Below are 60,948 nucleotides of genomic sequence, written 5' to 3' on the forward strand. Positions count from 1 at the left end.
TGTAAATATCTCATAAGACACAAATGTAGGCAAGTACACACTTGAACTAGAATCAAAAGTTAAATGAAAACTCCTTAGAGAGATAACCTTAAAGTGTGTCTCTTCTTAAAAACTCTCAACTTAAGATGAATCAATAAAAACTAATTTGACCAATCATCTTAGCACATTAAAAGACATAATTACCAAGTTTAACCTCACATTTGTAAAAAAGGTGCATTTTATTACCAAAATACTCTTAATGCATATAATTCAACACTTGGGCTAATTTGTACTAAAAATGTGATATGAATGCATATGAACACTTATTTAGGCATGTAAAATGGTCTCTTTAAGCTAATAAATGTGTGAAAATAATGTGTCTTATCACCTTATTAAACTAATACTCAACCAAAACCTCTGGTAATCATAGGACTAATCTAAATGGATTACCATTTCATTTAAAAATCATTAAAATAAAAAGCAATACAATTGGGATCCTAATTTTTTTAATAAATAAAATTGTGTCAAACCAAACACAACTAGTTTGAATTAGAGTATAAATATATTTGGAAGCATGAGATACCATTTTGTCATTCAAATATTCAAAATTGGGTTGAAAACAGCAAGTTACACAAAACAAAGGGGATAGATCATGACTTGTAACAATACACTGGACATCAACTCTATCCTACTAAAGGTGGGGAAGATCAAAGTAACAATAATTATTAGTAATCTCAAGAGCTTTCCTAGCAAAGCAATTAGTAGGGCTAACCTTTACCTATATACAAAGTAATTGAGACATTCTAGTTTCTTCAAAAAATTGTTGCTTTTTCAGCAATTACATCATGGAAGAGATGATAAAGATTCTTTTGTTGTAAGAATTAAGGAGGTTTATAACTTTGACACTATGGCAAAAAACCTAGGTTGAAGGGAAAATTTGTCTTGAAAGTTTTTCATGAGATACAACTAGTATATTTATCTTTTAATCAGCGCAATATTACCTCAGAATAGTAGTTTCAAAAATAGTGTAATTTTGCCCTTTAACAACATTTGACTAACATTGATAGTTAGCTGAACAATCTTGACTGGGGTTAGAGCAATGTTACTTTGGAAGTTTTCTGAAGGAACAATTGGTATCCTAAACCTTTTTTAGTATAATGTTTTTGGGTTAGCAATTTTCAAATAAGAAAAAAAAATAACAACCCATAGTTAATGTTGAAAAATGGTTCGTATTTTTAGATTTTGATTTAAAACCTTGCTTGAGATTGCTTGGGTGGAAAACCAACTTTACTTAGAGTGCTCCATAGACTTTCCCTTGAAAAAAGTCCATACTCACACTACTACAAAAAGAAACAAATGATAGTTATTTTAGCCCATAAATGACAGTTAATACGCGTCATTTATATGGTTGACATTTAAAGTCCCCTCAATAAATGATAGTTATAAATTGTCATTTAAAATAAAATTTTGACAGCAAGTTGAGCCATATGAGACAAATAAATGACGAGTAAATTATATAGATGTTATTTAAAGCCATAATATATGACAATATATAATGGGTAAATAATTTACCTGTTATTTATTGTGACTTTAAATGATGGATAAATTATTTACCCATCATATATTGTCATATAAATGACAGTTATTTAGATAACCGTATAACCATCATTTATTATATGTTTTTTTTAATATGAAAGCTGTTTTTATATTAGTCCCCTGTAAAAAGAAATCAAAATAGCAACAGATAGCCATTACAGATTTGAATATTAACAAAATTTATTATATTCAATTTCAAAATTAATCAATAAACATCTCTTAACTAATCTATATCAAATAAATAAATGTAATTATATAAAGTAAACTATTTCAAAAAATAAACTACCTATTAAAAATATAAACATCCTAGCTATTTCTTTGAGGTAGTTCTATCAATCTTCTTGGTATGAGGTCTAAACTTTGAAAATGTATTGACACCATTCTTCAATTACCTCATTTATTTTTAAATTTTCAAATTCTTTAACAGAAAAATTTTTACAGTACTGCAATATATAAATGATCCACCATAAATTAATTTTAATACATTAAATTTTTTTATAATTTAAAAGTTAATATTGTTGACATATCATCTTGGGAATTATGCTCTCATTATGGATAATGATGTCTTTTATAAACCTCATGACGCAAAAACCACAATCCAAACTATTTTTTTTTATCTTAAACACTAAAAATTAAAGAATTAATGAACATATATTAATGTATTACATTTCAATTTAATAAATTATTTCAATTACTTTTATTATATTCCAAGTGTAGGTTACATCAAAATTTATAAGAGACCTTGAAATTGATTATTTTATGTGAGTGCAGTATAACACAATCGCTCTAATAAAATAGTAAAAAAAAGTTAGTATGGAATTTAAATAAACAAATAAATATGTGAAATACTTTATGCACTTGCACATTAATCAACTCTAATAAAATTTGTCTATTCCCTAATTGCCTTCCAAGAGAATTAAGATAATATATCTTTAGAGTGTTGCTGAATGATTCAGCAATGATCAACATCTAATGGTCCTTAATAGTATTAAAAAGTGTTGCAAAATTATAGTTAATTGATTAAATTAAAAATAAAAAATTATTAAGATAAGTGAGAAGTACGTTACTCTTGACAGTATAGTATTATGAATAATGTTTCCTTTCGAGTTCTTGCTTTGAAATTTTTGCTTAATGCCTTTGCTTGTTTTAAAATTTTGTCACTTTTAATTAAGGCATGTGCACCCATTTCATATAGACTAACGAAGAAAAACTTCATTTGTAGATCAAAAGGGATAACAAATTTTTCATACAAGCATTTATTATAAATATTACAAATGGATTAGTTTATATTTAAAATATTAACTATTCATATATAAAAAAATTACCATATGTAGAAGCTAAGAACAATGAGATTGGTCATATCATGTTGAAGGACTTCATCAATAACATCAAGGAAAAGTATATCATATTGGTCTTTGCCTTATATACTAGCCTTGAATGGGATTTGCAAGACCAGAGGATTAGACTTATGAATCATTGCATATGTCTGGAGTAAATTTCTATATTAGCTTGGCAATTGAGGCTCTTGTTTAGGCATAGTTTTATGGGAGACTTCCTTTTTTGAGAAGAGCCTAGATTATTGTATTATCTTTCTCTTGGACTGTGCATCTTTATTAGTTTTTTTTGGGACTTGCATTCTAACTTAACTAGCTTACCATCCAACAAAACTACCCATTGCCTCTCCAACAATTATTATGTCCTCGGTAGGAATAACTAGTGAATAGTTCAAATCCTTTGGCACATCAATAGTAACATGTACATAAGACGCAGGGAGTGGCATATTTTGTAGTATGTCTCCTGAGAAATTAAACACTTGATCCATAGCAACCACATGATGATTCAAGCTATTTGCCAACAACTCACATATGTTCTCACCTTATATTAATAAGTAATATACTATATTAAAGTTATGAAAAAATAAAAATAGTGAATATAAGTGAAATAAATTAATAACATTTTACCTCATGGATATTTTTAATAGGCTGCATTACATTGTAACTACCTTTCCCATTAAGACTAATATGAAACTTTGCCTCCTAGCTCTCCTTGTCCTTTAACAAAGCTTTAATCATGTCCCGTTGCCTAGATAGGTCCTCTTTCAGGGTGGCATTGTTCTCCAATCATCTTGCGCTTTGATATAAAATATGTACCCATTAATGAGATAGCCAGTGAAGGAAAGAATTTGTTTATTTGGACCTTATGCCAATCATTTTAATTTTTCAAAAACTGAATCAGGATTGATAGTTAACTTCTCAAGAATTTACTGCTTTTTTGCATACAAAATGTTTGATCTATTAGAGTTATCTTGCTTAAGCTCAACCATATACATCTTTACATACTCCTCAACCTCTGCAAAGTTGTGTAGTACATATAAATATGCTTGTTTTCACTGTAAGTTGGAGATTGTAACTACTTTATTGCCTATAATTCCTTCTCTATCAGTTCTACCATCATGTCAAGAAGTCGTAAGACCAATATGGTTGACATTTGATAAGTACTTAGTATAAAATTCAAGTGCCTTGTCACAAATGTATTGTTCAATGATACAACCTTTAGCCCGACTCTGATTTTTTACATATCCTTTTAGTATTTTCAGGTAATGCTCAAACGGGTACATCTATCTTAAGAAAACTGTGCCATATATTTGTATCTCTCTAACCAGGTGAATAGTAAGGTGCACTATTATATCGAAGAATGCAGGTAAAAAATACATTTCAAGTTCACACAAGATGAACAATATTTGGCTTTGCAATCTTGGTAATTTTATTAGGTCAATCACTTTACTACATATAGACTTGAAGAAGAAATATAATTTTGTGATTGTGGCTTGAACCATATCAGGTAAAATAGAACGTATAGCTACTAGAATAAAATTTTCCATCAACACATGGCAATCATGCAATTCTAAACCCTCTAACTTCAAATTCTTCAATGACACAAGGCCTTTAATGTTTGAAGAGTATCCCTCTAGAACTTTAATAGTAGCAAGTGACTCACAAAAAGCCTTCTTTTCTTTTCTAAACAGTGTATGAGTCGCTGCATGAAGAAATGTGTGACTTTCCTTTTATTGCAAATCCAACTCTTCCTTATCCCCATAGAAATCATATCAAGTCTTGCCTTGATGCCATCTTTAGTCTTTCCTAGAATATGAAGTAATATATCAATTAAACTATCATACACATTTTTCTCAATGTGCATGACATCAAAAAAATGTCACGTATATAAGGATTGCCAATATGGTAGATAAAAAAATAGACCTTTTCTTCCACCCACATGTCTCAAGATACTTTGCAAAAGTTTTCTAAACTCGATATGTAAATTCTTCACCTTATTAAAATGTTGCTCACCTATTAGTAAGAAACGTGCCTTACTTTCTTCTGAATTTCCACTAAAAGCTTTTTTCAAGCATCGATAATAATGATCAGGATGCAACTATTTATAATGTCTGAGATATATATTTTTCATCCCACATTCTAATCTTACTGAATGTGTGCCTTTTTCACAAACAGGACATTCGAGTTTTCCTTTAATACTATACCTTGACAAATTACCATATGTTAGAAAATTATTGATTGTGCCAAACAACAATGCTCTTAAATTGAATCTTTCTTCTCTATATCCATCATATAACTTAATACTATGCTCCCACAACAATTTTAAATCTTCAATTAATAAAGCCAAATATATGTATATGCCATTTCTCGACTGTTTTGGCCTCAAAATTAGAATGGATAGCAACATATATTTTTACTTCATACATAACTATATAGGTAAGTTGTAAATTATCAAAATAACTGACCATGTATTGTGAGTGCTACTTTGAAGCCTATATGGGTTTATTCCATCAGTAGATAATACGAGGCGAAGGTCTCGATCTTTTGCTTTAAAGTCAAGGTAATCGAGATCAATATTTTTCCATTGAGAAGAGTCAGTTGGATGTCAAAACTTCCTATCTTTGATCCGTTCATCCGCATACCATGTCAAATTTTTTGCATCCTCTATACTACTATATAGTCGTCTAAATCTAGGTACAATGAGAAAGTATCATAATGCCTTCTTTGGACTCTTCCCGTTCTCTTTGAAGCACAAGACATTACATGTTAGACACTCCGTTAATGATACATATTCATTTCTAAATAATATGCAATCATTAGGACATGAATGTATTTTCTTATAACTTACGCTAATTAAGCGTAACATTTGTTTTACCTCATACATAGTCCTTGGAACCTCATTGTTCATAGGTAGAAGTTGTTTTATAAGTGTAAGATTATTTGTAAAACTCTTATCACTACATCTATTGCTTACTTTCAAGTTGTATAATTTCAACACCACCGAAAACTTTGTGAATTTAGTGCAACCAGCATATAAGAACTTCTCTATATCACATTTCAACATCTTTAACATTTCAGGACAATCATCAAGTTTCCTTTCAATTGCATTAGCCATCTCTTCAAGACAATCACCCTTACAAGTATCTGTGTCACAATTATTTAATTCAAAGCTTACTTTATACTCCCAATTACTAGTACACTTATCATCTCTAGTGTCTCCATGTTTATGCTGACACTTATAATTTTCATCAATTTTATGGCATACTAAATGGTCTTCCAACTTAGATTGACCAATTTGCTTTAATAGACCACATCTTACACAAGGGTACACTATTCTTTTAGAGTCTTTTACATGCTTGAGAGCAAATCTCATAAACTCTTTCTCACCATTCAAATACTCTTTACTTAATCAATTGGTAGACATCCAATCTTTATCCATAACTTAATCTAAAAAAAATTTATTCAAGGAAATATGATCAGTGACTCATGAATATGGAGAGAAAAGGAATGATAAAAAGATTATCAATAAAGAAATTGACTATTCTGCATATGATATAGAGTAATTAATGAATTATAAGTTATAATGCATGAGCATTCACATATTCCTTCAACTGTTGAAAAACATTTGGCAGCATAAGGGCATAGAGAAAGTATTTCCCGAGCTCAAACCCTCTTTTCAATCCTAGCAACTCACTCAACAAACTAATTTCAATCATATACCATCATAATAGCAACAAAATTCTTACAAAATAGCATTTTCAAACTCTAATTATTATAAAATTATATCTAAAATTTGTTGAACAATCATAGAAAAAAGAAAAGTACAATAAACATAATTTTCAATCAATGTTTTCTATCTCATTAATCATTCTAAGGTTACACATATCTTAACAATCCCAAGCCAAGAAAAAAAAATCATTCTTTGGAAAATGTAAAAATCTCAATAAAATGGCAATGATTTTTAGAGAAATCGTGCCTTAATTTCAATCACCTAAATCAACTCCAATTGTAATGAAAATTGGCATAATTTCAATATGTAGTTTTGAACAATAAAACTACTCTGATCAAACAAGGCATAAAATTTAAATTAAAAATTATTGAAATAAATCAGATAAAATTCATCGAAAAATACAATCATTATAAATATCTCATTTTGATCACTCATTTTCATCTTAAGAATCATCCTAAAGCTAACTATATCATCTACTATCATTTTCAAGTCAATAACACATCAAACATTAATAATTTTCAACACCCCATAATACCAACGTAGGCAACAAATGAGCAAAAACTTAAACAAGAAACTAATAAAACAATCCATAACATTAAATAAATCAATTCCATAACCTAGAAATCTAAGGATATTGGAAGAAAATGAAGAAAAATCATAGAAATCATACACTCACATACCTTAGAGAAGAGAGAATTGAAACCTAAAGAGTAAGAAAATGAGATGGCAATCAACGACGTAGGTGGTGGGGTCTTCACATCGAAGAGGACAACGATGGTCAATAATAACAATGGAGAAAGATTGAGAGATTTCTATCAATTTCGCGTGCAAGTAGAGAAGAGAGGATGTACGAAGACTAACAGGCAGGAATGAAAAATGAAGAGGAAATTGATTAATAAGAGAGAATAAATGACAGGCGTTTTAATGCCGGTCATTTATTTTCCAATATATGACGGGTGTTTTAAACACCCGTCATATATTAGTGTGACTTTAAATGATGGGTGCTTAAAATATCACCTAATTACTCCAATAATTAACCTAACCATTTTAATCAAACATTACAATAGTAATCAAAGATTAAACACCCAAGGATTCATAATGGTGAAATAGAAACTAATTTATTTCAAGAAGGATTTCAAGTTTTACAATTAAATAAATAAATTATTTAAGCAAAAACAAGTCTAAATTAAAGTTTTAAAACATATGAAGCATGAGATACCAATAGGACTAAACATTTGCATATAGGGTCAAATATTCCATTTTTTCAATAAAACGAGCCATCCGCCATTACCAAAGGATAGTATGTCACAACCAAATACTCTTTATGTCATGAGCCGCAATGTATGCACAAAACATGATAATATCGTGTTGTCAAATAGTAAATCCAGCATCAAACTAGATAATTGAAGTTATTTAGGTGTCTACATAAAGTATTTAGTGAACTAGATAATGGTACTAAGATAACCTAAGATAACTTGTGCAACACACTATAACATGCAAACATAGCACAAATCTCATTTTCACTCCTCAACCTAATTTCATCAAAAAGCATAAGAGGAGGTAATCATTATTTAGTCTACCAAAATAATCATTTACAATCATTAACATAATACTAAACATACTTGCACCAATATTTTGGTTTTAATTAAATATTAATAGATCATATATCTTGACCTAAGACACAAAATACAACTAGTCAACCATAAAAGCATGCATTAATACAATTTATCAAAATAATTTTTCTAGTTGACAATATCATAATAATTACATATAAATCAAAAGTATAATGAGGTTTACAATAAGAAATCAGATTCCTATTGTAAGGTCTCTCTTACTTAACCATACATTATTCCAACATCAAGGTGATCAAGGGTTTATCCTCAAATATTACCAAAATTGACAAATTTCGTAAAAGAAAATTTCTTGAACCTTTTACTATGAAATCCCAAAATATTTCAAATCTCAAACATTAGTTAATAAGTTCAAATTAGACTATGAAAATTGTGCATAAGCTTAGAAATTAAATGGACCCAAAACCATGAATTTTAAGACTCAAAACAGATTTTTGTGTAGAAAATGGCATATGCACTATGGCTCGTGACATGTGCGCCGTGGCTTGTCTTCTCTGTGTTATGTACCGCTGCATGAGGTGCCATACGACGTGATGCTTTGCAAGAATTTGACAGCATTAATGCTATCATTTGATAACACAGGGAGCAAGCTTCTAATGCATCCCAAATGTTTGTTCGACATCTAATTAAGGTGGTTTTGGTGTCTATACGGAGCTTTCTCCTAACTCTAGCTAATGGCACTGGTTTCATACTCAAACTCTTACTCTATAAAAAATTGGACACCAAAACTCATTTTGACCACTTTTTCATAAAATTTCTCAAATGGGTGTCCTAACTCGACCATACATGCTAATAGCTCACACTACCCATCCAACCATACTCAATTAAAAACACTTATATCACAAAATTACCACTCAACCCCGCTTTTCACAAAACACAGAGGAGGAAGAAATATTGCACAAATTCATCAATTTTATTCCAATTCTTTCAAAATACAATTGTTTTTACTTGCACAAGTATTTTAGCTCTATCCATGATTTATAACTAAAATTTGCTAACCCGGGGCAGAAAATACACAAGTTGTACATAAAATAATGTAAGTAGTGCAAAAATAACGTCAAATGTTCCTAGTTGGCAAATACGATAACATATACACATGAAACAATAAAAAGGAGGCATATAAAGGATTACTCCATAATTATAGGCCTCAGTGTGTTCTTTCCTAACTTAGATCCAATGGGCTAAGTCCTGAAAATATTGAGAATTGAGGGGTGAGTATAATTACTCAGTAATCAAGTTTCACCTAACCTATACAGTTGCATATCAATTGTAAATAGATAGATGCAAATAGACAAATACACATATAACACAAATGAACACTTGGCCATAGTTTACAAAACTAACGATTATGTGAACAGGCCCACAACTCACAATATCATGTTATTTTACAAAACATAGCATGAGGTCCTAATAATAACAACCATGCTCCCTCAACACATGCTGGACCATAAAACTAACAACCATGTGGCCAGACTTATATGCATGATCATATGCCAACCTTATACCCTTCTATTACCTTTGATACAAAACTGGTGGCTATCATATGGCTACGTCCTTCACAAACTAACTCAACCTTTCACTTGTGAGAGCTATTAGGCTAAGGTGAACTCACTTACTTATATAATTTGGTTTCCTCCAATACTAACAACTATGGGGTGTCGTACCCCTAATTTAGCCTTCTTATGAACCGGTGGAGATTAGTTAGATTCGAGTCTCTCGTAGAATAAGTGGGACAGTCTCGAATCAACCATGGGATAAGGGCTACCTCTCGATTTTAATGGTTAGTGCCAAGGCAAGTTCTCAATTCCAATGGTCACTGCCAATACCATGTGGATTTAAACCAATCTACTATAAGCGAACTTCCGTCGATGATCATGTTATGCACATTTGTCACATATTATGCATTTCAAGAGATAATTCAAGGCGATTAATCTCACATACCCGTATTCAATCACTCCACACATTCAACATATCACATAATACAATTCTCCACTTTTACAACAACATGCCATAAGTAAATTTATAAATCACATATGGGTGGCATAATAAATGTTTTTCCTTTCCAAAATCGTTTGACAATTAAACACATTGCCGACATGCATCATTTATTTAAATCATCAATCACATTTCATAAACACAATTAACATTCAACTATAAAAGTTAGTTCCCCTGGTTACCTCAAACTTTTGAGAGTTCAAAGGTTTGCCCTTTATAATGTCAACTTCCAAAGCTTCTACAAGCTTGAATGGTGCTAAATGAACCCACACTATAACCAAAATCAAGAATATCATTATCATTTTATCTTCAAGGATTTATCAACACATATCTCCACACACTCTATTTTATCAACCCATAAATAACTACCTATTTATACCCAATAGGCTCTTTAGGTTTCATTAGTGTACATTATCATTAATAACACTTCAAACCACCATTAGTAGACCTAAACCTTTCCTAACTATCACATTTATGTGGATTTTCAGATATTAAATGCTCTATCCAACAAGCTCTTGGTAAAACCATTAATTTAGGGTTATCTATCATAAACCCTTCCCATTATACTTACTTTGACCAATGGGATCGGACCCATAATCCTATGGATTAAAAATGAACACTCCAACTCAAACCCTACCATAAATCATCATAAATAAGGGAGAGAAAGGAAGAAGAAGGCTTAAATTACCTACCTTAGGTATTTAGGAGCTTCAAAATATCAAATATGGGAGCCAATGTGCGTGCCTTAAAAGAGCTCCAACGTTTTCTTCATTTTCTTCCTCTCCCCTTTTCTATTTTCTCACATAGATGTAAATTGATTTATCAAAAATTTTGCCCATGCGCTATGGCAAATGCTACCTTCTGTTGTGGTGCTTAGCATAGAGGAGCTTGTTGGATTCAAATCTACCTCTATGTGCCATGGTAGACTGACCATGCACTGTAACATGTGGCACGGAGAGCAAATCTTCACTTTTTCTTCCTCTTTCCTTTCCTGGGTAACCTGCTATCAATTTAAACCCACTTTTAGGGATGAAATCATCACAATTACACCAATTAGATCCTTCTGGCCACACACTTTATTAACTTACTAATTACCCTTATTAGGTTAGTAAACTTAGATTAAATTTTTTTCTAGATGTTACACTTATGCCTTAAGAGTCTTTCCCTTATCTTGACTGAAGTTAGTGTTCATAAAATGTTAAATGAGAGGTGAGTACAACAACGCAATGACCAAGGTAGTATTAAAAAATGCTCATGCAAGTTAAATAACTATAAGCATGTAAAGTGAAAAATTATAAAGCAAATTGACATCCTTAATTACAATTTATAACACAATGTATGATCATCCATTTTCTCTAAACATTCATCAATGCTAACTGAATTTCATGGGCTATAAAATAATTAAGATTTAAACCCATCTGATTGGGTTGGTCAATGCTTTTTAATTATAAGGAGTAGCCTAACCAAAGCCCTACATTCCTAATCAGACTATGAATTCCCCCTTATCGAATCTAACGTCTCTCTTGTTAACCACTTCTTAGCTCTAAAATCAAGGAAAGCTAAAGGACTAATGCAAAATGATTACAAAGTTTTTAAGTTTTACAAAACGGGATCAATTTTAGGCACTCTAGGTGTTTATAGAGAGCTTTTTCTTAACTTTAGTTAATGGCACTGATTTTATAATTTAATTATTTTTCTATCAAAAATTGGACACTTATCTCTTAACTTACTCATTTTCACAATTCAAACACAACTTGAGTGCCCAAAATTCAATCCAAGTTCTAAAGGTTTAATTTACACTTTAAACCATACTTAATAGACTATAATGAACTTATGCAATACATCACATCTTACAAACAACATATCTAACACATTTTCAACACCCAATCCCTTAATAACTGATATAGCACATTTATTACACACTTTTCTATGCTAATTAGGACCATTTATAATGTTTTATTATCTCAAAATGCACACACATTGCATTAAAATTGAAATTTTGCCTAACTGTCTAGATTTTGTACACTAGGGCTGTTTTGGTCTAAAAATTAAACTTTTAAGAAAATGTTCAAGAAAATTAGTCAAAGTATATTTTAAGTGCAAAAAAATTAGTCAAATTAGATTTTACAAATTCACTTGTTTGGAAGTAATTAAATAAAAGTCAACATTTTTTAATGACTTTCTTAAATGTGTTTGTTTGGCCTAGTTTTTGGTTTGTTTTTGTGTGAGAATTTTTGTATGATTTTATGGACCTAAAAACTTAGATATTTTAATAAATTCTCACTTATAAATATGAATACAAGTCTATGCTTTAATTAAATTTTATAAAATCACATTTTATTAAATTGAATTATGTGTATTTTATGATATACTCCCTCTATTTAAAAATATAAGGCATTTTTTGAGGAGTTAGATATTAAAAAATGTAAGGCATTTTTAGTCTTTTGAGATGTAATCATTGTCTTTTTTTCCAAAAGTGTTGCTATTGATGAATGACTTTATATTTATTGTAGGACATTTAATAGGAGTAAATATAAAAAGATAGGATTAGTTTGAAAGTAAGTAATTATTTTATTTGGGGTAAGATTTGGTTAAAAATACATTACATTTTTAAATAGAGGGAGTAAGTGACATATGACTTATGCATCAATTGAGTAAGGGGCCGAATCTGATCATTTTGGAATTGCTTTTCCTTAACTAGGTGGAGTAGATTTATTTAAAATGTGGATGAAGTATAGGATTAACTAGACACACATTCGAATCATCTACAAGCCAATATGAGAGTGCCACCTAGCAAGCCTCTTCTATGTGACTTAGTTCCAATTGCTTTTTTTTTAATTTTAATTAAGGGATAAGTTGAAGTAACAACTTATCTCATGCACATAGCCACAAATTCAAATTCAACATTTCATTTCATCTCTTATTTTTTCTCACTTGTTCTTGAGTGTTTTTCATTTTCTCTCTTCTTCTTCCACACTTCCAGTACCTATTTCTCCACTTTTAGCCATCAAATCCACACATTCCTCCACCATTCTCTCCTATTCACTTAGCTAACCACATCCCTCTTATTTGCAAGGAAATTTGAAGCTTGAATCTACCATTTTTATGGAGATCAACTTGGTTAGGTCAAGCTCTTGGAAAAGAAAAATGATGATGGCATTTTCTAGCTAAATTCTCAATAGAATCCTAGGAAGGAGTTGGTGGAAGAGAAACATTAAAGATTATCTTTAGCTAAGCTCAACCTAATCCTCATCTTATTTCATTTTAATTTATAGACTATGACTATGGTTGATTTATAGTTTATTTTGATTTTAGTATCATGGTTGGTTATGAAAGGTTGTATTGAAACTAGGTTGTTGACTTCTCTTGTCATTGGATGTTTCATCCATCACTTGTTTATTGCATTAGAATGTGATTTTCAATTGGTGATAATCTTACATTGATTCTACATAGTTTTGTTTGGTTAGTGTTTGATCAAATGCTTGAGTTGTATTGTTGTGTGCTCTAGCTACTTAAAACCATGGCTGTTTGAGGAAGAAATTTGATTAAACATTAATTTGTAAGCTAAGCTAATGAGACAACTTAAAGGCTTGTAATTAGGTATTAGGGAATTGAATTAGTAAAGTTAGGTTGCTTAAGGTAGTTGTCTTGAGTAATCGTCATTTTCAGCCAAGGGGGAGAAGTTTGAGTGAGCTACCACATTTATTTGCAAGATAGAATTCTTCCATTAGCAACGTCCTAAGGTTCTTACTTAATTAGGGAAGTTCACTAAACACACTTTAGGTTAGCTTGCAAGTTTAATTAATTAGATAATTAGGTAACAGATCCAATCATTTTTAATCTATTCACCTAGTTTACTTAACTAAGAAGCCTAAATCACATCCTTGTAAGGAGATCTAGGGTTAGCCTAAATAATACATTCAAATTAGTTCTAGAATTATTTTAAGGGATAAGTGACTAAGTCTCATTAATAACAAAGATAGAAGGGCAAGCCTCAATTTCATAAATCATTTATCAATCATGTTTAATCACAAAACTACTCATCTCTCACTTGTACTAGTATTTTAGTCTTTTTCTAGAATTCACAAGGAATACGTATATATCCTAAGGCCCAAAATATACAATATAATTTAACAATCTCATAGTGCAAGTAAGCCAAAAATATGAAGTTTCCTTGTTGAAAATATCATATGAATTATACATATAACAATAATCAAAATAAACAAGGCCTATTATCTTAGGATAAAATTCTAAACCTCAAATTGTTTTCCTTAGTCATGTCCTAATAAGCTAGCTCCTATAATATTGAAAAGAAAGGGGTGAGTACAATCACTTTATAACCAAGGTCTATCTAACTTATGCTAATACATGTCAATCAATTTAAATGCAAAAGGCAATCAATCATTTCACTTATGTCATCCATATTCAAATTCCATCTTCACAAGTTACAATATTATTTTATCAATTTCACAATATTCATTTTCACAAATTACACTCATGTTATCACATGTTCTCAAAACAAGGGACACAATATAGATAAACATATGCCCTTTTATCACATATGCATGATTACTCCTCCGTTATATCCTCCTTATTTTTCTGATATGAAACTGTAGGCAAATTACGCACTGGGATTGTCCATGTGATGAGACTATCCTAGCCATTCACATGTGAGAAGTTGCCCAACCAAGGTTTCTTAACTCACTTTTGGGTCACAATTTCCTCGACTATAGAGTATCATTCTCCCTAAACTAGCTTTCTCATTGAAGAAGTGAAAACTAGAGTAGGTTTAAGTATCTTATTACATAATGGAACAGTCTCTCGTTAAATAAGTAGAAAGATGGGTATAAATAAATCTAGGCAAACCATCGAATTCCAATAGTAGCCTTACCATGTGGATTTCAACTAACTACTCCTCTTCGTAGACGAACAGGGCCTTTCATGATCATGCAATGCATAAATGCAATACTACATAGCATGCAAAACACTCAATGAATAGGCATGCTTATTATCGTCATTGTACTCATGTCACATATGAACATTACATAAAATCCATACCAATAAATCATTGAACTCCCATTTACTCTACATCATTAAACTCTATACCATACACACTCATTAAACTCCACTAACATTACATCATTGAACTCTAACAAATCACGTCATTCTTCAGTATTTCTCAAATCATAATATTTTATTTTTAACTATTTCATTTTATACTTGCATTTTAAATAATTTTGTATAGTCCAATTATAAGATACAAACTTATGAAATTGACACACAATAGCACAAGAGAGATTTTTTTCTTGATTACCTTAAACCTTTGAGACGTTAAAAGTTTACCCCTTAAATGTACACTTCTAAAGCTAATCCAAGTTTGAATGGTGCTAATAAGTTATTGGTCTACAATAATCATATTAACCATTATTAATGTCCTTTTTAGGATAATTTTCAATATCTAATCAACATTTCCAACTCTCACAGCTCAATCTCCTTATATACAAGAGTACTCATAAGGTCTATTAGCTTCCTTAACTCATATGGACTTCGTTTAACTTGCAACCAATCATTAATGACATTTTAACTCCTCCAACAACCTTTATTAATGTCATTTTTGGATATTAATGGCTCCCATCCACCAAAACTGAATAAAGCCATTAATATTAAGTTGAAATAACCTAAATAACTCTCATTAACTCTATCTAAGTCAATGGTTTTGAACATATAGCTTCTATGGACTAAAAATCATCTTTCTCAAATAAACCCTAACTCTCAAACTTAAAAAAATGTAAGGGAGGAAGTGGAGGACTTTGGAGACTTACCTTTAATGTTTATAAGGTTCAAATTGCTCTTAATCCTTCAAACTTGCAATGCCTTAAAGAGCTTCCTTATTCCTCTGCATTCTTCTTTGTTTCCTTTCTCTTTTTCACTTTTGATACATCTCTTATGTCTGTAAAATTATGACTATGAACTACGGTGAATGCATCACGTGCCATGATATGTGGTACAGAGGATCCTAGTTCATGTTCTGATGACTTGTATACCACGGTATGTCATGCACACGCCGTGACATGTGGCACAGAGCTATTCTCTTTTATTTTTCTCCCTTTTTAAGGTCTAAGTAGCCCAACTCCATTTCAAACTCAATCTTAGTGCTGGAACCAAAACCCAAACTACCAATTAGCTTTCTATAACCATACAACACATTAATATACTTAATTAACCTCATTTACTCAACTAATTAAGTGCTAAACTTTTTAAGATGTTATATTGAACACAAGGGTGTCAAAAATCCCTATTACCAACTTTACTAGTTAGAGTTTAAGAGTAAGCCCTATTACCTCCTTTGCTAGTTAGGGTTTAAGGAACTAAACATCAAGGCCTCATGGTGTTAGTAAGATCTACATGGATTCAAATGCTGTTCTCCACTAAGGTGAACTTTTACCATCATTGTGATCATACTAGCACATCACATGCCAATTAACACATAACACATTACCATATCATTATGCTAATTCATCAAGCTCTTTTTGAAATTTCAAAAAGTTTAAATCATTACATTCTCATTAGTTTAAAAAGCCATACTTGCATAATTTCAAGACAAAGGCAATATATACACATTGAGATCTATAAAGGAAATTATAATTTTATAGTTCACAAACTCTCACAACTAATTTAATGAGAAATAATAAGAATTAGATTTCCTTGGCTATCTTAAACATTTAAGAAGCCCCAATACCACTTGCTTCTGAGCTAAATTCAAGTTCTTCATTGTTTCATAAGGTTAATCTATAATTAATTAACCAATCACCACAAATAGTCATCATAATCATTACCTTCAACTTCTAAATTTCATACTTAAATAATCAAACTTCCTCAATATAAGCTCAAATTCACATCTAGTGAGTCTATTAACTCCCATTAACTTCATTTAGCCCCCATTAACTTAAATAATCACTAATATAACAACCAACAATATCTAAAAGCACCCTTTAGTGGTCTAGAGTTCATCCAAAATGGATGACCTATGCTCACAACCTTATAAAAACTTTTAAACTAAGTGTAGAATCTTTAAACAATCCCTATTAATCCTATTTGGACTAATGGGTTGGAACCTATAGCCCTAGGTTTGAAAATCATATATTCCAAACCCAAATCCTACTTTAAATTCATGTAAAGAGAAGAGAGAAGAGTAGGGATGACATACCTTAGTAGAATCAAGCTTAAAACACCTCCAAAATGCTCAAAAGTTTATACCCTAATAGGGACTGCTTCACACCTGTCACTCTCTCTTTCTTTCTTCTCTCTTCATTTTGCAGCTTGCATATGCAAGCATCTAATTTAAAAATTTGACCATCCACTGTGACAATGGTACATCCACCATAACAAATCACACAAAAAGGACAAGCTTGAATTTGCTCCTCATTTTGGGCCCAGGTACCCCAATACGCTACTAAATTTGATCTAAAGGCTGTAAATATATCTAATTAGCCCATTACCCACCTTTAACCATCCTCAAACTAATTATCACTAAATTTTACTTAATTAACCTTGATTAATTTAGCTAATCATGGATTTTAAAATCTAGGGTGTTGAAACCTCTTCCCCTTCCCCTCTTCAAACTTGATCTTTAGAAAATTAACAAGTGAGAATTAGGTGTCTACCTATTCAATCAATAGGAAAATCAAATTGATATGTTTGATTTTGGGCTTTTACAATAAGGAGACCTCTGATTCTTGTAGTAGGTCAAAATTATCCTCATAAAGACAGTGAAGATGGGTCAAAATCCTTCAATTTCTTAATAGTGGATCAAAATCCTTGTGGCAATGATTGGTAGTGGGTTTGATAATAGGGTTAAGAGGAGAGGGAGATACAGGCTTAGCATAAGATACTGATGAGTTACTTCAAAAACATAGTTGAAACTTGACCCTGAGAAATATCAAATGATGAAAATAGTCTAAATCATTTGAAGAACGATAGAAACATCTAGAGTTAATCATTGATTAATCCTTGTCATCATCTAAATTATTTGGAAAATGGTAGAATTATGGCTACCACACCCACCAAATCTTCTCCTTCAAGTCTAAAGGTTGGATCGAGTGTACAAGAACCCAAACATCATGTTGCTTCCCTTTACGATCCCTCGCATTTGTCAATCTGGGTTGAAGGTTCTCCCCTCTAGTTCAAAATTTAATTGAGTTGATTTTGTATTTGATTGAGACCGATCTAAATACTTAATTAACTTGATTGTGCTTGCTGAAATTTCTCCTTCTTGGTTCTTCTTTCTTACTCCTTGCTTTTTGAATCTTATACCTTCGATTTCCTAGGTATCATTTATATTTATGGCTTGATTTTTGTGTTTTTTTAGGATGTAATGGATTAGTTTTCTGGTTCAACTTTTTTAATTTCTAGTTCTATTATTTTTTTTGTTTTTGATTTTGTTCTAGTTTTAGGTCTCTTTGTGGAAAAGATATTAGTCTTAGATTATTGGGTTCCTAGAATCCTAGAAGTGCTACGAGTTGGACCTTTAAGTTTCTCAATCTTAATAAAGAAGAAGAGATCTTCAAAATCAAAGCTAGGTTTTATTTTTAATCTAAGTTTTGTTTAAAGATTTTTTTTTGATCTAGATTGTGTTTGATTTGTTTAATAATTCTAGTTGCTAGACTTTTGACAATCGTTAATCTTTTGCCAAACATGATTATAATTTCATTGCTAAGGTGCATCTGATTAGCTCAAGGTGACATTGTACCATTTTGGAAAACATTAGGAAAAATTGTGCCAAACAAAAAAACTTGAGATATGAGGTGTACCTGCATAGAAACTTCAAGTGCAAATTTATGCCTTAAACCTTCAAATGATAAGCATAATATATAGAGAATAATGATTAATAAATATGTGTATGCAATTTTTATTCTATTATTTGACATCTTCAAAACTAATCATGCGTATTTTCAAGCCTAACTTTTCACAATATATGAACATGTGGACCTTCATCTTTATATAATAACTTTGTTGCCTAATGAAAAAAAATGAATAAATGATACATGGTACCTATTTCAATTGCTTCCCCTAAAATTGAATTACGTTGCTTTCTAAGTGTGAATGATCTTTGTACCCAAGGAAAAAAAAATGAGTAGATGCAAGAGAAATACTTGAAAAAGCCTTAGAAAAGAAATGTGTTCGTATATCACATATCTAAGTTGTATAAAATATGTATAAAGGGATAAAAACTAGCATAAGAACGTTCGATGATAAAACAAAAGACTCTCCTATAAAAATTAACTTAAATTAAGGATCATATCTGAAACCTTTTTTTAGTAATCTGTAGGGTAAATGCTTGGTATTCATTCACCAAAATTTTCCTTGGGTAAGAAGTACTGAAACCGTTACTATATAAGATATCATTCAAGTCACCTGGAGGCTTAACAAATACATAAGCCTAAAAAACAAAGTTAAAATTGTAGTTAGCTAATGAATTTGCATTGGTTACCATATCTAAAAGTGTGTTGAAATGTTACTTGCCAACTAGGATTTATCTGTTATTGGATTAGCAATAGCAAGGAGCTAAAAACCTCCTTACCATCCAACTCATTTAACATACTAATAATAGCAAATGAATCCCCCTTAACAATTAGACCGACTCTTCAATTGTGAGGGATTACCTAGCTAAGTTACTCACTCCCTATTCTTGGACCATGAATTTTTCCTTCTTGAATTACCATGGTATAATAGTTTCTTGTCCGCCGCTATCCCCTAGGGGAAATTGGTGATCCAAGGTAACATGTTCACATATGCCATTCCTAAGGGACAATGGCCACTAACACATTTTAATCAAGTATGCTCACCACTGTGCACAAATCTTAGTAGAGGCTATGTCACATGGAATTTCCATATTGCCCTTATTAGGTGAACTCCTACCCATCCATGACGATGCAATAAACTTATATTATTTAATGACATGTCATAAATATAAACTTGATTAATTTATCTCATAATCAAGTGCAGGCGATGAAGTTAAGAAAACATAGCCAATGCTCAATCTTATGCCATAATCATATGCCAATTCTTATCATGATACCAAACATCTACCTAAGTACATATTACGACTCAATCATACAACTTAACTAATCATAGCCACATAATTCTCAATCATCCATACTAACATGCTTGCATATTCATAATATCAAATTTATCACAATTAATAACATATAACTCATAATTGCAAACAATAATCATTTACAAGATTTTAACTCCCAGTTACCTCTACCTTAGGGTTACCACCCCAAGAATGTACTTTGAATTTCAAGAGAGCTTCCCAATAAGCACAAAGAGCACTAAAGTAGTCAATCAACAACTAATAATTAACAAACAATATTAATGACTAATTATCATTAATTAACCCTAATCATAGTTAAGGCCTTAAACCTCAATTAAGCATTATTAATCAAAAGCAACTTTAAAACTCACTTCTATTAGCTTATTTAACTTTCCTTAAGCTTAATAAACACTGTTAGCTAATTTTATTAGTTTAAATTTAGTTATTTAGCATCAAGGCTAACTCTAAACCCCTATCAACAACTCTAATAACTATCATTAAAAAAATCCAAGGATTAGAAACTTAAATAACTCTTATTAAACTCCATTGGGGTCATTAGAGTGACTAAAACATGATTGCCATTATGCACAACAACTCCCATGACTAGAAACTCACAAGAAGAATTAGGAAGAAGGGAGAAGAGTGAAAGAGGAACCTTACCCAAGGATTAGATGGCCTAGAACTACCTCCAATGGTGATGCCTAGCAAAGCTCTACCCTTCTTCTCATGTTCTCTCTCAAAATTTCTTCCTATTTTTCTGTTTGAAATGTATCTCTTGGATTTTAAAATTTGATATTTCTACCATAGCCAAAAGCAATATTTACCACGACAGATAGCTTATTTCTTTTTTTTTTGGAGCAAACGATAGGTAGCTTATTTTAGAAACCCTACTCAAGCCTAATAATTTGGGCTCTTTTGGTCCCCTTCTAAGCACTATATCGGATCCAGTGAGCCCAAATGGTAATTCAACTATCCTAATTAATCCAGTTAGGTCTTAGGTTACTTAATTTAATTCTTAGATTAAATTTTTGGCTATTATAAGCTGGGTTGTTTAATTAGAGAAAGACTAAAACAATTATTTACGATCGAAAATACCTAACAAACTTAAAGAAAAGTTTCATCAAACTATTGTAAAACTAGTTATGTTATATAGTAGTAAATGTTAAACTTTAAAGGGATAGTATGAGCACAAAATTACAGTAGTATATATGAAGATGTTGAGATGAATGTGTAAGCATACACAAAAAGATAAAATTCAAAATGAACATATATGAGAAAAATTAGGGATGATATCTATTGAGGAAAAAAATGTAAAAAATCATTTGAAATGGTTTGGACATATATAGAGAAAGCTGCGGGAGGCACTAATTATGAAAGTGAAACATAGAATCTTAAGTTCTGTTAAAAAGGATAGAGCAAGGCCAAAGATAAGACTTGTGAAAATTGTTGAACAAGAGCTCTTAATTGACAATATTCCTAAAAGCTTAGTTGACAATAGAATACAGTGACATCATATAATTCATATAGTCAAATTGTTGTTGTTGTAAAGTTAATTTCTTTTTTTTTTCATTTTAAGACATTTCAATGAATAGTTGAAAACACTTTATAATACAGATATATTTTGCTTTTGAGCTCCAAATTTATTAGTGGAAATTTTGTCACAAATTTTACCATATTTTGACTATGATTAATGTAGGCTGAATTCATACAAATATAAATAAATTAAATAATTTTCCTTCTCTTTTAACTCACAAATTAAAGATTTGAATTCTCTCAATTATTCTAATTCATACAACCCATTTCATTGCTTAAACATTTACAAGTTTTCTTGCACAATTTATAGAAGAAATTTTGTTTTGCACTTTAGGAAACAGGAAAAGAGAGACACAATAGAACACAACAAAATGTATGTATTTGCTTCATATTTGATCTTCTCAGGTGTTTACATAGGTTAGTCTAGGATTAGACTATTGAAATGCCTAAATAATACCCAACTTTCTTCCAGCATCTCTATCATGAATCAAGTTACCAAGCTAATCAATCAACAAGAATACAAAATGCCATCCGCATAAAACCTATGAATGTCTTTATCTACGAGTTATAATTGCTAGGATACTAAAAAACAAGGCCTTCTGCTATACTTTTAGCCCTTCCATGACCATAAATCTTATTAACAATAGCCAAGGCAAGATCTGTAACAGAGGCAAGTCCCTTGCTAGTTATTAGTTTTCCATCAATAACTACCTTAGCACCATTTATTGTTTCATCTTTGAGTTTGTCCACAATGGAGGGATGAGCTACAAAGCTCTTTTCTTGAAAAATCAATAGCATCAATATTATGTTTCAGCTAAGAAATGAGTTAGGATTCAGGAAGAAGAGTTGATGTAACAAGGTGTTTAATACCTTGAGTAAGCCTTGTTTATAAAGGATGACAAGTGAAGAGGAGACTGCCCCAAAAATTCTTCTGGATGTGTTTTGTTCTTCAAGAAGCTTCTTGAAAACTGTAGATTTGATTAACCTCTAAATGCCAGTGGTTACCCCTTGAAGTGGTCATGACAAATGCAACATCAATAAACATTTAGTGCCAGATATTTTATTTTTAGATACCTTTAAAGTTAAAAAATTTGAACATTTAGAGTTTATATACATAGAAATCTATCTCATCAGAAGAATAAGCAAATCATGTTCTGTCTCTTGAGCATTATTAATTAACGTATCAATAATTATTTTGGTTCCCTAAGAAGCCAAAATTTCATAATCATTTTCTTTAGATGCAACTACAACATTGGCTTTTGCTCGGTTTAAAATATTTGCAATAATCACTACTTCAATCTCTTCAGGACCATGAGCAATTGGCAAGAGAACCTTCAAATCATGTAAAGTAAGATTCATGTTGCAAGTTAGGGCAATAGAAGACTCATCAATCGGATATTGTATGGCTTACACTAGGGGTATAGTGGCCATGAGACCACTTAACTGTGTTGAATTCCTTCTTGGTTATACCATCATTATTAGCAATACCCAACAACTGTTACAAGAAGAGTATTAATCTGCATTCGAATTCTTGGATGTCAGTTTCACAAAAGTTTATTGCTTACCTTTTATTTGGTTTTAGTCTCCTCTTTTCCTTTCTGTTAATATTTTCTTTTCTATTCCTAAATACTACATCAAGTGATTGCATAGTTCAATCTTTCCAAACTTAGCTTTTGAAGTTAATACTTTGACCATTCAACTAGATTTCAGTAGTCCTAGATTTATATTTGGTCAAACAGGCCCTAGATTTATTATTACAATTTCAGGCTTATTTTCATTTTAATGACATGAAAATTTGGCAGTTACAGAAGAAATGAATCGTTACTTCAACTATGTACAAGAAATTGCTAAATTTTTAATTTTATTTGATATACCTTTTCATTCCCTCTTTATCTTGTCAGCTTCTATGATCTTCAGCATTCAACCTATCATTAATATCTATTGGGGGAGCAAAAACTAACTATGGACAACTGATATTTCTTTGCTTAGACTAATGAAGGCAAATTAATTTTTAAGAAACTTTTCAATTAAATCCATTTTAAACATGGGGCTTTGGTTTTTTGTTAGGAATTGAAGCCCACTTTTCTATTACTAAATGAAGATTCACTAACCCACAATAGTAGTCAAGCACAACACTCAAGAAAAAGTTAGACTGGGCTCAAGAATATAACACTACCAACAATTTTGCAACTTCTTTGGCAGCTGACTCCCCAAATAGTTGTTCCACCAAGGACAAAGCAAATTCAAAAGTAGATATAAGGCCACAACTTGTTGTAAGCTCTTGTAAAACTTGAATATTTGACTTAATAGCCCAAAATGTTGGAAGCTTGTCTATGAATGGAGGATGTTAAGTCGTCTTGCATGACAAACTATGTCAAAAGTAGCTAGTATTGACCAATAAATATCATAAGAATTGTAACTAATATTCATCTAACTAAACTTCCTTCCTTTTTCCTAAAAGACTCTGCGGCAAAAGAGTGACTGCTGTAGCAGCACATATGGCACCATAAAGGCTCTTTTCCTCCACATGTTTACAGGTAATTTTTCTCAGGACCTTACAATCCCTTAATCTTGCTAAACCCATCATTCCTCCCTTTAAACAAGAGATCTAAAATTACTTCATAGACTCATCATATCTCATTGTTTTAGCCATGGCATTAAAATCCAAGAGTCAATTCAATCAATTGATAACTTAATGATATGCAGCATAAGATTCTTAGTAAACTCTAATATACAACTCACTTTGGTGCAAGGGCTCAAACTCACTACTCAGTTTCTCAAACTATGGATAACAGGTTTTGTTGATATCTAAGGTGCAACGGAAACAACCAATAATAAAAGTTTTATAACACACCAATAATGCCATAAGATTGAAAATTTCATCTGAACATGTTGAAATGTCAGTATTAGCCACTAATTTAATACCCTCAGCAGCTTCAACTTCAAGCTGCTGCTTCAGAGACCAGTTACCTCTGCACTAGCACAGCATAGAACATCAACTAAAATAACGGCTTCCATTTCTTCATTTCCAAAACCAATAGGAACCAACACTTAATTCACTCACAAAGGAAAATAAAAATAAAATGAAAAAAATCCCATACATTGGAAAATTTTTAGGACATTTTGTAATATCCTAGATTTTTAAACCTAATTAATTAAGCCTAATAAGATTAATTAGTGAGTTAATAAGGTGTGTGGCTAGAGGGGTCTAATAAGTGTATCTGATTTTGATTTATGCCTTAAACGTAGGTCCAATGAGTGGTCAGGTCACCCAAGCATCCAAAGTCGAGAAAAGTGAAGGAAAGCTCTCTATGCCATATGCCGCAGCACGAGGAACGCATGACGTGGTGCACAAAGGCATATTCATGAGGAAGGGCCTCTCTGTGTTGTGAGCCACAATAGAGGGCTGCGTGTGCTGCAGTGCACAATTAAAATTTGCATTAATCAGTCCATGTATGCGTGCGAAATCAGAGGAAAAGAAGATAGAAAACAAAGAACACACGATTTGCTCTACTAGGGCACGCACATTACAACCATTGGTAATATTTTGAAGCTCCTCAACACCTAAGGTAAGATTACTAAGAACATCTCTTCCCCTTTTCTTCCATTTTTGTGAGGAGTTGAGTTAGGGTTTATGTATTAGTAGTGATTTTCGGTCCATATAAACTATATTTCCAATCTTATTGACAAAAAGGGATGTAATGAGAATTGTTTAGAATATTTAAACCTTATATTTATGATTTTGTGAGTAGTTGATTAGTGGGAGACATTAATTTGCAAAAATTAGCATTTATTGAGATTGTTGGGAATGTTGATGGTCATTAATGGTGATTCAAGGGCTCATTAATGATAATGTGGGCTAATAGAACCTAATAAACCTATTGGATATAATGGATAGTGAATTTATACGTTTGATGGAATGACAAGGTGGAGTTGTAACCCACAAATGGGCTAGTAATGATATTCTTGTGATTGGTTGTAGATTGTTTATTTCCAGCACCAGTTAATTTAGATTGAGAGCTTTGGAAGTGGTTGTATTGAGGGATAAACCTTTGACCTCTTAAAGGTTTGAAATAATTAGGGAAAATTTATTTTGTATAGTTGTATGCTAATTAGATAATGGTGAAAATTAATTTGAAACTTGTTTGATATGTGAAAACTATTGATGTAATTTGGCAATGTGGTGAATTTGGAGCAATGGGTTTGGAAAATGAAGAACCTCATGTATGTGACACATTTGTAGGTGGTTAATGATTATGATCAACGTCATGTGGGATCTATAGTAAAAATTTGTGATGGATAATAAAAATAACAGGTATTAGATAAATAATAAAATTACAAATTTTATTTAGACAAAGTAAAAAAGAGGAACTACGATGAAATTAAAGAGATGACTCAAATGATTTTATTTTTCTTAGTGATGCTAGGTGTGTGATAACTTGTGTAGAGAAAACGAACAATTGATATATGAAAAATGAACTGATGTAAGTAGAATTTGCAACTTTTATTAACTTGATACCATCATAAATTTGCAACTCTCATTCCACCTATATCAATAATTCATTTTTCATACATCAATTATTTATTTTTTCTACATGAATTATTCATGCGTCTAACTTCACCTGAAATAATAAAATCAATTAAATCAATTGTTTAATTTTATTTCAATTCCCTAAATGTGCAGTAAAATATCAAAGTTTTGAAAGGTTGACAACAATTGTTAGATCAAGAGGACCAACTAAAATTTTCTTAGTTAGCAATATAACAAAATGTTTGATTATTAATAAAACATAATGATATCATGCAATTTAGTAACCATGATAAAATGTTATTTTTGATTAAATTTTACAATAGTCAAGTATATGATTTGCTTTCAAGGTTCAACCATTAAAGAGGAGGGAAGACGATCAAGCATAATTTACAATATTATATATAAACCCAATATAGACGTCAGCAACCTTGATGTCAAAGAGCATTTTGAAGCAAAGACTTTTTTTTTTTTTTAAACCAAGAAAGACATGAACTTTGATGACACCCCAATGACAAACATAAACATCACAACCCAGTAGGTGAACTCTCTAAAAATTATAATCATCTCGTGATCAGTGACAGCAGAGTCTGAGGAAACGGTTCGTGGTACCATGTGCATGAAACGGATTGGCACTAAGGAATCTGTGCTTGGGGACCTATGGCTAGGGATGTTTAGGATGGAATCAAACACCTCCATCACATGTTTTATTTTAAAAAAATTGAGAGTGAATTTTTATCCCGTATTTAATTTTAAAAATTATCTCATTTCGTTAAAAATCAACATGAGACCAAGATAAAATCAGAATGTCCCACCATCTTAATAAATCAAATAATGTTGGAAAAAATTTTGAATAATAATATTCATTAAAATTTTACATTATATAATTTATTAAATTTAAAATCAAAACAACACAAGTACATAAATCACAACAATTTAAAGTCAATTATTAAATTACATCTATTACAACTAGAAATGTATAACATATTATAATAGTAATTACAAGTAATTTTTAAGTTATAAAAATAGCAACAAGCATATTAAATACAACATCAAATCATTATTCTTCTATTTTAATTGAGATGTGCTAAGTTAATTACTCTTCCAAATGAAAGTAAGAAATATAATATAAATATAAGTTATTAAATAAATAGATATTAAAATAAAGTATTAATATATTATAAAGAAAAATACTACCTTGTTTACTTTATGTCATTAAAATTATCAATATAAAAAACTTAATTTAAATAAGTATTACACATTGAAATTGATATAATTAATATAAATATAAATTAGATTAATATAATTAATATATTCAATGTGTATTTAAAATAAAAAATAAAACTTATATATATAATATTTAAGATGGGACATGATATCCTAAGACGTCTTGATAGTAATCCCATGTCTTGTCTAGTCCTATCTGAAACTCTTCCTCCATTCTATCTCGCAAAGTCCCGTCCTAATTAGTTTTAAGTTGGGATGAGATCAATCTTAATATGATCGGGACAAAATCGGACCAATCAAAATATTAACACGCTGAATGCCTCTATCTGTGGCTCTGTCCAAATTCTCGCCTCACGTAACCACCAAAATTGAGAGAAATAACATTCACAACGCATGAAGAAATTAATTTTGCCAATAACACAAGACGCCCGTTATGACATCAGTAAATATAACTTCACATTCCATAATACAACAAATTATGAATATGGCTGCACAAGCCAAGCAATTAATGTCTAGCAAAAACTACGCTATGTAGGAATCAGACCGCCGAGAGGCTAGCCCATTTCCCGAGCTCATATGGATCCGCATAGTAATATAGCTTAACTCTGTTGGACAAAGATAGTCCTGCTGCCAATGGAGAACTAATACCGAAATCATCTTGCTCGGAGGGGTCATCAATAAAAGCTGCAACATCTCCAACAAGTTTGAATGAAATTCTGCGAGTTTGTATCTGCCTAGGGAAATCAAAGTACATTGGTGTTCCAGCCTTGGCCTCTGGTAGTCGGTACTCAGCGATGGTTACCATAGTATGGTGTTCCTGCAATCAATCTCACCATCAGATCTACCACCAAAAATAGAAAAGGGCTTTCCTATTTATATAGTAAATGAGTTGGTCAACCACAAAAAGACAAGGAAGAAATTATTTGGGAGTACAAATTGGATATTAGACCATACCACAAGTGCCAAAGTCAGACATCTACTATTGATATTATAAGGTGATGTAAACTTAACAGTATGAGATATCAAGTCCAATGTTGAGTAGTATTAAATGCTTAATAAGGTATTTAAATGGGTTGGTTCTCCCACCTTAACAGCTAGATTTTGGAATAGGATTCTCCATTTCACTTAGGTACCCATCAATTAGTATCAAAACCTAATTGCTAGTAATTTCGAGGAGGGCTACCCACAGAGTGTAACTGTTGGGACATCAGCTTTCTATGGGGGGCTAATTGATGGAGACTTGATAGTATAGAATATCAAATCCCACATTGAATAGTATAGACTGCTCAATAAGGTATTTAAGTGGATTGGTTATCCTACTTTAACAGCTAGCTTTTAAAGTAGAATTCCCTGTCTCACTTAGGTACCCATCATAAAGATACAAGTTGAGTGGTTGAAGTGAAGGAAGGCATTAAGAGTTATTGTGATTGCAAGGTACCTAAAAACTTGAAGAGAAATTTTATCGAATTGTTACAAGACTAGCAATGTTTTATGATAGTGAAAAACAATGAAGGGGCAAGAAGATTTACAAAATTAGGATAGCAGATATTAGGATGTTGAGATGGAAATATGATCAAATAAGGAAGAAAAAATTGATTTGTAATAATAGTATACAAGGAAAAGCTGTTGTGACATCTATTTAGGAGAAAATAATAGAAAATGTTTTAAGATGGTTTAGACACATGTAAGGAAGGCTGATTTAGGTGCTAGAGTGGAGGTGTAAAGGGAGACCAAGAAGGGCACTCAAAATTATTGAATAGGATCGATTAGTGAATCATATATCTAAAGAGTTGGTCATTGATAGAATATAATGACATCATGCAATCTATCTCTAAAGAAGAAAAAAGGAACTTTTTCTCCTTATCTTCTAGCCATTTTTAGGTACAGAAGAAATCAGCCCAATAGCATCGACTCGTAAATATTAAAAAATTCAGGTTAGTCTAGAATGAGGGAAATGAACAATCTATAATTATATTAGTTTTTTTTTTAATTGCAACTGATAAACAAAAAAGTTGGACCTGGCAAGTTTTTGTAAAAAGTAAAATACAATTCGTTTAGAAAGTTGACCCTAAAATATATTACATGGCAAGTACATGCCAACTTTCTATGAGCTTCAGTCAACATAGCCAAGTACAGCATGCCAGTGTAGATACAGAATAGTAAAGAGCAGAGCTCACAAATAAATCATAATTTTCAATACAAATAAACCATTTTATACCATGTGAAGAAGGTTCTATTAGAATTATGGTTAGGGGAAGAAATGATATAAATAAAATCGGAATTTTTAACAAAGCAATTGATAGAAGGACTTGGGTGTACATACACAAACCAGAGGAACACCTAAAGCAGTATAAGTTAGTCCAATAAGTACCTGGAGAACAGATACATGTAAATACAACACAGCTGGAGAGATGTATCTATCATCCATAAGTGCCAAAAAATTTTGGCCATGAACATTTGAGGCGGGTGAATGAGTAACCCGAGGCTTTATCGCACTATAAGCATCAAGGCGAAATCCAGCAAGCAAGGGCGAAACAGGAGACAGATACAGCTCTAAAACTAGATCATCGTGCAATAACCTCTCAGCCTCAACTGGAACCTAAACAAAAGGTTCATTGCTGAAATATTTGATATGAATGAAATACTGGAACAAACTCTAAAAACAAACTGGTTTCCACAATGGGTTAAGCAACGAATCATATATTTTACCTTGAATCTATTTAATTGTGGAGATTTCTCTAACCATCGCCTCAGGTCCAACTGGTCAGTGCTTTGCTGTGACTTGGTATCAACTTCCTTCCTAACAGGGCTTCCGACTACTAAAATCCTCTTAGCATGAAGACAGGGTTTACTTCGAGCAGATTCTTCAAAAGACGCTCGCCGAGTTACTTTGGAAAAGGGGTTCTCCTCTAGAGCCAACAGATTGATGTCATTTTCAAGATTATATGAACTTGAAACAGGTCGCTGAAGGCTCAATGTTATCCAAATTATTCGACATCGAACTGAATTTCTGAAAACAAAATTTAGATGCCTAGGCACTTTATGTTCTCTTCCTGACTTTTCCATCCCACTAAATTTTGAGGAATTCTCAATCAGAGTCTGGACGTCCCATTTCCCCATAAATGATCTTTCCTCCTTGTGTATTTTATTACTTGCCCAGATTTGCACCTGCGCCAACATAATCCTTCCAGATTTTATATCTAAATTCAATAAACAATTAAAAAAAGTGGAATACATGGAAAATGAGGACTTACAATTGGAGCATCAACCAAGGAGTAGCCACGTGGACTGACAATCAATATAACCCCATTAACATCAGAAAGGTCACCAAGGACAATTCCAAATTCAACAGAGGAGGCACTAGGTGGAGCTTCCCAATATTGTAAGCCAAAATCAAATGGCATGAGCAATGACAATGAAGGTGCAGAATCTATTGCGGTTTCAACCTGCTATTGTAGGGTTATTAAGTAATATAAATAAACTAAGGAAATCACATTTATAATGTAAAGATTGCAAAAAAGATATTAGGGCTTCTTTGTTGCTCTATTGAAACTGAGAGCTCACACTATTAAAGCATTAGAACTGGGAAGAATTTTGGGAAACATGGCACATGATTTTCAGATACTAGTTATTCTATTTTTATAAAACCATCAACAAATTGGTCAACTAGCTGATTAGTTTGGAGGCTCGGTACAACAATCATATATGACTCCAATCATTGCACTGTAAAGTCATACAGATACAGTTATGGTGATAACAACTGGCATATAATATCTTATTCTACCATCAGCAAGGCATAAATAAAAGAAAATTTGTGGGTGCTAGTAATCTTGAAGATGAAGGACATATACCCTTCCTTTCTCAACGGTTGCAGTGGTCAATATCATTTAACGCAAGGCTCCACAAATGTAAATGAAGTGCCTGAATCCTACTTCTAATGGTACGGCAATTTGGCACCTTTGATGAGTCAGACAAAAATGAACGGAATCCCAAAGAAACGAAGCAGAGCTAGATAAAAGGTAAAGTGTTTGATATAACTACTTGAAAAGTTTTAGAAAACCTATATTCTCAAGTTTGAGATTCACCTATATTCTCCCCTTGAATTGAGGAATTGGAATAAAAAGGAGTTTCTTCATGAAAAGTAACATCGAGGCCTGCAAGGATGCGTTTAGAAACAGGATCAAAGCATTTATATCCTCTTTGAGTAGGAGAATAGCCAAGAAAGATACACTTGATAACTCGAGGTTCAAGTTTACTGCTTTGGTGGATATGAACAAAGGTTGTGCACCCAAACATACAAAGTGAAAGTTTGGCTTCAATGTGGGATGTAGGAAAAACACTCTGTAATTTTTGGAGAGGAGTTTCGAAGGCTAATATTCAACTGGGCATTCGGTTCATGAGATAGGTTGCGGTTAAAATGGCATCTCCCCAATAAAACTTTAGCACATTGCAAGTGAACATGAGTGCTCTTGCAACTTCAAGGATATGTCTATTTTTTCTTTCTGCGACCCCATTTTGTTGGGGTGTATAGGCACACGTACTGGTATGGACAATCCCATGCATTTGGAAAAAATTATTCAAAGATTGGTTGAAGTATTCAGTGCCATTATCAATGTGTAAAACTTGAATGCTAGTGTTGAATTGGTTTTTGATCATGGTGAAAAAACTCATGAATGTGGATGCAGCCTCGAACTTGTTTTTCAAAAGGTAAATCTAACAAACACGAGTATGGTCATCAATGAAGGAGATGAACCATTTTGTTTAAGTACGGTTTGAAATGCGAGATGGTCCCCACAAATCATTGTGAATGGTTGTGAAAGGTTTGGTAGGTGTGTATTTGGCTCTAGGAAAGGAAGTTCGATGGTGTTTGGCAATTTCGCATACCTTACACTGGATTTCACTATGATTCAAGGTCAGGCATAAGGTTGGAAACAACCGCTAAAAGTAATGAAAATTAAGGTAACCCATTCTCTTATGCCATAACATAAAATCATGAACTTTAGAGGTAGATGCAGAATTGCCAACAATAGGTGGGTTATCTACTCGAGTGATGACCTCTAAATAGTAGAGCCCCTCATATTCTTTAGCATTGCCGATTGTCGCACCAGATGATAGATCCTGAAACACACAATGTGACGAGAGAAATTTAGCAAAACAATTTGAGTGCCTGGTCAGTTGACTGATTGAAAGTAAATTACAGTCAAGTTTTGGCACGTGAAGGACAAATTCCAAAATAATAGAATCTGACGTACGGATACTCCCTTTTCCTGCCACCGGTGCTAAGGAGCCGTCTGCAATTTTCACTTTAATATTTCTAGCACATGGTTGTAAGTGGTGAACAATTGATGACAATTAGTTATATGATCAAATGCCCCAGAATCCACAATCCAAACCACTGCACTTCGAGTCGTCTTTAAAGCCTGAAGAAAAGACCCTCTTTTTGCCACAAATGCCATAGGTGCAGATCTGGAATTATGCACAACACTACATAAAAGTAGCTAGAACACCACTCCTAGCACTTCAAATGAGGGAAAAGCTTTTTGGTAGACTGAAAACAGAAGCCACAACCCATTATAACTCCAAACCCAGCAAAACAGGGCACCAACAACACCATACGATCTGATATGGCTGGAAAACGATGTGCCCATATACCGGATTGTGTTAGATCTAGTCGGAGAGAGTGCGTCATTGTCATCCGAGAAGATCGCGTCTTGAACGGAGCCGCCACACACCTCCACGCACCACCGGAAGCTTGCTGACGCAGTGAGTAGGGGTGGCGCGTGTAGTCTACACGCGCTGCCGTTCACCACCGCCGTCTTGGGTTTTGCCGTTCGGAGCCTCCTAAGTACGTCTAGGGTGGCGGTGAGATTCAAAACTCGCTCCACCATTGTCCACACAAATGCCGTCGTGTACTGTTCAGGCAGCCCCATTCTAGCCATTCCAGAACTAATTTTATTTGAAATTTTGAGCTTGATGCTCTGATACCATGTGGAATTTTCAGAGAGGAAAAATTGTATTATCTCATTACATTTCTAATGTACACACTGGTCCTATATATATACATCAAGAGAGATAAAAGCTAATAAATACTAATAAAGCCTAATTAATGAGATCCTAATAAATGCTAATTATTCACAATAATAACATAATATTCCCACAGCTACTATTCAACATGATAGAGAAATTGACAAGGATATTGCACATATGAGATAAGTTAGATGATTTAATTAAAGAAAGGCTAAAAGAATTATCTTATTTGCAATCATAAAATGCCTAATAAATTTAAAGGGAAGTTTTATTGAACTGCTATAAGACCTGCTATGTTAGATCGATGGAGTAACAAAGAAGAGAATGTTAGAGATAGATGTGCAGGCATATACATAAAGATAAAATCTAAAATGAACACATAAAAAAAGTGGACGTAGCACCTATTGAAAAAAAAAATAGTAGAAAATCATTTGAGATGGTTTGGACATATACAAATAAGACCACAGGAGGCACTAGTAAGGAAAGTAAAATGGAAAATTTCGAGCCCTGTTAAGACAGATAAAGGCCAAAGATAACACTTATGCCCCGTTTGGTAGCATGGAATTGAGGGAAGGGAAATGGAATTGGAAGTGGAACTCATTCTTTTGACTGTTTGGTATGCAAGATCCCGATTCCTAAAGGAACCCAGTTTCATCAATATGATGGAAGTCAGTTCCCTCTCTCATTTTATCATTTTTATCCTCAACCTCTCTCCAACCATGGAGCCAATCTCACTGACAAAATTCACCAATGGTGACTCCCAACCATGACCAGCCCTGTTCGATCTACTTCTTCAATAAGAGTGGTGGTAAGGCAGCAATGACGATGGAGCTTCTTCGATCTAGCTTTTCAATTTGCTTGCAAAGGTTTATTGAGTGCACAGTAACCAATAACAAAACCAATATATGCAAAACCATGAATTTGGGGCTCACCACCATATCTTTCATAAATCTTTGGAAGTCTATGCAAAAGTTTGGCAAGTACGTTTAGAAGTGGAAGATGAAGGTTCATGCTTTTTTATTCCCCCCTCCCCCGAGACATATTGAATATTTTCAATGGCATTCAAGCATTAATCTCTCGTAATGCAGAGGTGGTTGGGAAAGGAGGACAAGGATGGGGATTTTTTTTTTTTTAATTTCATGGGCAGTGTTAGTCTTTTTAAAAAATATATATTTATTAAATAATTTTTTTATTTAATTCCATCTGCATACCAAACATATTTTTCATCCCACTTCTACTTCCGCTTCCACTTCCATCTCCACTTTTATTTTCACTTCCATCAAAAACTCTTCCCTATTACCAAAAAAGGCATTATGAATAAGACCTCCTAGTTAACAATATTTCCAAAAACTTGATACATGATAGAGCAAAATGATATCGTACAATCCATATAGCCAATCCCACATAATGAGATAAGACTCGTTATTGTTGTAGCCCATCAACACCTCATCAAAACTTAGCACAGCTTACAGCTTGATCAGGAGCCCCAATAAATTCAATTAGAAAATGGTCCAAAATTCAATAATAGGCCATCTTATAGGTTAACTAAAGTGTATTTGCCAGTCCTTCAGTCCTTCTCCAAATGCTTGCAATTGAGCAATTTCCAGATTAGGGTTTCTCTGCATTGACTGGAAAAGGAATTGCAAAGAAAAAGCAGAGGGTATGGCAGCCACAGGTCAGCACCCACCCACCACTATCCATGAAGAGAAAAATCAGGACCAAATCACATCTGATATGGTCCAAAAATAATAATAAAAATAACAGAAATATTAGAAAATAAAGATAGTAATTTGATTAAGCCTGAATAATCATTCACAGTATTCAACCTAGGGCTGACAGATTACTTTGACAACATTATCTGCGCATGTTGCTGAAAAGTTTTAACTTACAGATTACTTTAAGTTATAGTTATGCCTTTGAAGAACTTTTATACAATAATCGTATATAACTTGATGCAATTCTTCTGATTCCATGCTGACAAAAAAGGGGGAATGTTGAACCATTGTTTTTCTTTCTCCCCTAGGAGTGGAGAATGGATTATAGCATGCAGTCCCACTCCAACTTGCAATGCCTAGATTGTTATCTTTTACTGAAAAAACCTATGCGGCTGTAATATATATTTCCAGACTTTACCTGTCTTGACGAGATATTTCTGTTTAATGTTGATTATGATTCGTTGTCTTTTATACTTAATGTTTATTAGACACTGTTTAGTTACTGTTTTATATGAGTTCATATCTTTCTATCATTAACATTTTATTTCCTCTGATTCACCTCCTAAACTTCAAGGTATTTGAACCTATCCACACAAAAAAAAAGAAAAAAGAAAAAAAAATCAGGGATTTAAATAGCAGGCCTGTTGCTATCCACCCAGATTTTTTTTTTTTTAAGTCATCTTACAGGCGTAACATATGAACTTATCCTATATAATTGCTCATGGTATTAGAGCAGCAGGAGGTTTAAGCAAAGAATGATTTCTTTCAGGATGATGGGAGCTCTTAATGCTGAGCTAGGGAATACCCCCATCACCAGCTCATCTAACACGGCTCCACATAACTCCCTTATGCCAAACAGCACCATTAGTGTCAGCGCTTGGCATTACTGTGGAGATATTGCATTTATTGTAAATATCCTTATCTAATTATTAAGAGTTAATAAGGTTTATTAGAATCATTAATATTTATTAGCCATTTATTCTCTTGTCTCCTAGTTTTGTGTATATATATTCTCTTGTATCCTACTATTATTATGAATGAAAAATTAAGTTTCTCCTCTCAAAAATCCCATATGGTATCAGAGCTCATTAGATTAGAACCCTAGCTGGGTTTTCTGTCACATAAAATAGTTTCAAACTAGTAGCTACCAACTGCCAAAACCTTAATGGAGGACAAGAGGTGTTGTTGGATCTCACCGCTGACAAAGGAAGGACCAAAGATCTTCGCTCAGCGCAACCCCAAAGTTTGGCGTCCGTCAACTGCGCACAGTGGTCACACGCACCACTCGTCTGTTCTGCGTCAGAGGGAGAGTCCAAGGACATGGCGGCGCGTGGAGGGTTGCTTCTAGCAACGGCGACCTATTCTGGCAATGATGGACCATTTTCAGCCTAGTCTCAGTATTTTCTAACGGTGGGTCTTCCAAGTCTTCACCTTGTTCATCAAATGTACTTAGAACAGAATGGACCTAAAGAACACAAATACCTAAAAATTCCAAAGGGAAATAGGGCTTCTAATCCTAGAAGTATTATGTCTCGGCCTTTTCAATTTGATTTGTACCAGTTTTCTCATGAGTTTTTGACAATGGGTGATGAAGCTTGCAAAACTGCCATCAAAAGTTGTTGAATCTGATGTAGTATGTGTCAGTCAGGTTTCATAGTCAATCTCTGTCTTCTTGACACAAAGAGGTAATTTTTTTCAAGCCTTGAAAACATCAAGGGTTGAAACATTGTGGATTGTTAATTTTGGAGCATCGGATCACATGATTGATAACCACCAATTATTTTCTACATATACTCCATGTGCTCGAAATTTAAAAGTCAAAATTGCATATGGGTCTCTTGCTCCTATTACGGGAAAAGGGAGTATTCGTATCTCTGAATCTATCACTCTAGAATTTGTTCTTCATGTACCAAAATTAGCATGCAATTTGTTGTTTGTTAGCCAACTAACAAAACAATCTAAATGTTGTGCTAATTTTCTTCCAACCCATTGTGTCTTTCAGGATCTATCATTAAGGATGGCGATTTGGACGTGCTAAAGAGTGCAAGGGACTCTACTTCCTTGAAAATGCTAGAGTGAGTCACCATCAAGCCACTAATGTATGTAACTCTATATCACATCCAAAGATACGGATATTTTGTTATAGCACAAGAGAATGGGTCATTCTAATTTTCATTATCTATCTCATTTGTTCCCAAACCTTTGACCTTCTAACCATGATATCAAATGTGAAGTGTGTGAACTAGCAAAGCACCAACAAACATCTTTTCCCAGAACACAATACATACCCACCAAATTGTTTGTTATTTACAAGGTGATTTATGGGGTCCATCCTATATCCCAAACCACACCAAATCAAAGTAGTTCATTACCTCCATCAATAATCATACTCGTATTTGCTGGGTGCATCTCCTAAAAGAAAGTCTGAGACTGCATCTATATTTATCAATTTCTTTACCATGATAAAAACCCAATTCAGTAGTGAATGCTGGGCTCCAACGGGACAACAAGAGCATAAAGTTGGAGTACCAAAGATGAGAATGTCACGGTGGATGTGTATACATACACATAAAGATCAAATTTGAAATGAATACGTATGCGAAAAAGTGAGAGTAGCACTTATTAAGGAAAAAATGATAAAAAATCATTTAAGATGATTTAGGCACGTATAAAGACGACCATGAGACACCAATAAGAAGAGTGAAATATATAATTTTGAACCCTGTTAAGAGAGGTAGAGGGAGGCCTAAGAAAACGCTCTTGAAAGTTGTTGAACGCAATCTCTTAATTAATAATGTTTTTAAAAGTTTGATAAATGATAGAGCACAATGGCCTCTTGCAATCCATGTAACCAACCCCACCTAGTGGGATAAAGACTTGTTGTTGTTGTTGTTGTTGTTGATAAAAACCCAATTCAACACAAATATCCAAGTTCTACATACCAACAATGGTATTGAGTATTTCAACCACGTCCTGAATACCTTCCTTCACAAGCATGGCATTGTCCATTGAAGCACTTGCGCCCGTACACCCCAACAAAACAAAATTGCAGGAGAAAAAAATAGACATATTCTTGAAGTTGCTAGGCCCTCATATTCACCCATAATGTTCCAAAGTTTCATTTGGGGGATGCCATCTTAACTGCAACCTACCTCATCAATCGAATGCCCGATCATAGTTTGTCTTTTGATATCCCTCTTCAAAAATTGCAGAGTTTTTTTTTTCCACATCTCATATTGAAATCAACATCCCTCTTCGTGTTTTTGGGTGCACAGCCTTTGTCCACATCTATCAATACAGTAAACTTAGAACTCATGCTACAAAATGCATATTCCTTGGTTATTCCCCCACTCAAAAGGGATACAAATGTTTTGATCCTATTTCCAAACACGTTTGTAATCCTTGATGTTACTTTTCATGAAGATATGCCTTTTTATTCCAATTCTTCAATTCAGGGGGAGAGTATAGGTGAATCTCAAACTTGGAAACAAGAAATTAACAAAGAACAAGTGCTTCTTTATTCTTCGTCCATACCAACAAAGTCATTACCACCTCAATCACTAGAACCATCACTCTCATCCGAACCTTCATCATCATCACCATCACTATCTCTTATGCCAGTCACAAAAGATAACTCAACATCAGGAGGAGATATACAAAGGCAAAAAGACAAAGACTTGTTGGTTTGTTCACGAAAACATAAATCCAAGGAAGGACAGCAACTTGTATCTAAAGCACCAAAGGAGTCAAAACCAATGGTAGCTCCTGAATCACCTCAGCAAAGTCCTGAACAAAGTGAGTAATCAATCTAATCATGATTTACCCATTGCTCTCAAAAAACAACCTCGCTTTTGCACTTTACACCCAATATAAAAGCACATATCCTATAAGGCTCTTTCTCCCAAGTTATCATGCTTTTGTCACTAGTCTAGATAAAGTTGTAGTTCCTAACGATATCAAAAAGGCATTGGAAATACCAGAATAGAGAAATGCAGTCATGGAGAAAATGAGAGCCCTAAAGAAAAATGGAGCATGGGAGATTGTTTACAAGCTAAAAAGCACGGACATGCCAAAAATGGAACCGTGCCTGTGTCGGACACATATCCGACAAGAATACACATCCCGAACGTAGATGCGGCATGTCACGTTTTTTATTTTTGTGTCGATACGTTCAAACACGGGTGAGAATGGGCGGACACGAGAACGAGCAAACACGGGCAAGACACAACACAGCATTTTGGCAATTTTTTTCTTTCAAAATCAGATGCCCTACTTCATCAACTGTCTCATTCCCAAATCTCTTGCATTGCGGTCTCACCTGAGTTGCGTTGCTCTCATCGCTCTGTCTTTAACGGTCTCACCCCATGACCTTGAAACTGCCGCTATCCTTCCCTCCGGCCTGCGGCTTTATCACCATCGCTCATCTAGTGGTCCTTCTCTGTGGCTCCATCAACTCATGTCGCCTAGCCAGTTAACTCGCATCGTGCAATCGCTCTGTTTCTCCTCCTCTTTCGGTCTGTCTCTTCTCTTCCATCCTCCCTTTCTTTCATGGCTCAGCCAATCATATCACAAAGTCAACCTATAAACTTGCTTTGTTTGTGCTAATGGCTATGCTTTCTGAAACTTTGAGTGAACTATAGAGGCTCAAACTAAAATTTGGATAATTTACATAAATTATTTATTATTTAAATAATTTACATTGTGGCATGCTTACATAGACACATACTATTATTTGTTTATTTTAAATTTTTATTAGCTCTTGCCATATTAAAATTGCAGGAAATTGTTTACAATTTTTTAGTATAAGTTAATTTGGCAATGGCTTCTAATTTTAGACAAGGTAGTAGCTTGTTGAAAATATGTGTATTTAAATATTTAATATTTAATTATTTATATGGTCGTACCTGTATTCTAAAATTTTTGAAAATTGCCATATCCACATATCATGCCGTGTTGTATCCAATACTCATACCTGTATCGCTGCTTTATAGTTTAGAAGCCAAGTGGCAAGAAGCTTGTAAGTTGCAAGGGGGTTTTTACCCTAAAATACAAGGCCAATAGCACTCTTGATGAGTTAAAAGTATGCTTAGTAGCAAGAGGGTTTACTCAGACGTATGGTATTGACTACAAAAAGACTTTTGTACCAGTGGCAAAATTAAACACCACTAGAGTCTTATTATCCGTGGCAGCTAGGCCACTTCATCAGCTTGACATCAAGAGTGCCTTCCTAAACGGAGAACTAAAAGAAATTTACATGACTCTACCACCAGGATTTGATAGAGGCAAAGGTGATCAAGTATGTAGGTTGAAGAAATCTCTATATGGCCTAAAGCAATCCCTTAGAGCATGGTTTGACAGGTTCTCAAAAGTCCTCAAGCTAGAAGGCTACAAGCAAGGATTGTCAAACCATACAATGTTAAAGTTGAAGGAGGTAAGAGGTGTATCCTTATTGTATAATTGATGACATTATTCTTACAAGAGATTATCTTGAGGAAATCACAAGAGTAAAGGTTGTTCTGGGCAAAGAATTCGAGGTAAAGACCTCGGTGCCTTGAAATACTTCCTTGGGATGGAAGTTGCGAGGTCAAGGAAAGGTATTTATGTATGTCAGAGGAAGTATATACTTGATCTTCTGAAGGAAACAGGCATGTTAGGTTGTAGGCAAGCTAAGACCCCTATTGCAATTTCGAAGAAGAAGCCTAAGAAGAATAAGAAAGAGTCAAAAGAAGAAAATGATTTTTATGATGAGGTTGAAGAAGACAATGAGAATCTAGAGGGCACTAATAAAGAAAGATATCAGAGGCTTGTTAGGAAGTTGATTTACCTTTCCCATACAAGACCGGATATTGCCTTTGCAGTAATATGGCTAGCCAATACATGTCTAAATCGAAGAACAAGCATATGGAAGCAGTCTACAAGATTTTAAGATATCTAAAAAGTACTCCTGGTAAAGGGTTACTCTTCCAGAAACAAGAACAGAGAACCACAGAGGTCTACACAAATGTAGATTGGGGAAGAACTCGTTCTAATAGGAGATTATCCTCTAGTTATTGTACCTTTGTTTGGGGGAACTTGGTTACCTAGAAAAGTCAAAAGCAAAGAGTTGTTTCTAAGAAAAATGCTAAGTCCGAATTAAGAGCTTTGGCTCAAGGAATAATGGAAGAGTTATGGCTGAAATGAATCCTAGAAGAGATACATGTCGAAGTGGACTCACCATTAAAACTTTTTTGTGACAATAAGGCAGCTATAAGCAAGGCCTCAAACCCTATTCAACATGTGGAAGTAGAGAGGCATTTCATTAGAGAAAATGTGAAAGATGGAGTCATTTGTTTAATCTAATTACCTACAAACCTTCAAGCTACAGATGTTCTGACTAAGGGGTTACATAAACCCACATTTAAAAGTTGCATAGCAAATTGAACATAATTAACATCTATGATCCAACTTGAGGGTGAGTGTGGAGATATTATATTTATTGTAAATATTCTTATATGATTATTAGGAGTTAATAACGTTTATCAAACAAACAAACAAACAAACAAACAAATAACAACAAGCCTTTATCCCACTAGGTGAGGTCGTCTACATGGATTGCAAAACGCCATTGTGCTCTATCATTTATCAAGCTTTTAGGAATATTATTAATTAAGAGATCGCGTTCGACAACTTCCAAGAGTTAATAACGTTTATCAAAATCACTATTATTTATTAGGCATTTACTCTCTTGTCTCCTAGCTTTGTGTATATACTCTCTTGTATCCTACTATTGTTATGAATGAAAAATTATATTTCCCCTCTCAAAAATCCCACAATTACTCACCCATTCACTGAAAATTCACCAACAGTGATTGTAAGCCATAGATTAAATAGCAACAATTACTTGCAAGGGTCTCATAGTGTGCTTATGCTTGCAAGGGAGAGAGTCAATGACATATATCTGACTAGTGAAGTTACAAGACTAGACAATACTAGCCCAAGGTTTGAGACAGGGAAGAATAAGATGGAGATCAATGAAGGTTGCTTGCCACCACATTGATTTATGATGATTTATAATTTTCATTATAATGTACTATATTTGAAATATTTAAAAAATGTGATAAAAATTTTAAATAACATAAAATTTGATCCATAATGCTAAAAACTTGATCACTAGTTTTTTGTACTTTTTTAATTTGTAATTTTAAAAAATGTGATAAAGATTTATAATTTTTATTATACAATAATTCCAAACATTAACATGATTAATTATTCAATTTATAATGCTAAAAACTTGATTCTTAATTATTATTATTATTATTAAAATAATAATTATATTTTTAATGAATTAACTATTTTTAAATAAAAGAATAAGAGATTAAACTTGAGGTAGTATGGTCAAATAATATTCCACTTTTCAAATCCACTTTTCAGAAGCTCCAAATAGTTTCGTTTTTCATATTTACTTTCAGCCAATGTTTATATGTGCTTTCATATGAGCTTTCCTGCAAAATGTTTTTCCCAAATAACTTCCAGCATTCTAAAAGTAAAATTTTGCTTTTTAAATGTGGAAATAAAAGTACCCAAACGAACCCTTAGTTTTGAGTGGTGTTTTATTTGTTTCTAGGTTGGATCATAATCTCTTGTCAGTTAGCTCAAAAAGGAATATACAAGCTGAGAATCCAATAAAATGCACCAACAACCTCAGCCTCAATCGGGGACATTGATGGATATGGTGCAGAAGCTGTACATAGAGCTGTAGCACTAGGTGTATGTGAAAGAATGAAATTTAATGTTGGGTCACAAATGAAGGTTGCCACAAAACATGGCCACTATTGGGATGGGCAAAAATCTCATGCATCATGATTACACAAAGCACATGGAGACAGATTGTCACTTTATAAAGGAGAAGAATGAATCAGGCCTGGCAGATTTGGCATATGAGCATGCTAAAGTCAAGTGGCAGATTTGTTTAATAAAGCCCTCATGAGGTCCAGACTTAAAGCATTCAGCTGCAAGCTGGAAATGCTGAACATCTATTCACTAGCTTGAATGGAAGCATTGGAGATGTTTCTGAATTATGCTGATTAGAATTTGTTATCTTTAATCTTTATTAGGTGTTTTTGTATGTATGAAAAGGCAACAACTAGAATAAGAATGTCTAGCAATGAAACAAAAGACTTTCCTATAAGAATTATACTACATCAAGGATCTTTGAGTCCTTATTTGTTTGACCTAGTCCTAAATGTTTTAACTGAACATATTCAAGAGGAAATACCCAAATTTATGCTTTTTGTAGATGATATTATTCTTATTGCGGAGACAAGAGAAGAGATTAATTATAAACTTGATTTATAGAAGAGGACATTAGAGTCAAAAAATTTCCACCTGAAATAGAGTAAGACAGAATATTTGCATTGTAATTTTGATAAAAAATTAGTCAATAATAATTTAAAAGTGAAATTGGGAGATTGAATTATATCTTACGTAAAAAAAATTATATATTTAGGAGCAATTATTAAACATGATGGGCAAATTGAAAAGGGTATTGCATAGAAGATACAAGCTGAGTGGTTTAACTAGAGAAAGGGTAAAGGAATTATTCGCGATCATAAGGTACCTAATGAACTCAAAGGAAAGTTTTATCGAACTGCTATAACATTAGTTATGTTACATGATAGTGTATGTTGGGCTTTAACGGGACAGTAAAAGCATAAAGTTTGGGTAGCAGTGTGGAATGGATAAGTTTGAACCATGTTAAGAGGGATAAAGGAAGGACAGAGAGAATACTTATGGAAGTTGTTGATTGAAATCTCTTAATTAACATTTTTAAAAGATTGGTATATGATAAATCACAATGACATCGTACAATTCATATAGCCAACCCCACCACCTAATGGGGTAAGGCTACTTGTTATTGTTGCTGCTGTTATTGTAATATTTATTTTAATGCTATTTAGTTCATATTTTTTTTATCATTTACATGTTATTTCCTCTAATTTTCCTCCTAAACTTCAGGGATTTGAATAGCAGGCCTGTTGCTATCTGCCCTATATAGTTTTCAGTCATCTTTGCTGGAATAATATGTGACATTATTCCCCATAATTGCTCATCCTGTAACAAGGCAAATTCCTTCAAGCCTTAAATATTCATCAGCTAATGGCTAGGACGTCATCTATCAATTGGAACCCAGGCCAGAAAATCTGAAAATTAGTAATTCCAGATATCATTCAAATATGGCACCTTAAACCCTAAGTTCTATCAATTGGATCAATGTGTTTGTTAAGACAAGTAATTTGTAATGCATCTCACCATATTTTAGTTAGAAAAAGAAGCATGTAGCAAAGTAATGTGTTTGAAGACGTTGAAAAAGCAAAAGTGCAGAGTACAAAATCAGAATTAGAATCCAATTGAAAAAAGAGAAAAGGAAAGAAAGAAAGAGAAAGAGAAAGAGATACCGGGTGTAAAAAACTGGCAAATGGAAATTCAGCTAGGGATTCATATCCATTAAGTAACTGCTGCATGACTTTGCCACTAAACTGGTTGTACAACGGCCAATTTTTTTCAAAAAGACAATCCCAGGGTGATGATCCAATAATTTGCTTCAAAGCATTGTAAGCAGCCTTTTCCACACGAGCAACTCTTCGCAAGCTAATCAAAACCCTCACATAGTCTAATGTCAGTGCATCAAGCACAATATCCTGGCAGCATTGTTTACAAATTATACCATCACGTGCTAATAAACGATTAAGAGGGACATCAACTTGGCAACCATAGTTTGATCCACTTTGGCTTGATGCACCATTAAAATTAATGATCTCTTGTCCGGCAAGCAGAAGTGCTCCTCTCCCAGCACAGCAAACTCTGCAAACCTTTCTTTCACAATGAGAACACAAGAATGTTGGATCTGAATCTCCATCAGATGACATTAAATTGGTTTTCTTAAATTCAGTGCGCACCTCACACTTGCCCCCTAAACAGGATTCCCCAATTCTGGTAATATTCCAAAAATCTATAGCATTATCATCAATATTTTCCAGACCAATAGAAGAAATTAGGTTATCTTCAAGTGAAGCTTCTCCAAGAAGTGCAAGAGCGCTAGCAACTTTAGATAATCTTCCCATGTATGCTTCATCAAGTAGTGCATTTGGATTTATTGTCGCAGGATCCATTCCAACAGAGAGTAGGGCTCTATCCCGTTCAGCAGCAGAGATGCTCAGCTTAAAGCGTTCAATTTCAAGTTTCATCGCTTCTATGAAGTCTAGTTTTTTTCCCTACAAAAATTATACAGGCAATGAATTACATCGGCATCAAATGCTGTCCACCAAATTATTGATTCAAAGTGAATATTTGTTACACCTATCAGACAGATGTTCTATAGTTTGATTAAAAACAATATAAGTAGAGAGAGCAGGTACTGAAAGAAGAAGCACTTCATTACTCAGCATGTCTGTAGTGATGAACAGGTCTCAAGACATCACTAACCTATTCCTTATTCATGGTAAGATAAACTCCCTCCAGTCCTAGATGTAGAAACTAGATAACTAATTCACATAGATTAAGAAAATTAGTTTAAGCTAGTTATTTGTAAACAAAGGTATATTGGTTTCCATGAGATACCCCTCCTTCCAATTATTTACATGAGAAACTACCATCTACCAATGTGACCAATCAACAGGGGCAGTTTAGTGGGAAATAATAAATATGGGAGACAAAGAAGATTGGGGTCTTTCATTTAGAACCAAAACAAACTCCTCAATGAGCTCCGACATTTAGGACTGAAGAGAATAACATAATAACAGATATTATGAGTGTGGGTTCCAAACAAATATACCAATCAAGTACATAAATGCACATCACAATGTAATGTTTTGCCCTCTCACTCCTTCCAAAGTCCAGACGTTCTAAATCAAATCAATTTTGAAGTGCTCCAAAGTCCAAACTCAAAGGAGATGCTCACGTTCAAAAGAAAAAAGGAAAAAAAAAGAAAAAACTCCTCACAACTTATTCTAACAAGCACGCTGCAGTAAAATTGCTTGTGTGTGTGTGTGATATATATATATATATATAGCGAGAGAGAGAGAGCAAATTCGGACCTAAAAATGTAAAATGTCCTGCTCAAATCCATTGAATATATTACGTGAGAAAGTTAACAACTTACATAGACAAAAACTGTAAATTATTTTCTCTTAGCTCCCCTATGAAGAAAGGGTTCACTTTAATCAGTATGCAGAGAAATTGGTGGTGCAAAAGATGTACTTATAACTAAAGTAAAGAAAGCTAAAGAATGACGTAAGGGTGCAGAAATATACATAATATATTCATGACTCACACATGAAACAAGCAGATAAACTAATTAAGAAAGCCGAACTCAGTACTAGAAGAAATCAAGCAGAAAAAGACCTTCCTGGGAAATTAAAGTGCATAAAATCTAAATCATTATACTATATGCGTAAAACATCAAAACTAATAACTGCCTGGAGAAACATCAACTATATTACAACATACCAAACTTGGCCCGGTAAGAGATTTCAGGCAACTTAGATATTGCTTAGCACTGGTATCTGAACTTGCATCTTTAAATGCAGAAATTTTATGATCACTTTTCGCACTCTGATATTCAACAGCTGCTTGGTCCAAGAAATCAAGTGCATCACTTTCCTTATAGACAACATTTTCAGTAACCGGTTGAACTAGTGGGTGTGCAAGTGGGTCTTCCCCAGTCAGAAGGTCAATGAAAAGATCAGCAGAAGTGCTTCTTTGAACAGGTGGTGACGAATTTTTTGAGGATGAAGAATTAAATGGATTAATATCTGAGACCGATAAAAAGGGATTGGTCCCCGTTTGAAACTTTCTGACATGCTCAACTAATCTTCTACCAGGGCCTTCATCAGTAAGCATGCCCCTCCAAGGAAGTGTAACTCCAAGGATCTCAATCTGTAGCCAGAGTAAATCATTAAAAGGAATAAAAAGATTTGCATAAAAATCAAAATCTATACTCTTCCCTGAAAGATATGATTAGAGATATAATATATCACAAAGACAATTGAGATATTCCCAAAGATCTGCGTGCTCAATTAGAGCATTCCACCATGCATTTGATAATCAAGAAACTTGGTTGCATTTTGTATGAAGAACATTCCAGGCTTGCATTCTCTATATTCATCCAGAATTATATATTTGTATGAGAAGTCTTTGGACCCCAGACTTCATAATCCTATTATAACTTCTATTTTTATCTTCAAGACTTATCTGTATATTAACTATGTAATTGGGAAATTTTCTTCAGGATTCCAGAAATTTTTTTGTCCTTTATGAAGAGATTTTATGCAATCTCCTTCACGCTCTCTCCACCCCAATATGCACTGTATTCTTTGTCTGAATAAAGCAAGCAAATTTTCCCAGCAATTTTCATGGTATCAGAGCTGGGCACAGTGGTGCTGTGTCATTCAAGGAGGCGCCACACAGGCCCGGTGAGAGCTTTCACCACCAGCAGAGGTGAAGACAACTCTGTTGATAATGGGTGATGGTTTAAACAAGATTGGAGAGACAACGCAAAGTGCAGGGGCCAGAAAGTGGTACTAACACCAAGTTGCAAGCTACGATAGGGAGTATGGTGCCAGTATCTCCCGCACAAGCTATGATTTCCCATTGAATGAATGGGAATAACTATTTGCAGTGGTTGAGGAATGTGTTGATGTTCATTTCATTGGAGGCAGAAATAAGGAACTCTATGAGCATTGAGATAAGAGTTACCTGCCCTATGAAAATTGGTATACAAAGAATAATATGGGGATGACATGACACATGAACTCAACTAGTGTTGAGATAAGTGAGAATTACCTGCTGGAGGGAGATTTGGGAATTTGCCCAAAATACCTTCTCTGTCAAGGAAGATATAGCAGCAATTTTTTAGGTAAAGAGGCTGCTTAGGAGCCTTGTTCAAGGGGAGAAATCCGTAAATGGTTTACCTAGCCCTAAACCACTCAACTCTGACCCTGAATCACATGATACAGAATTTGAAAATGACAAACCTTCACCAAACAGACCTGATTTGCATCAAGAACCTCCCTTGACCAAGTCAAGCGTGGACCAGCTTGTTCAGATTTATACTAGACACAGTAAAGGTACTAATCAGCAAGTCAGAGAATAACCCACTAATCCAATGCAAAGCCATGATTTTGCACCTAAGATCAGTCTTGATAATCTGCCAAGTTCTCTAAGGAAAGAGGATTTGTACTCCACATCCAATCAACAAGCATGTTCCCTATGAGAAACTCTCTCCTTAGCTAAAAGCATTTGTTGCAAATATTGAAAATGTAAAAATACCATAGAGCTTGGATGAAGCCATGGCTGACAAGAGGTGGAAACAAGCCATAGATGAAGGGTAAATGGCCGTGAATAAATAACAAAAGCTGAATGGTAACAGAACTCCCCAGTGGAAAGTCTATTGTGGGAAGCAAATGGGCTTTCACAGTGAAATATAATGTTAACAGTACTATACATAAATACAAGGCTAGACTTGTTGCAAATAAGTTCACTCAAACCCATTGCATTGACCATTAGAAGAGATTTGCTCCTGTGGCCAAGTTTAATACCAAAAAGGTGCTATTGTCTCTTGCTGCAAACTTAGATTGGCCATTACACCAATTAGATATTACAAATACCTTCTTGAATGGTGACTTGGAAGAAGTCATGTAATACCCTTGGGGTTAAGAAACTTTGGTGATGCAAATAAAGTGAGTAGACTATATAAATCCCTATGTGGATTGAAACAATCCTTGAGTTCCTCGCTTATAGGTTCACTCATGTGGTTAAATCTTTTGGTTTCACTCAATGCCAAGCTGGTCATGCATTGTTCATAAAACATCGTGGCACTAAGAAGACCATATTGATCGTATATGTTGATGACTGTTGGTAAACCTGTGTTTAGTATGGGCTCAGCCCAAAAGGCCTGTTCAGTAATTAGGGTTAATTAGTATTAGTTTGTCTTATCTTTACTTTCTGTTATTAGAACATTTATTAGGATCTAGTAAGATTCTTGTAGATTTAATTTAGATTCACTTTTGTAACCCTAGACTCTATATATGTATCACTTGCATGTTATGAATAATATCTTCTGAGACATCAATACTCAGATTCCTAGATGGTATCAAAATGAATCACCTACAATTTGGCCAATATCGTCAAAATGTTGAGTCCGAGTGTGTCCCTGATGGTGGATCTCCTTTCGTCAACTCTTCTTATTCTTCTTGACCTATCAACTTTGCAACCTCTGGAGGCATCTTGGCATTGATAACTAATCACAAACTAGATGGAGATAATTATCTCCAATGGTATCAATTGCTCCTCAATTGCTATCCCATTTGAGATAAAGGGTCATCTTCATGAACTCAAACAAGGTGCCTTATATGTCACTGCCTATATGTCACTCTAACACACTCATTCAATTGTGGCAGCAAATTGATCTTTATGAAGTCCGTACTTGGTTGCGTGATGTTGATGCCAACTATCATCAAAAACTCATTGCTTCTGAACTAGTTTATAAATTATTTCTCAGCCTCAATCTTGAGTATAAGGATGCTCATGGCAGAATTTTAAGTCTTCCTCAGCTTCCATCTATTCGTGAAGTTTTCTATATCATCAAACATGAGGAGAGTTGCAAGCATCTCACCTCTGTCCTTCCTTCTCTGCCCCCTGGTGAATCTTCTGCTATGGCTACTCATGGCAATGAACATAATATAAGGGGCAATCACCCGTTTTGTGACCATTAAAACAAGGCCAGCCACACTCGTGATAAATGCTAGAAACTTCATGGCAAACCTTCAAATGACAAATCTAAAGGTCTGATGGAGAGTAAGGGCTATGTTGCTCAGGGTGATGATGACGCTACTCCTAATTATCATCAACTTTGGGAGCAAGATGCTCATCTCCAACAGCTTCTCTCAAATTTAGATACAGAGAACGCTCCGCTTGTTAGCACTACCATCGGCCTCATTACCACCGAGTCAAGTAAAATTTCTGTTGCTTGCCCCTTAGGGCATCATCATTCTAATATGTGGATAGTCAACTTGGGAGCCATTGATCACATGACAGGTGTTATTTCTCTATTCTTCGACTTACGACCTTGTACTGAGAAATGGATTGTTAAGATTGCTGATGACTCGTGTGGATGTTGAAAGCGTTGGCACTATAATATTATTTGCCAGTGTCATGCTAGAGAATGTTTTTTACGTCCCTAAGGGAAATTCCCACATATATACTCTTCACAAATGATATAATTCTTATAGCAGAGACAAGAGAAGAAGTTAATTGTAAACTTAAGTTATGGAGGGGGACATTGGAGTTGAAAGGTTTCCGTCTGAGTAGGAGTAAGACGGAATATTTATATTGTAAATTTGATAAGAGACTAGTCGACAGTAATTTGGAAGTGAAATTGAGAGATCAAATTATACCTCAAGTGGAAAAGTTTAGACATTTGGAAGCCATTATTCAAAATGATGGTGAAATCAATGGGGATATTTCACATAGAATTCAAGCTGGATAGTTTAATTGGAAAAAAAAAACTAAAAAGAGTTATTTACTACCGTAAGGTGCCTAATAAACTTAAAGGAAAGTTTTATCATACTGCTATCAGACTGGCCATGTTATATAATAGTGAATGCTAGCCTCTAACGGGACAACAAGAGCATAAAGTTGGAGTAGCAGAGATGAGAATGTTACAATGGATGTGCGGACATACACATAAAGATAAAATTCGAAATAAACACGTACACGAAAAGGTGAGGGTTGCACCTATTGAAGAAAAAATAATAGAAAATCATTTGAGATGGTTTGGGTAGATACAAAGAAGACTACGGGAGGCACCAGTGAGAAAAGTAGAACATATAACTCGGAGCCAGGTTAAGAGGGGTAGAGGAAGGCCTAAGAGAACACTCTTGGAAGTTGTTGAACGCAATCTCTTAGTTAATAATATTCCTAAATGCTTGATAAATGATAGAACACAATGGCGTCTTGCAATCCATATAGTCGAACCCACTTAGTGGGATAAAAGCTTGTTGTTGTTGTTGTTGTTTGTTCCCTAGCCAAACACACGCAACCCTTATCCCTCTCGCTCATATACTCAATCTCATCCATTAATTTGATTCATAGTGATGTGCAAGGGGTGTTACACCTCTCAAGTACCAATGGATCTCATTGGTTTGTCACTTTCATTGATGATCACACGCGTTTAACTTGGCTTTATCTCTTAAAATCTAAATCTGAAGTCCCCATTGTTTTTCAAAAATTTCACATTCTGATTAAAACTCAATATAACGCCAAAATAAAAACTATTCGCACTGATAATGCCAAGGAATATCTTTGCTCTACTTTTCAAAATTCTCTCACTACTCATGGCATTCAACCCTAGACCTCTTGTCCTTACACACCTCAACAGAACAATGTCTCTGAAAGAAACAATCATCACATTCTTGATGTTACTAGATCCCTTCTACTCAATGCCCACCTTCCTAAATCTATTTGGGGAGATGTTGTTCTCACTTCCGTATACCTCATCAATCGATCCCCTTCTACTCATCGCATTCTTCAAAACACTTGAGGAAATTGTTGACAGAGACCTTTAAGTTAACAACATTCCTAAAAGCTTGGTAAATAATAAAGCACAATGGCATCGTGCAATTCATATAGCCGACATCATCTAGTGAGATAAGACTTGTTGTATGATAAATTAATAATTATTTTATTTTTAAAAAATTGTAATATTTATTTACATTATATTTTTACATTTTATTTATACTCATCTAATGATTTTTATTATTTTTATTTTTATTTTTTGTTTGAAACCAATTTTTTAATATATTTTGGTTATTATTTTTTGACTTTCTTATTTAAAATAACTAGGTTATATTTAAAATCCAATAATTTAATCATGACCAGTTTGGTCATAGTTTGACTATAGTCTGACAATTGACTCTTGAACCAATACCTTATATGATTCAACGACCAATCCGATTTTTAAAACCTTCTTAACCATTAATGCTACTTTCTTCTATTTTGAAAGAGAGATGTAATTTGAGGGGAATCAATTTGTATAGACTTTACTTGCCAATATTCATATCAAACGACAATATGCATACTATGGCCTTGTTTAATTTAGTTTTCTATTTTTATATTCCTAAAATAATTCTATAGAATAATATTTCAGAACAAGTTCTATAAAACATGGGGGGAAAATCTATTTAGATCATAATTCTTAAAAACATATCTGAAGTGGTGAAATGAAGATGAAAGAATGATTTACTTTATTAACATAATTATTGTTAATGAAACATGATGTTTTCTAACTTTCCTCTATTTTTTTTTTTTTTTGGCTGAACCTTTTCTCTGATTTTACAAAACAAAAAGTAACAAAACGTTGAGAGAAAAAATATTCTGGTTTTTTAGTTTCTGAGAAGAACATTTAACATTGTTTTCATAACAGATGAAAAACACATTTTCAAACAAGTTTTTTTTCCAAAAAAAAAATATGTTTTGAATATAGGATATCAAACAGGCCCTATATTTCTAATTACTAATATGTTTATATTTTCCATTTGAAATTCACATGGATCCATTAGTATAATCACAAGCAACTGCCATATAATAGCATGCTTAGTCAAGCCAGAAATCATTATATTTGAAGTAAAATATGTTCCAAGTTATCTTTACCTCACCAAGAGTCAAATTACTCCTTCCAGAAACAGCAGGATAAAAGGTAAGCGCCACAACACGAGTTAGGAAGTCTAACTCTCCTTCAAGTTCCTCAAAATCATACAATGACAAAGACAATGTTTCTTCAGCATTTAAGCGAGAACCTGCCCCAGTTACAGCCATATCTTCTGCACTAATTGCCCCAGGTATGGGTATTAATAGGTTTGTCCCGTTTGCACACTGTGGTATAGAAGCACCCTGCCCATAGATGCCAGAGGAGTCCAAAAAACAGAATTCAAGTTAGCTCCATAACAGACACAGGAAATTTCCTGCCGCCATATAATAACAAGCTAGTAGTCCAATAAGAAACAAGCCATGAGTTACAAAACTTGTTATATCTAAAACTTTTCAAACTCAAAATTTTGCAAAAGAAATTGAAGCCCTTTTTTTACCACATCATAAAATTTATAGCTACTCTAGGTTCCCACTAATATTCAAACGGATCTTGGATTATAAGGCTTTCTATTTTATATGTAAGAAGATAAAAATTTACAGAAATTATGTAAAGTTCACAATCTTATAGATCAATACTAATTTTACATGTTTTCTTCACAAAAATGAATGAGAATGCCCTCATTTGCTTCAGTTAGCATGATTAGTCTCCCTATCCTGAAGTAATGTCAAACACATTGATGAATTACAAAAGTGAAGATATAAAGAAGGAAAAATAGAGACCTCCAGGACTAGGTTAAGCCCATCCAAATAACGTCCTGTCCTTACATCAACTGTTGATGGAAACGTTGAATCATCTGCACCATGGGATATTGTGAGAAGAAGCTGACAAACATGGCAAGGCTCGCCAAGATAGATAAAAATCTCAACTACATCAGCGGGCTGTGTGTAAATCTGAGAAACAGAAAAGAAAAAATTATTTTTTGTAAGTGACAAATGGCATAGAGAAAGCTTTTATGAAAAATGAGAGAACAGCTACAATTTGTGCACTAAGTTCCCTTCAGAAGAAAAAGCCAACATTGAACATACCCAGACCAAATCTTTTCTCTTGAAGCTCAAAAGACTAGCTTCACCTCCAGAACTGGGAAATAAGTTTGCAACTGGCTTAAGAAGGAAACCAGATGGCCGAGAGGGTACCTGTGATGATTAGATATCTTTGTTATTTGATAACTATTTTTTATTGTGCAAGCAGGTTTATAAATTCCACAGTCAGTGGTAGTGGAAAATAAATAAGAGATTAATAGATAGAGATCCCAATACAACTGAAAAAAGGGGGGATCAATTTGGACCAAGACCATCAAGCTTTTATTTGGAAATTTGGATCGTTTCCTATGTCATTCTCTTATTCATCATCATTCACAAAAATAAAGAGATTTTACATGTATGGTTTCTACACTGTAAATTAAAAGATCACTATCCTACAAGCCCAACTTTGTAAGAATTCATCTCTAAATTGTCATCTCAATTTGTTGGATACAGCAATAGATCTTAAATGGTCGTCTGTAACTGTTTGTTGTGTTTACCTAAATATGTAACAGAATCAATAATGAACTAATTCAAATCAATATCTTAAAATCTATCAACTTTAGGCATCAATTTGGGAGCAATCATTACAACCTGCATGTTATTATGCATTTCATGTTTCCTAACAATAATAATCTGTCACCATCGTTTTCTAAGACATATTTTTTGTTGCCGCCAAGTTGCTTCTATAGGATTTGTTGCACTTGGTTATATATTATCAAATTACTTTTTTTCAGGTGAACGCAATTTTGAACTGCAATCATATTTCAGAACCTACTAGAGCTTTCATTACAAGTAACATACATGTAAAGGTTGAAGTGAAATCGATGGAAGATGCTTGAAAAGCCTCGTTCCAAGAAACATTTCTAACTGCTTTTGACGAGAACTATCCACAACAGCATTCTTATATCTTCTCTGCAAAGTTATTTTCATATTCTGTGCTGCAGAAAACTGTTTAAACTTTCCTGCATCTTCATTAAATATGCTGAGAATTTGGCTGTGCATTGCTTTAGACCCAGTATAAATAGTTGCATGAATATCCCCAGCAAGCAGGAAAAGATCAGCTAATTGAGACACTGGAGACAAAATGGTTGATCTCTTGAACTCTTCAAACGTCATGTCAAATCTCTTCCATGGTTTATCAGGACATGGATGCATCCATGTTGTCGTTCTAGTATTATGGTCGATATAATATGTCTTTCCAGTAACAGCATCAGAACGCTTCTCCCAGCCAGGAGGCAAAGGAGAAGTATATCCGACATAATTATTCATTGGCTGATAACCAAATGCCAAATCACTATCTAGTAATATTCCCAGTCGTCTACATTGCTCCATAAAGACTTGTAGACAACCAAAAAAAACTAGCAGCATTGGTCCTATCCAAGGAATCAGCACAGTTAAAACGAATTACCCCATTTTGATGTGTTCTCAAACAGAATGCCCCATCAAAATTGTCATTGTAGATGACTTCACCCCTGCAGTCACCAATTCGTTGCCGGGAAGGCAAATAATCCCCTTCAGAAATTCCAATGGATACAGTGGGGGCTTTCAGAAGTTTCCACAACTCTTCAATTGTCAGCTGTTCACCTTTTAACTTTATACTAGCATGCCAGTCATAATTTATCAAATGAACCCGTGTATAAGGAAGTTTTCCAGTTGATCTAACATAGTTTACAGACTCCTCAAAATGCTGAACCAAAATGGATTCAGACTTTCCTTCCCCATTTCGAAGCAAGTTAATGCATACAATGGGAACTGAAGACCTTCGCTTGGGATTCTCACTAATAGCTATATCTAAACTCCGAGCATCATATCTCTTACTCAGTCTTTGATAGTACTGCACAGTTCCTTGGTAAGGATCACAATCTGAAACATAAATTTCAGCTTCAGCAGCAGTCAGTTTTAGCTCTGCTCCCCACCAGATAGGAATTGTTCCTCTTCGCCACACATATGTGTTAAAAGGTACACTCTGACCCACCCCTTTAGGAACCCATACAAGTTGCTCACATTCCACTTCATTTCCTGTACAAAAGAAAATTAAACATAAAGCACTTCAAGGCACCGCATGTAATTATTGAAGTAATATCAGATGAAGCATAATAAAAAATGGACGCAATAGCATGTAAAGTTCCACACTTCCACTACTGAAGAAATTTGGGTGAAGACTGGAGTGAGTGATCAATGAATGTTTCCCATTTTTGCAATTGTCAGAAGAAAACTCAGTACTGAAACAAGCTAAAAAAACAAAATTACATGCACATTAATGAGTAACAAAAGAGACTCGTGCAGGGAAAAAAAAACATATATAGGGAGTGAGATCAAGAGAATTAAAGCCCGAGACAGAAGTGACTGAAAAAGATTAATATTCAAAGCTTAAGCAGGCAAAGCCTACACAAGTAAAAGTCATTTTAAAAGAATATATCCTTAAAGATAGCCTGACTACATTGCAGTGTTTATAGTTTAACTCAATCAAATGGAGAAATTATGTCCAAGAGATGTAGATATGTTTCTTCACCTGTACTAAAACATGAATTTAGCCCTCTTGCCAAGTAACGAGTACCAGGATGCAGTCTACTTCGACGAGCAATGAGTGCAACAATACCTTCAACTTGACCAGAGCTTCCAAAACTCCGGCATTCTGCAAACCCCTATATAGGAATACCACGTGAGAAAATAGTATCTCAATTGCTTTATGGGTACCTTTTGGAATATTAATACTATCACCAAAATAATCAATGGACCACATTAGCTCCGAATAGATTTGTGACAGCTTGTGGGAGTTTTGATTTGTACATGTTAGAAAGGGAAGAATAAACAATAAATGTATAGCCATGTCACAAGCAAAATGTCTTTGCACCAATGCCTCATTCGTTATGCTAGAATTGGGTCTGCGGAAGTGGAAATGGAATTCTAGAATTTGCTTATTTGGTGCATTTGAATCCAATTCTTTAGGGAAGCTAATTCCATCAAAATAGACAGAACTCATTTCCATCTTAGACCTGTGGAAGCCAAAGCACATCTATATTTTACCCCTCTACAATCCTATCCACCATCCACTACAGCCCCACCACTAGTCTCCCTATCATTACCTTTGCCACAATCATTGACACCTTCAATGAAGTTGTTGTCACCTCCATCGCTCTGTCCTTTCAATAGTGAAGAATTTGAGAGCCCTTCATAGTATCGCCCCTTAGAAAGTAAGAGCCCTTCGTTAGTAAGAGTCCCAACACTATCAGCCGTTTGTCATCTGTCATATGTGTCACTGTTCATCGCACAGTCCCTTCCCCGTTGTATGCATCAAAGGAAGAACGAAAGGGGATGGTAGATCTAGGGCTGCTTTTCCAATGGTATTTTAGTATTTTGATATTATAGGTATACATGTCAATTTGCTTTTGCCAACACACATCAAATGAAAATTACATGTGGATTCTATGCACATACTATAAATATTTTTAAGGCCCACTTCCATTATTTTACCTGTTCTACTTCCCTTACTTTTCCAATTCCACTTCCTTCAAAACTTCTTTCGGCATACCAAATGGGGCATTAATATATGGGCAAAATACATGAAACAGACTTGTGATTCCTCATACTAAGACTTGATTTTAATTAAGAGAACAGGGACCAGCAAAGACCAAACTTTTGATCATTTAGTTATAGAGGCTTTGATATCATCTGAACAAGAGAGTTCTTATTTCTAGTGTATTAAGTACATTCTTAGATAGGAACAAGATGCCTTCCATGGTTAAAGAAACAAGGGGAAAAATCAAACAAGAGGCAACAAAATAAACAAAAACAGAAATCCTAATGTGTAGGAACAAACTAGTTAACTTGCAACAGCAGCAGTAGCAACAACACGCCTGATCCCATTAGCTAGGGATGGCTACACAGATTGCATGATACCATTGTTTTCCATCAACAACCAAACAAACTAGTTAAATTGAAAGGCAGTTAAAAATAGAATTTAAAAATATCTAATTCCTATCCTACAAAACTTAAGGGATTAACCAATAAATAGTTTATTTAAAATATCTCAGCAGTTTGAATAGAATGAAATGAACTAAATCTTCTAGTTGGTACAAAGCTATATGCATGCATTGCTACAATGAAAACTTACACATAAAACAAATATTCTTTGGATCCATTAGTTCTTTCACATTAGTAACCATCAATAACAAATTTTCTGTTTGCATATTCGTTACACAATTGTCTTTACCTTCCTGTAATAGAGATCTTATAAAATAGCAACACAAGTTACACAAGTTTCTCTCAAATGTTTTTCCACCTTCAATTACTACTATCTTTGTTTAACAGCTACTTATCAGTTATACACATATCATTCAATTACGACTCATCACCATGAATGTAAACCATAACCCTGGATGTGCACATCATTGCTGATAGGATTATCTAAAATCTAGAAATATAATGTATGCATCTACATTAGCATAAAGATTGTATGACAGGCACGTGTAGAGGAGGAAAATAGAAAGTCATGAAGGCAAGTAAGAATATATCACAGTAAACAGTTGAGCATCCATGAAAATACCAAGCATGAAGCAAAACCTGAAGGAGAGTGACACAATGCTGAGGCAGTCCAATGTTCTTAAAAGGTGTTGAGAACCACCCATTCCAAACAAATTCATCATCAGGCTCGTTCAGTGGAAAGCGACTTGGAAAAGGCCGAGTTATATCTCTTGAGTCACAAAAGTAATGTTTCCCATCAATGTCAAGCTCAGTTAATTCTTGGATATTTTTCACCTCTCCTTTACCTTGGGATTGAGAATTTTGAAGGGATATTTTGATCCATTGGCTTTCAGATACAGTATACACACAGCCTCCACCAGGCAAATTTGGGATGCTTGCAGTTAATCTTGTAGCAACCAGAAGCAATGCAAAGTTTCCCAAGGCAGCATAACCTAGGATCGCCCTGGCATAAGTTCTACTTCTACATAACCAACGAGATCCATTTGTGATAAAATCCAAAGCTCCATTCTCAGATTTAAAGACATCAAGCCCCAACTTCCCATTGTAGCGGAGGGCACCAGTTGTTGGATCCACATATATAACTTGTGTGTCAGGTCTAGTAGACAGGCTGACAATGATATACACTTCATCAGTATCCAATGTAACAACTATAACTGATGTGTCCCTTAAACCACCAGCTGTAACAATTAAAAGGAGGAAAAAGCATGCATAAGCAAGATTTTAGACGAAGTGAGAAATTTATTTGAGACAGAAAACAAAAAGGTCCAAATGCATAGAACTATGCATTTGCGCCTCTTAGAAGAGCTCATCTTATTAAGCGAATTTGCTAAGGGGGAGTGGGTAAAGAGTCTTCAAGGGAATTAACTGGCTAATCATTTTCACATTCCATACAAATCGATCGGCCAGAAACAAGCATGTTGACTTGAGATCATTAGAAAGATATGACATTATCTGTTGCAGGAAAATGCAGGCGTGCATAGAGACGTAATAAAATGCAGAAGACGAAGAAGCTTACCGACACCCAGTGATTCCATTGCCTCGAAATCAACACCACCGTTCAGTTCAATGCAGATGTCTCGTAAAAGAAACTGCAATTAAAGATATACCGCCAGCCGTGAAGTGTATCGATCAAGAGTACTGCACTATACCAGAGAGACCGTATTGGTCCATCGACGATACCCTCTTCTGGTAAATAGTCTCACAAGGTAAAGTTGCAGCCCAAAAAATTCAAAAAAAAAAAAAAACCTCCGCAGAGGAAGTTCGTTACAAAAGGAAACTTTGCGCAGATTAGAGCAATAATATAAGCAACGTCCATTGAAGACGAAAATTATTAAAATAATGAAAATTGATTGAAGAACTCAACCAAAATGACAATCGATAAAATCAGAGTTGAAATGGTTATGATAATTCAAATATGATTGGCGATCATTCATGTAAGATCTAAAAACTAGCCGAAGAAAAAAACAAAGAGCATAGATCGCAAGGGAGGGGATTGAAAGAACAGATAATAAAAGTGAGCAAGATAACTTTTTAATTGCCAATGAAGAACGGTGGCGATACATATAAGGGAGACGACAGCAAGAACTTCCAGGCTTCCAGCAGCTTCCGCTTGACGATGGCCAGCTTACTAGCTTAGCTAAGGCTTTGGACTCTGTTGCATCCGAAGAAGCTTATGCTATCAAAAGAAAAAAAGGGAAGAGCAGATCGAACGAATTCAACCCGCCTGATTCCACACTAGATTCTGAACCCCTCTCGCCAAACATGAATAGATCGTGTTTAGTTTGAAAGAAAGGGAGTGTTTGGTTTGAGTTTATTCAAAGTCGATTGGGTAAATTATAATAAAATTTGTATTTAAATTTATTTTTTTAAATTAGTTTGATACATTAAAAATTATTTAAATTATAATAATAAAATATATTTTTTTAATGTATAATAATTAAAAAAGATATTAATTTATGATGATTTATAATTTTTATTGTATAAATGTTATATATTTGAAATTTTTAAAAGATATTATATAGATTTTAAATAATATAAAATTTGATTTATAATACTAAAAACTTGATCTTTAATTATTTATATTTTTTAATTTGTAGTTTTAAAAAATATTATAAATATTGATAATTTTTATTATACAATAATTTCATAAATTAACATGATTAATTATGCAATTTCATAAAGTTAATTTCATAAATTAATTATTATTAGTGAAATGTTAATTATATTTTGAATGAATTAATTTTTTTAAATAAAAGAATGAGAGATTAGATTAAGATATTATGATCAAATAGTATCTCATTTTTTAAATTTACTTTTTAAAAATTTAAAATGATTATGTTTCCCAGATTCACTTTTAGCCACTGTATA

The 60,948-nt window shown here is 33.7% G+C and overlaps 1 protein-coding gene and 1 pseudogene across 1 annotated transcript; both read right to left on the reverse strand.

The window, feature by feature from the left end:
- Nucleotides 1–22,452: 22,452 nt before the first annotated feature.
- On the reverse strand, nt 22,453–25,235 carry LOC129302844 (protein DJ-1 homolog C-like; annotated as a pseudogene).
- A 2,808-nt stretch (nt 25,236–28,043) lies between these two features.
- Nucleotides 28,044–60,359, reverse strand: LOC129303085 (probable phosphoinositide phosphatase SAC9). The gene is given in 14 exon segments (XM_054942106.1): nt 28,044–28,466; nt 30,021–30,248; nt 30,359–30,817; nt 30,904–31,095; nt 44,826–45,641; nt 46,876–47,304; nt 53,077–53,316; nt 53,794–53,964; nt 54,100–54,207; nt 54,898–55,452; nt 55,454–56,115; nt 56,609–56,741; nt 58,660–59,258; nt 59,597–60,359. Coding segments are annotated over 14 exon segments (4,890 nt in total). The 5' UTR covers nt 59,616–60,359; the 3' UTR covers nt 28,044–28,187.
- Between the last annotated feature and the right edge of the window lie 589 nt (nt 60,360–60,948).

The sequence above is a fragment of the Prosopis cineraria genome, unplaced genomic scaffold (assembly GCF_029017545.1).
Source record: "Prosopis cineraria cultivar Desert tree isolate PC_DT_omini unplaced genomic scaffold, ASM2901754v1 PC2, whole genome shotgun sequence".
Taxonomy (NCBI): domain Eukaryota; kingdom Viridiplantae; phylum Streptophyta; class Magnoliopsida; order Fabales; family Fabaceae; genus Prosopis; species Prosopis cineraria.